Source organism: Rattus norvegicus, chromosome 17 (genome assembly GCF_021556685.1).
Source record: "Rattus norvegicus strain SHRSP/BbbUtx chromosome 17, alternate assembly SHRSP_T2T, whole genome shotgun sequence".
NCBI lineage: Eukaryota > Metazoa > Chordata > Mammalia > Rodentia > Muridae > Rattus > Rattus norvegicus.
The window spans coordinates 87,393,053-87,465,141 of record NC_141550.1 but is presented as its reverse complement, the minus strand read 5'-3'; the positions used below and the strand labels follow the sequence as shown (position 1 = coordinate 87,465,141).

Sequence of the window (72,089 nt, the reverse complement as noted above, 5' to 3'; positions counted from 1 at the left end):
CTGCTAGCCTTCCTGTTCTTGTACAGCATTAGGCTGAGGTAGGCATCTCGGGTCAGCTTCCTTCACTCTGAGGCAGGGATGATCACAAAGTGATTTCCCATGGACTCCTCTCTCCTCACCTGTAATCTTACCTACAGTTATAGCAGTAACTTCTATTCCTCTCTCTCTGCTGTGTGAAAGCTGCCCGTCTCATCACAGAGTAGGAAGGGGCTGGTAGGCAAGTTGTCTAAGCAGGAATTCAACCACTGATCCAAATTAGTTCCAAGAATAAAACAGAAACATATTGTTAGTCAAATATCTAACCCAATCTGCTAAATGACTACTAGAATACAAATCAGTCCTATTTAACTAGAGATTAAAAACTACAATCACTGGGGTTGGAGAGCTGAGTCAGCAGTTACAGGCACTGGCTGCTTCCCAGCACCCACATGGCTGCTCACTACCATCTGTAACTCCAGTTCCAGGGGAGCGGATGCCCTCTTCTGGCCTCTGTGGGCTTGTGGCATACATGCAGCGCACAGACATACATGCAGGCAAAACATCCATTTATATACATTTTAATATGTGTGTCTCTGTGTGTGTATATGTATGTATGTGTGTATGTATATGTGTATGTATGTGTGTATGTATATGTGTATGTATGTGTATATGTATGTGTGTATGTATATATGTATCTCCTCATTTCATCTACTCTACAAGTGCAAGCATGCAAAGAATAGTGGTTTGACAGGATGCCATGGCATACCATTGCTACCCCGTCTAGGTTTCCATACTCCTTAGTCTGTTACCACCTAATCCCCTGAGCTTATTAGTGCCTTTATCTTGCTCTAGATAACATCCTGCCTGCCTTTCCTAGTCTTTCTTTTTCTTTTTCTTTTTTTTTGTGCCTACTTTCCAAGTCTGCCCAAGCTTCTTGCATCCGAAATAACCTCTCCTTGCTCATCTTTCTTTTTTCTTCTGCTTTTCCTATGCCTCCAGTCTTCAGCCAGTGATGCTCCTTGTCAGATCATCCTCACTACAACCCCCTGCTCTTGAGGATATGCATTTATCGAAGTAGGTGTCCTCAGTTGTGTGGCCTCTGTTGACTGATGGCTCTTCTGTCAGGAAGCACTCTGCTGCCTGCCCAGGTTTCCCTGTGGTCCTTCTGTCTCCAAATCCTCAGGGCGGTCTTCTAGTCTTCCATTTGGTCAGAAGAGACTCTGGGATCTGGGTTTTCCGCTGCTGCCCTTACTGAGTGTTCACTGTTTTCCTAGGCAGCCTCATTGCTACAACGAGTCTACAGGCCTGATACTGACAAAGGTAATAGATTTAATAATATCTACTAAAAGCACATTATTATTCAGACACTGGACCATGCAATCCTCTTGCCCTGATTCTTATTTCTCATCTCACAGCAGAGGACAGGCACTGTTTTAAATGTTGCTCATGGGTAATGAAACGGAAGCACAATGTATTCTAGGAATGTACCCAGCTGGTAAGCCAGAGTTGGGATTTGACCGGGAGGAACTTTGTAACATTTGAACCCTGTGTATTGGCTACTTTTCTCGTTACTGCTACAAAATACCTGACAGAAGGCACAGGAGGAAGGAAGGAGTTTTTTCTTTTTCTTTTTTCTTTTGGCCTTTAGTTCCAGGGAACAGTCGTCATGAACAGGAAGGTGTGGGGCAGGCACAGCAGGTGGCTGCTCGCAATGCAAAGTACTTGTGCTCAGCTGACTCACCGAAGCCCACAGACTAGAACTTGTCCACATTAGGGTGGGTCTTCCCACCTCAACGAACCTGATCTAGATTTCCTTCAAGTACAAGATTTGTTTCCATGGAGACTTTAAATCTGGTCAATTTGACAATCACTATTAATTCCTTTCTCTTCCCTGGCATCAGCCTGGACCTTCCGCGGCTACACACCAATCACTGGTTGAGTCTCACTTCTAGTTCTCTCTTTGAAATGGCTTGCCTTTTAGACTTTTTCTCTCTGTAGTCCTTGCTACCACGGCTTCACCGTGGAGTTGGAGCGCCCCTCATCTCTAATCCAGACTCTATTTTTTTTTTTTTTTGGTTCTTTTTTTTTTTTTTTTCCGGGGCTGGGGACCGAACCCAGGGCCTTGCGCTTCCTAGGCAAGCGCTCTACCACTGAGCTAAATCCCCAACCCCACTAATCCAGACTCTTACTATGACTCCTTCTGATTCCACCGCTTTGCCACAGCTGTCTTTAAAGTCTCCCTCTGCTCAGCAGCAGCGTAGAATTTCTGCAGGGACAGCTCGACTCCATCTCTTCCAACCTAAGAATCATGGGCAAACGTGGCGGTCTGTGGCCAGTCTCCTTCTCTACCATCTTGGGCATGGATGTTTTTCTAGGTGGGACTTTTACTGCCCAGTCCTGGTAGGAAGAACTGAGGAATCGACACCAAGGACCATGCAAACATGCCACTTAGGAGAAATAAGTTAGGCATCTGTTATAGCATGACCAGTAACAAACGCATATTTGAAAACAGCCGAGAGTCTATTTGTTTTCATTGCAAAATAATAAGTACACATTGCACATTTATTAGCTCCACTGAAGCATTGCACCATCCCACAATGCATATGTACTTCCAAGCAGCGTGCCACGAATAACAAGCAGGAGCGATATTTGCTGAGAGAGACATACACACACAGAAACATGAATGTGTGTGCGCATGTGCGCGCCCTTGCGCACGCGCACACACACACACACACAGAGAGAGACAGAGACAGAAAGAGACAGAGACAGAGAGACAGAGAGAGACAGAGAGAGAAACAGAGAGACAGAGAGAGGTGGGGGCACAAATGCTGCACTGGGTGGGGGCAGGGTAATACATTTGGGAGATATGAAGCAAGATCCTGGCTCAGCTCAGCTGGCAGCTGGGCGTGGTGGCCTACATTTGTAGTTGTAGATGATTACATGAGTTCCAGGTTACCCTGGGTTACATAGAGAGACCTCATCTTAAAAAACAAAAGCAGAAACAACAAATAACAACCTTCTAACAACAACAGTATCTATGTATCTATCTATGTCTCTATGTCTCTGTCTATGTATCTATCTAAGTTTCCTGAATGGCAAGTATGTCTCTATGTTCTATGTCTCTATCTATGTCTCTATGTCTCTATCTATGTGTGTGTCTGTCTGTCTATCTATCTATCTATCTATCTATCTATCTATCTATCTATCTATCTATGTTTATTTACTATTGCAGTACTGTAGCTCAAACCCTGGCCTCGTTCATGCTAGTCAGTAACTCTACCACTGAACCACACCAATACCCCTTAAACACATTTATTTTCTGTCATCCTGTACCACCAGAGGCTAGAAGAAGCAAAAAAAAAAAAAAAAAAAAAAAAAGCCATTACCCTCCTAGAGGTTGTGGCAGGAGTGTGGGGCTGCTAACTCTTGTTTTCTGATTTCTGCATTCCAGAACTATGAGAGAATAAAATTTTGTTGTTTTAAGTCACCACGTTTGTGGTAATTTGTTATGGCAGCCACAGGAAGTGAATCTATTTGCCTATGTAAAGATCTCACCTTTGCCTGCAACCTGGTCACTGACAAGCAATTTGACTTTGAAAAATGATTATCCTGTTTAAGTCAGCTTCAAAGTGTGCTTTCCCATGAGCGTAAGTTTTCCATAGCTGAAGTTTTAGGAATGAGGCAGAGAAATTATAGAGAATTGAGTTTTCCATCAGTCAGAAAATACCTCCTGAGTTAACACTGTCCTGGTGTGGTTGCCATGGTCCAATTTCTGTTCTTAGATTTATGAATCTAGAAACCTTTACCTTATCCACACACTTAGAGTTCAATGAGGTCTTAGGAGATTGCTTGTAATTCAAATGACATCACCACAGAGAGGTGTATTAATTAGAAAGACAATTCATCAACTAAGTTGGGAGGTACAGCTAGCTCTCTAGGGTTGGGGTGCTCACGCATCATTAAAGCCTAGCCCTTTCTAGGCCCAGAGTATTGTCAACCCAATTAACAAACAAATATTTCTTGGCACTCATGCATACTCATACCTTGTTGGAATCTTTGGTGTCTCCTTGACTTGATTTATAATCACCAGGCAGGGAGCTAGTGAGATCAGATGGCTCAGTGGTTAAGGCATTGACTACCAACCCTGATGACCTACATTCGGCCCTTAGAACCAATTCCCACTAGTTACCCTTTGACCTCAATACACATAGACATGCACACACACGCATAAATGAAAATGTAATGAAAAATTTTAAAAAGAGAGTCATTCAGAAGACTGGTGTGGGTGTATCCGTGAAGGAGTTTCTACAGAGGGTAAAATAAAGAAGGAGAGAAGACTCATTCATGGGTTGGAGATTGGACAGAATAAAAGGGGAGAAGGCCAGCAAGCTAGCTAGGTCAATCCCTCTCTCTGTTTACTGTCCTCCCACGAAGTGAATTATTTTGCTTGATCAGACCTTCCCCACCATGATGAAATGAACCCACTAGATCCAGGGACCAAACTCACCGTTTTTCCTTTGTTTATGTCAGGCGTTTGGTCACAGTGAGAAGAAAGGTAATGTACGCTCTTCTCCGCTATCCTCAAGACATCGGCTTCTGTTTCTGTCCTGTCCCCATCTTCTTTCAAGTGGAACGAACACAAGCAAGAATGATGCCCATTACCTCTGGGCCAACAGTAAGGGTGTGCGTCTCATACTATCTCTCTCTCCCCTCCCACCAGCTCACTGTACAGTTCCCAGGAATCCCGGGAAGTTGCTGCTACAGTCTGAAATGACCCCAAGTTCTTCAATGACTGTGTGGAATGCAGTCTACTTCCTCATTAGCCCTCACCGGAATTATGATGTGACAGGGTTGGAAGCATTTAGGGCTTTAAGCCAATGAGATTGTGAGGTCACCCATCATAGCATGTCCGTCACTTAGTCACATACCCTAAATAGCATACTCGACAGCGTGAAATTTGAGTGAGGGATTTGGATATAGAAGATGTTCATCAAGATGGTAGAAAATCAGATAAGTTGCTTCTTCACCACAAATGGAGTCCATTTGTCCAGAAGCTCTGCTGTGCCATTCTCAGAGCTAGTGATGGTCCACTTGGGTTGTGTGGGGTAAACACCAACACTTCTTGCTCTTTGGGTTCCTATATGTCTGGTCATCTTCTGACTGTCCCTTTGCTAGACTATCTTTTCTTTAAGTTGAGTTTGTTGAAGTGTTCCATGCTGTGGCCATGGTTAGAACCATTTCCAGTTATGCTTTCGTTCATTTTTTTAAAAAAATAGATGAGTGAAAGTTGCAGGCAATGAAGGAAGCTGAGTGAATGTGCATTGTTGACAAGGACCCCAGTGCCTCAGACCCGTGGGAATTGGAAAAAGCTCCCTCTGGTTCCTGTGTTGGCAGAGCTCACGGAAGACCTTGACCTCAGCTTCTGGCTTTTAGAAGATGGCAGCCTGAGACTGCTTCCCAATAGAGACCCCTGCTGAGATGAGCTGACTCCTCCTTATAGGATACATAAGAACTTGCTCAGGGGTCCCCAGTTGATCTATAGTTGGTACTGTCCCTTCAGTGAGCACAGCCCATCCAATTTTAACCTTTCTGTGTATGTGTCTGTGTGTCTGTCAGGTTTTCAGGACCAAAGCGTATAGGACGAGGCACAAAATAAACTATGTGTCATTGTGATTATGTTCTCTATGCTGAGGCTGCTTTTTAATTATAATTTTTCTCTTGAAAACTTCATAAACAATGAAATATGATAATAACCATTCCCACTTCCCTTCTCCGAGAACTCCCCCAGTTGCCACCAACATTCCTCTTCCACTTCACATCCCTGCTTTTGATAACTCAACACATCCAATTAGTGCTACCCATATATGCATGGTGTTGGGTTTGGGGAGCCTACCAATGGCCACACCCTCAAAAACAAGAATGACTTTCCCTATGCTCAGCCAAATGTTTGGCCTTAGGAAACTGAGTGCCAGACATTCTCAACATTCATTTTTTGAGCTCCATTTTCAGATGACTGATGTTAACATTTCTATATAATCATGTATAACCTCATCCCTTTGCTTTAATTACAAAATTGCTATAGTTTGGGTCCTCTCCTCCAAAGACCCATGTGTTAAAGGCTTGGTTGCCAGTCTGTGGTACTATGTTGGGAGGTGTCGGAACCCCTTAGAACAACAACCTGTGGGTCACCACCCATTTGGGCATCACAGGCTCACAGGGGTCACATATCAGACACTGCATCACAATCCATAGCAGTAGCAAAATTAAAGTCACAAAGTAGCGATGAATATAGTTTTATGGTTAGAGGGAGGTCACCATAACACGAGGGATTGTATTAAAGGGTGGAGGCCTTAGAAAGGTTGAGAACCATGGCCTTAGAGATAAATACTGTCTCCTGATTATCCTTATAAAAAGTTTGAGTGTATGTAGATGTATTCCTTAAAAATACCACAGATCAGGCTGGAGAGATGGCTCAGTGGTTAAGAGCACTGACTGCTCTTCCAGAGGTCCCGAGTTCAAATCCCAGCAACCACATGGTGGCTCACAACCATCTGTAATGAAATCTGGTGCCTTCTCCTGGTGTGTCTGAGTGTACTTATAATAAATAAATAAGTAAATAAATAAATAAATAAATAAATCTAAAAAAATACCACAGATGACATTTCTTTACACTTACTTTATTACTTTGTTGTGTGAACTTTTCTAAGATCCTTAGAAGATCAGCAATGAATAAACATTCATGCCTGTTGGGAGTGCTCTGGGAACAGAAAGCCCAGAAGTATAAATTACCTAAAAACCAGAGAATGAATGGTACATATGCTTACTTGAAAGACAATGTATGCTATGCTATTTGAGAGAAGAAAACAGCTTAAGTGAGTTTTTTTGTGGAGATGTATGGGGTGAAGATTGTCAGATTGAAAATGGAGTCACCAGGTTCAAATGCTGATGAAACAGAGCCAGGGAAAGGTCATGAAGGAAAGGTTTTCACCCAATAGATGCTGACCACAACCTGCGCAAAGGCCACAGTACCCGTACACGGGAAACACTTCTTCAAGGACAAGTACCCAGTTCTAGGCTGATGCTGCCCTTCTTATTACATTGGTTGTTTCATCCAAGGATAACTGACTCAAAAGAATTTTTATAACCCTACTTTTGCCCTTTAACAATTTCCCCCTTGCCCTGGTCTCTTTGAACATTGCTATTCTTTCTCAAATAAATTCACTGTCTTTCAAGAGTCAATTTCCTTCCGTGTTACTTTGAGAAAGGATAGATACCCATCCATCTATAGACATCTTTTCAGGCCAGACCCTGCACCAGGTGCGTCACAGTCTTCTGTAGTTGCAACATCCAAGTCAGATGTGGGTGATCACTGTACCCACACTGTACAAATTGGAACACAGAAACTCAAGCGGCTCCTTAACGTGTCCAAGGTCATGTGACAATCACTGTGATTTCAACTTCAAAAATCCATATACATTTCCACTCTACCTGCCCCTCAAACAATTCAAGCTTATCTATTTAAGGAGGGTCAACCCTCTGAGGACCAAGTAAGATTTATCATCGACTACTCTTGAGTCTTCTACTTCTGTGACCGACTGTTGGCTGTTTGAACAGAGAACCTTCTCTGCTGTTTTGTTGAAAACAGGTGAGCCATGTGGCCTTGGGCAAAACCGAAGTACACCTTTAAAGTGTAGAGGACTGCGGGGGACCCTGCAGGTTGTGAGGATTCAATGAGTTCATTCTAGAGAGCACTTCAGAATGCCATGGACACAGAATGTGTAGCGAGTGAGGTGTTGGTGTTTAGGACCAGCTCTGCGGGACTCTGTGGACTTGAGAGAAAGGAAGGAAAGTCTGGATAGGGGAGGCAGCAAGGCCCAGGGCTGAGAGGGCCAAAATCTGAGAAAGGCTTTGATGTAACGTGGAGCTAGACGTATTCAGGAGTGCCGAAGAGTTGGTCAATAGAACCTACAGCCATCTGGGAACAGGTCCTGTGATTGGTATATGTTAGCCCAGGGAGTGGCACTATTAGGAGGTGTGGCCTTGTTGGAGTAGGTGTGTCCCTGTGGGTGTGGGCTTAAGACCCTCATCCTAGCTGCCTGGAAGTCAGTCTTCCATTAGCAGCCTTCAGATGAAGATATAGAACTCTTAGCTATGCCTGCTTAGATGCTGCCCTGCTCTCACCTTGATGATGATGGACTGAACCTCTGAACCCATAAGCCAGCCCAATTAAATGGTGTCCTTTATAAGACTTGCCTTGGTCATGGTGTCTGTTCACAGAAGTAAAACCCTAACTAAGACAGGCCCCCAACCTTCTTCCTGCAGACCCCAGCTCCTATCTTGAAGGATTGGTGGTGATGAGAAAATACTGGGGTATCTATCAACAGGAAGCCATCCTAGCAGTTGAGCAATCAGAGTGAGGGCAAACTGAGTCCTCAGCCCAAAGTCCCCCAGTTGTGATGTGTTCTGTCAAATGGGGGCTTGTCTTGAAGTCATCAGTTGTCCGGTGAGAATGGTCTTCAATTTCTTCCTATGTGTGAACTCTTTCTGGGTCACTCCACAATAATGCACTTGGTGATGGCTAGGGGCTGCCGGAAGCTGTTTGATGATTTCTTCCTTGACTGGGTTTTACTAAGTAGACCCGAGGAGCTGAAACTTGGTATATAGATCAGGCTGGCTTTGAACTCACAGAGATCTGCTTGCCTGTGCCTTTGGAGTGCTGAGACTAAGTGTGTGTGCCACCGTGTCCAGCTCATGTGGGATCACCTTACACAGAAGATGTGTCCTGGGTCTACAGAGATAGAGTGAAGTTTTACCACCAAAGGGAGAAACGGCCCCTCCCTTGCTCGCCTCGTTGTGTAGCAAACCACTGATCCCATGGGATAAATACAGGGAAACAGGCATGCAAATGTTGAAAGAATGTGACTGAGGTTGTGTGTGTGTGTGTGTGTGTGTGTGTGTGTGTGTGTGTGTGTGTGTGTGTGTAAGAGGCAATGGACACTCTAGCTGCAAATCAGGATAGCCACAACCCTCTTCCCTTGGTCACATTGCCTCAGATTTCTATTGTCCCCAAAGAGGGACAGGACTGGCTGAGACTTTCAGGCTGAGTTTTCTTTCATTTTTCTCCTGATCTGCTGCTCAGTTTGGCTCTGGTGACAGGAAAAAGAAGCCTGGTACCTTAGCCTGTTTCCAGCCCATGGTTACAGGCTGCTGGAAATGGGACCCTTTTGCAGGAGAGGATTAATCTCTCTGTCTCTGTCTCTCTGTCTCTGTCTCTCTGTCTCTGTCTGTCTCTCTCTCTCTCTCTCACACACACACACACACACACACAAACACTGACTTATAGTGGGAACACTGAAATTCTGCTGTTTTTCAAGTGCAGAATGCATTGTTATTAACCACAACCACCCTATTGTACGGATCTGATCACTCTCAATGTCTGCTTGGTGAGGTTTCAACCAGAGGCTCTGGGTGAAGCTGGGTGTAGTTAGACATGAACCCAGGAGAACTGCATCTGTCATTTCTTTGGAGAGTGATCCAGACGTGAGACTGTGGTCCTTGGTCTCAGAGGCCCAGAAACCCAATTCGTCATCCCACGGCTTGTGGAGAGCGGAATGTTTCTCAGGGTGGAACTCCCGGAATGACGGATGGAATGCAGAGGTTGCCAATTTCTCATGATGGAAAGGGCCAAGGGGGACTGGATCCTGGTGGTTCTTGGCTGATAGCAGAGGCAGCTTGCGTGGGGAGGCAGCATCTGCAAGAAGCTGTGTAAAGAAGGAAGCAATGGGAGGCAGGAGGCAGCCCAAAGGCTCAGAGAGTAAAGGTGCTCGCCACTAAGCCTAGGGGCTTCTCCAACCCCAGGATTTACATGGTGGAAGGAGAACGGACTCCTACAAGTTGTCCCTTTGATCTCCACATGTGAGCCTGGCGTGTGCACACACACTAGATTATAGCCAAGCACTGCCAGCTTCTTGGCTTCTGTTTTTATGTAGGGCTGGGAATCCCAACTTTTTATGTGGGGCTTAGGTCCTTATGCTTGTGCCACAAATGCTCTACTGATGACTCTCCCAACCCCTCCAATTCTTGAAAGGGACAGTCCGCTCTAAGGAGTGCACACAAGACTCTATTGTGTGGAAAAGGTAAAATCGGGTGTGGGATTCCATGTTTTTGTTTTAAAAAAATTTAACTAGATTTTCTAAAAATTATTATTTCTTACAATAAAGCTATGGACTTATATCCTGTGACCAGCATTTCAAATACGACTTCGCTCAAGACCATCTTTTATTTTGTCCTCTATTGCTGGATATTAGTGAGCATCTGGCAGGAGATAGGCAAGATGAGCTGAGCTGAGAAATACCAGGCTGATTTTCGTGAAGTCAAGTGATTTGTGTGTGGGTTCTTGAGGGTGTTTTTGAGACCACGGTCTCCTTAGTCCTGTGTCTTTAAAAAGATTTCTTAGTTTTTATTATGTGTGTACTTGTATGGGGGGGTGGTTTATGTGTGTGAGTACAGTTGCCCAAAGGAGGTGTTAGGTCTTTTTGAAACTTGAGTGGTTGTGAGTCACCCCACATGGGTGCTGGGAACTGAACTATAGTCCTCAGTGAGGGCTCTTAACTGCTGAGTCCTTGAGACGAAGACTCCTTCTGTAGTTTAAGTTGGCCTGGATGGGATCTTCTTGCCTACGCCTCCTAAATACTGGGATTACAGGTGGAGACAGAGTTTCACTATGCAGTTCTGTTGGCCTGAAACGTTCTATATTGTAGACCAATACGGCCTTGAGCTCACAGAGATCCACTTGCCATGCCTCTGGTGTTCTGGGACTAAAGGTGTGCACCACCACACATAACCAGATGCAGTTTTCATTAGCTCAAGGAGAAACGACTGCAGCTAGAACTTAGGCAGATAGATCAGTTACCAGCGTGTGAGCCACAGACACTAGGCTTATTAACTGTGACCAGCATTTCAAATACTACTTCACTCAAGACTGCCTTTTCCAGCCCTCATCAGATGGGAAGGATGCTGGGCATGTATTTGTTTGTGTTTGTGTTTGTTTCTCTTGTAATAGCCAGGGCTGTCCTGGAACTCACTCTATAGACCAGGCTGGCCTCAAACTCACAGAGATCCACTGTCCCCTGCCTCCCAAGTGCTGGGATTAAAGGCCTGGCTGCATGTGGGGTTGTTAATGATGGCTCCTATGAAACTTCTGCAAATCCCAAAATTCCATTTTGTTTTGTTTTTCTAGACAGGGTTTTTCTGGGTAGCCCTGGCTGTCCTGGAACTTACTTTGTAGACCAGGCTGGCCTCAAACTCAGAGATCTGTCGGGCTCTGCCTCCCGACTGCTGAGATTAAAGGCCTGAACCACACAACCTGTGGCCCCAAAACGCTTTTACTCATTGTATATGGATGAGTGTTTTGCTTGCACGTATGCTGCTACCGTGTGTGTCCCTGAGGTCCTGGAACTGGAGTTCCACCTACAGATGGTTGTGAACTATCATCTGCGTGCTGTGAATGGAGCCCACACCCTCTGTGAGAACAAGTTCTCCTAACCACAAAACCATCTCTCCAGCCCCCAGAACAACCTTAGAATACTATTTTGACCTCTTATGAAAATAATGTATTTGAAAAGAGATAACGATACAGGAAAGAGAATTGTCTGGTCACCTAATGTATATTTTGCAAACCTCCTGTATCTTAGAAATATAAGGAATATATATATATATATATATATATATATATATATATATATATATATATATTTTGGAGCTGGTGAAATGTGAAATGGTTGGACAGTTAAAGAAGCTTTTGGAGGGAGCCATGCAACCTGAGTTTGGTCTCCAGACCTCATATGTACATACACACACACATACACACACACACACACACACACACACACACACACACACACACATGGAAGGAGAGAACCAACTCCACAAAATTATACTCTGACCTTCACATATGAACTATATGTGTGCTATACTATTAAATAAATATAATAATGCTACTCTGATGCTTCTGTGTGCATCAGAGTAGATGTTATTTTCTTAATATTTATTTATTTATTTATTTTATGTATGAGTACAACTGTTGCTCTCTTCAGACACACCAGAAGAGGGCATCAGATCCCATTACAGATGGTTGTGGCCACCATGTGGTTGCTGGGATTTGAACTCAGGACCTCTGGAAGAGCAGTCGGTGCTCTTAACCACTGAGCCACCTCTCCAGCCCAGATGTTCTTTTTTTTAAGGGTTAGTTTTGTTTTTTAAGATCATGTGTATGTCTCTGTAGGAGATGTACGCATGAGTGCAGAGCCCACAGAAGCCAGAGGCTTTGGATCCCCTTGAGACTGAACTACAGGCAGTTTTAAGCCGCCTGAACTGGGTTCTGGGGATCTAACTTGGATCCTTGGCAAGCACGAGCTCGTAATGGTTAAGCCACCTCTTCAGTCTTAAATACTGTTTGTAAGTTAGGCTTTATAGGGGATTTTCAGAGTCAAGTCCTTCCTAGTGGGTGTCAGAGTATGTTTGTGTGTCTGCCAGATCAAACCAGTTCAAGTTCTTAAAGCTTATGAACCCGTATCCCGGATGCACACACTCCTTTCTGTGCAGATGGGGAAGGAAATTAGACAGGAATGTTGTTCTGGAACATTCTCTCACCTGATGTCATATTTCCTGTAATTAATCTCTCATCCTGGTCCCCCTGCTGGGTATCCTGCCTAATCCCAAACCTCTAGTTATTCTGAACAAAGGATGTTAGTTGACAAAACACGAGGCCTGACTCTTTTAAAGTGACACAAAAATTTTCGTTTCTGTTTTTTTTTTTTTTAAATAGGATATGAGGAAATTTTTTTAAAAATCGGTTTGATTCATGGCTGTTACAATGACCACATGCTCGTGAATTTTCTTTGCATTTTTTTTAATGTTAAAGAAATGTTTCCATAGTTCTATCTTGATTTTTCACAGATGGCATTTTTTTTTTTGTTTTGTTTTGTTTTGTTTGGAAGCTTATTTGTGGTAACCCTGGCTTTGTCTGGGCCTTGGGGACAAGATGCTATCATGCTTTTGGTTTTGTTTAAGCTGATAATATATATTTATCTTTACAGAGGTTCAAAGATCTGTATTTGTAGGCCTGCACTGCCGTGTTATTTCTTCCTTCCGTTTGCTTCTGTTATTACTGACTGGGACCCTCTCAGTGCAAATCCTTTCACTTGCCTTTTTCTCTTTGGTTTTCTTTGTGTGTGTGCTGGGGATGGAACCCAGGACCCGGTGCATGTCAAGTACACACACTCTCTCTCTCTCTCTCTCTCTCTCTCTCTCTCTCTCTCTCTCTCTCTCGCTGAGCTACGGCTCCAACAGAACTCTTTGGAGATACACTTTTTCTTGTTCTTAATTCCTTAAAACAAAGGCTCCTCACTAACTGTTCGGGAGCACGAGTCAAAGCTGCCATGACATAAACTACGTCCACAGCCCTTAGGGTGGCTATGACCCAAAACAAGGAGTCAACAGCAGCCCTGGGTGGGATGTGGAGGAGCCACAACCCTTGTGCACTGCTGGTGCGAGTGCACAGCGATACGACCACTGAGGCAGACAGAAAGTGACTCCTCAAAAACCAAAGCGCCCACGAGGAAGCTAACCCACTATAAAGCGACCAGACAACCCTGCAATTCTATATAAAGTATAGACCCTGAGGAATTGAACGCAGAAAAGAACGTGTATTTGCATATCCACGAAAGGTAGCATTACTCACGACAGCCCAAAGGCAGAAGCGACCACAACATCTATCAACAGATAAACAAAGGGTAGTAGATACATATAACACAATGTTATTCAAAACGGGGAAATTCACAGGCTGTAACACGAACACAGATGCACTCAGAAGACTGTGTTATATGGAGCTAGCCAGCCACAGAGGACAAATGCAATATGACTGCATTTAGAGGAGACACTTAAAACAACTATTTGCTGTGTGGGTAGCACACGTATAATCCCAGCCCTGGGGAGGTCGAGACAGGGGGATTTGTGAGTTTCAGGACAGCTCGGTCTACATAGCAAGACAGTGTATCACACAAACATCAAATTTATGGGAATCAGAATGGTGGATGCCTGAGAGGTGGGGAGGCAGGTAAGAGCATTAGTATTTAATGGACACAGGAGGCTGGGCTGTCAAACTGCCCTCTAATGCTTGTTTCTACTCAAGGGTTAGTCTTACTCTCAGCTTTTATCAGGGAAGCTTCCTTTTGCAGTGTGTGGTGGGTACAGCGGAGACCCATAATCAGTCACAGTGCAAACGATGACTGATGAGTGTTTAGCCTTGAACAGAGCTCCTATTGCTCCTCTCCAATGGCTGGAGAGCATGAGGGAAGAAAGGAGGAAAGACTGAAGGAGTAGGAATGTTCTAGTTTGTTTTCTGTTGGTGAGGAAGGGATTTATTTCAGCTTACAGGCCAAAGTTCAGTCCTGAGGGAAGCCAGGGAGGTCAAGCAGGAACCGGAGGCAGGAGCTGAAATAGAGGCTGTGGGGAATGCTTGAACATTGGCCTTCTCCCCATGGCTCGCTCAGCTTGCTTACTTAGATATCCAGGACAATCTACCAACAGTTGGCTGGGTTCTCCAGAATCAATCAAAAAACTTCCCGACAGATATACTCACAGAACAGTTTTCCAGTGGCAGTTTCTTAATCGAGGTTCCGTTTCACCTGGAGACTGTAGTTTGTGTCAGTCAGACTTAGAAAAATTACCCAGCACAGGGTAGATAGGGAGAAATGTTTTAAAACAGTGTCTCTGAGACATGACCCAGCCATTGCACTTAGGAAATCACAGCAGATGTGATTACCTGCACAGGACTGGGCCCTTCAATGGTCTATTACAGATAGGGGAGGGACTTGGGAAGACACCCTCTCTGGGGAGCTATTGGAAGTTAACCCATGGAAGGCAAGTCATTTTCTGTAGATGTGTAGCCACTGAGTAGCACCTATGTCCAGGCAAGCAATCCTAATTAAACTTGGTGGGATGGGCACGCACACACACATGCACACACACACACACATGCACACACATGCACACATACATACAGAAACATACACAGAGAAGCATACACACATGTACACATACATACAGACACACGCACATCTATATATACACACACATACTAAGAGAGACACACATACAGACACATAGATACACATATATACACACACACAGAGACACACACATATACACACATACAAACATATATACATACACAGAGAAACACACACACAGAAGCACACACATACATGCACACACATATACACACATACACAGTCACACAGACACATGCATACATACACACAGAGACTCACACACACACATCCATGTCTACATACACACAGACTCATACACACAGACTCACACACATACACACACACAGAAGCACACACACACACACATGCACAGACATATGCACACATACACTTAGAGACACACACACACACACGACAGTAGACAGTAGGAGAGGAACGTATTTGGAAGTAGGGGCTCTGTGGGGTTAGGAGGGACTTAGGGTATAGGGGTGATCACAGTAGCTCATCTAGACATATGGAATTCTCAGCAAACAAATAATGAGAAGGTTTCATTTGGAGAGGATGAGGAAATTTTGGAGGAGGAGGATGGCAGTGAGGACACAGTCATAGGAACAGAGTTATTGCCACCAAACTGAGCATTGAAAAACGGGTGCTGCATTTTATGTTATGTTTCTTTCATTATAACGGCAACAAAAATGTTTTAGAAATAAGAGAGGGGGAGGAGAAAAGCTCTAATGTTCTAATTTTACAAAACAGCACCCTTGAAGGAACCCTTCCTCAGGGCACAGCACCTCCTCCAGAAAGCTGAATGGTGGAGTTCTTCCGATACCTGGGGATGCCCAGGCCAGTCCTGCATCTGCGAGATGAGTTTCTGAGAGGCTCTGCTGGAGTCTGAGCGGCACTGAGTGGACACTGAGGCCCCTACTTGCTCTTCAGAAGCAGAGGAAGAAACTCTCAGGCTGTCGATGTCACGGTCAGGCTGGCAGTTCCCACACTTGCCTGGTCATTTGTGTCACCCAGTCCCATTCCCAGGCTCCACCTCGAGCTTCTCAAAGCAGTTCCCCAGAAGGTACTGAGGACCTAGTTGGGTTTTGTTTTGCCTTCTTGAGACTGGGTCTCGTGTAAGCCAGGCTGGCCTTGAGTTCAATATGTAGTGGAGGGTAACCTTGAGCTTCAGTCTTCCTCCTCCTGGGATTACATGGATGCTGCCCTCTCAGTTTGGGAAGTACTAGGAATTTAATCCAGGTCTTCCTGAATGAGAGGTAAACACTGGAGCAACTGAGCTAAGCCGCGTCTCTGGGTTTTCTCTTTATTGTTGTTGCAAAGAAAATTGAGCTTGAGATGAACTAAAATCATCAGTAAAATCTGGAAAACAGTGTTGAGGGGCCGGAGTATGGGCTTTGTCACCTTGACAGAGAAGACACTGCTGCAGGTTGCCTTCAGTGAGGGTGCAGTTGAGACCCCAGCACCCCAATGGAAGAGGCAATCAGGAAGTGCTCCCCAAAATGTTGAGGGCTGCTGTTTGGGGAGCTTGGAGGCACAGTTGTATGTAAATGGAGGACACTGATGATTGAATGTTGTGCCACCTGTTAGCAGAAGGGACTGGGCTCCTTCCCAATCTGTTGTACCTGTCTTATCTACTGGAAGATGGCTCGTTGGAGGAGTGGCTTAAGTTTGGATTCTCTTTACTCTTCAAGTACTTATCCACATCACTTAACTGCAGCAGTAATGTTATTAAAATCTGTCACGGGAAAGCAAAACCAAAACCATGTACTAAATATGAGAAGGTCCTGAGATAAAATCACATTAGCTGGGCACTTCCCCCGAATATGGAAGGCTGCAACATGAGGGTCTCCAGTTTAAGGCCAGCCTGAGCTACCCAGGGAGACCCTGTCTAAGCAACACACACACACAGAGACAGACACAGACACACAGACACACACAGACACACACAAACACACACACACAAACACACACACACAGACACAGACACAGAGACACAGACACAGACACACACACACAGACACACAGAGACACACAGACACACACACACACACACACACACACACACACACGAACTGCTTACCCTCCAGAAACTTCAAGGCAAGGATGTGCAAGCTGTAAGGCTCTAAAGTTCCAGAAACTGATGGGTATTTTGTTTCTGGAAATTCAGAGAATGATCAACAACAATGAAGTCAAAGTTTTAGTTTTCCACTTCATCTCGGTTAAGAAAAAAAAGGAAAAAGAAAGAAGAGAAAAAGGAAAAAGAATGAAAAGAGAAACAAAACTTTTCTGGATTTTTCTCATGTTCAGATCTTAATGATTCTGTCTTACCAGGTGAATTTATATTAGTTTTATTATGAAGCTGCTTTCTTTTTTAATTTGCAGAAACTACCATTAAATGTTTTTGATACAGGGTTTATCTGTGTAGCCTTGGCTATCCTGGAACTTACTTTGTAGACCAGGTTGGTTTTGAACTCAGAGATCTGCCTTCCTCTGCCTCCAAAGTGCTGGGACTATAGGTATGAGTCACCACACCTAACTGATAATAGTTTTTAGCCTTTGAAAATTGTTCCTCATATAGCAGACCATGGTGATACATGCCTTTAGTTCCAGAACTGCAGGGGCAGACAGATTTCTATGAGTTCAAGGCCAACCTGGTCTATACAGAGAGCTCCAGGAAAACCGGTTCTACAGAGACCTTGTCTTGAAGAAGAGGAGGAGGAGGAAGCGGAGGGAGGAGGAGGAGGAACTTAAAGTTATTTAGATTGTATAAGATTCGCCTTTGGAAAGTCCCTATTGGACTCAGACTCATCAATTTGCCCGGCTTGTATTTAGGTGCACGTGACACACAGCACGAATGTGCATGATCACTGAGAGTTGAACTCAAGCCATCATGCTCGGCAGCAAGCACTTTCTACCCACTGAGCCACCCTGCAGTCTACCATGCGTTTACATAGTGACTCCTGGAGCCATTGGGACATCTCAAATATACAAAAGCGATGCATATCAGGTAATAATGAGATACGGTGAAGGTTTGAGAGTTCCAACAGATGAACACTTATTAACTTCAGGCTATTGTATTAGGAGTTCCCAGCTGACAGAGACGAAAACATTAATAAAGAGAAACAGTTAGCTAACGGGACAGTGGGTTGTATGGTGGTGCCAACAGAACAAGACACTGAGTTCCTGCGTCCCTCCCCCACAGAGGCCTCCAAGACACCTTATAGCACAGCTGGTTTAGACTCAAGGCGACCATCCTGCCTCTGCCTGCTAAGTGCTGGGATTGCATGCATGAATTGTTATACAGGAAACACATGGAGTACTTAACATAAGCACTTCTCTAAACCTTTTAAACTGTGATTCCTGTGATAAGGAATTACACATTAGAGAGAGAATGGTTGAGGGGGTTTCGGGAAGACAGTCAGATGAAGAAAATGTAGGCAGACTGTGGTGTCAGGAGTTGGGAGTAGCAGGGTACATTTCCGAACATGGACAGACGGGCTAATGGAGTGTCAGCAAGAAGCAACAGGTGGGGTTTCAGTCTGTGGGAAGAACAGGGAGAGGACCGTTAGCTCCTGGCCCACGGAGCTTAACAGGGTGTTCAGAGGCTATGAGGCAGGAGCGGATCCAGGAGATCACTGAAGAGAAGCGAAGTCCGCATCCTGAACAGCCCACAGGGAGTGACAGCTATCAAAGACCTGTGGCTACAGAAATGCCAAGAGACTCATGTCCCAGTCACAAATATTCAATCACATGGTATTGGTTCAGAACTCAGGTTGGAGAAGCAGGTGCTGGGGAGGCCCAGAGACAGCCAAGCAGCGAAACTCATTGATTTCTGTCCTTGTGCAGTCACTGACAAGTTTTCCCCACGATGCTTCACTTTTAGGATTAAGGAATGTGAGGTGCACACACTCTCTACTCCTCAAAGACAGGAATGAGTTGGAATATGTCATTTTGAGTGAGTACACGTCGTTTGCGCTTGTCATCTCCTAACTCACTACTGGGGAGCAGTCAAAGCCCGGTGAGGGAGGACAGAAAGACTACCTTCACCATCCAGCCCTTTCCACGTGATTTGGAGGAAACCGGCTTGAAATCATTTTGTGACTTAGCAGGGGTCACGTGCGCTATCAACTGATGTAACAGGGTGAGCCAAATTCCTTCCCAATGGGGAACAAGGGTTGTAGATTAAAAAGATTGTGAACAGAAGTCAGTCAGCCAGTGAGTAGTTTCTCCCACAGGGGGCCAGACTCTCAAAGATTCTCATCTCATCGGGCCAGCAAGATACAATGGAGTTGTGTCGTCCCCCTATCCGCCCCCCACAGCCCCCCCCCCCCCCCCCCTGGTCTTTTCTGCCACAGAAACCGCCAGTATTTGAAGCCAGAACCACCTCTAGCCATTTGCTTTCCCGTGTCCTTCACCTCCGTAAGATCTTCTTAGTGATGGCAGGGTTCTCTGCCGCCCGGGAGCCGCCATCTTGCTCCAGACATCCTGCTGCATCTGTGTTCAGCGTATTTGGGTATGGCTGTGGGAGTTCCAGGGGCAGGCTGCAGAGTCTGTCCTCAGAGGCTGTGTGGAGCTCATGAGTGACTCCTGCTGCTCTTGCTGGCTGTGGCATAAACTCAAGAATCCAGGCGGCTGGTGGGAGCTCACATGTCTTTCTCTTTCGGGGCTGGTGCCAAAGGACCCATTTCTCCCCCGTGAAGGGACTGGTGTAAAATCACGGGGAGGGGATCAGCCTCCCCTGAGGGTCAGAGCGTCATTAATGCATTAGAACCCAAGAGCGTTTTAGCGTGGACTAATTGGTAAGATGAGCAGCCTATTTACAGTATCCAGATCTTGCTGCCATAGCCCCTCCAGTGTGGGGGTGGTGTGTGTGTGTGTGTGTGTGTGTGTGTGTGTGTGTGTGTGTGTGTGTATTACAGCTCAGCGCTACCACACCCAGCTGTAAACCACATTTTACTGTTTGGTGGGCGAGACACCCAACGTTCTTAAGGAATTAAATCTTTTTTTTTTTTTTTTTTTTTTTAGAAAGTACAGATTAGGACTGAAGAGATGGCTCAGCGGTAAAGAGCACCTTCTGCTCTTCCAGAGGTCCTGAGTTCAAATCATTTCAGCAACCACATGGTGGCTCACAAGCATCTGTAATGGGGTCTGGTGTCCTCTTCTGGCCTGCAGACCTACATGCAGGCAGGATACTGTGTACCTAATAAATAAATCTTTAAAGGTACAGGTTAAACATTCATAATAAGAAAATAAAAAGTTGGGGTTGGGGATTTGGCTCAGTGGTAGAGCGCTTGCCTAGCAAGCGCAAGGCCTTGGGTTCGGTCCCCAGCTCCGAAAAAAACAAAAAAGAAAAAAAAAAAGAAAGAAAATAAAAAGAAAACAAAAAGTTCAAAGTACTCCAAAATCTGAAACTTTTTGAGTTTCGAGACACAAGCAGAAAATTCTACACCACATGACTATTTTGTACACAAACTACATGTGTATCTGCATAGACACGCATGACCTTGAGGCTCTGTGAGGCATATGAAGTATAGAGTAATTTTGTATTTAATTTCTTATTTAGACTTAAGCTTCATCCCCAAGATAGCTCATTATTTCTGTGCAAATATTCCAAACTCTGAAGAAAACCAGTCCAAAGCAGAAGTGCTTCTGGTCCCAAGCATTCTGGATGATGGGTCCTTCGGCTTGGAAGATTCAGTGCTGGGTTTAACCGGGAACAGCGCTATGCCAAGATCTGGGCCTGGAATTTGTGAAGTGTTGGCTCCGGCATCAAGAATCTGTCTTTGGCTTTTGTTGTTCAGGAATCCGAACCAGGCGAGTGCTGAAGGTGTAAAGGGAATGTACAAAGGACCCCAACGGAGGCCAGGAAACCAGAGAACCAAGGGGAGAGAGAGAAGGCCCAATTAGTGATGTATGAGGAAGCTAATTTCCATGGATTCTTACTTTAGAAATTGACAGTTACCAAGGACCTCAGCTGAGTTATTTGCAGCTCCATCCAGCCTCTCTCATGGAAAAATCAATCAATTTCACCCCCCTTTTTTCATTCCTTACATGCCTTCCTTTTTACTTCTTGCCTGGCTCAATTCACAAAGTGCTGGAGTTGGAAAAGCTATTATGAGGCCGGCCTACTGCGAAGGCAGGCGAGTGCTGGCCATCAGCGAGGCAGAGTCATGGCCACAGCTGCCGACGTGTTGAGGCCATGTCTAGTCTTCCCTTTCTGCCTGCTGAGGCCACCACCCCTGACCTGCTTTGGACTTGGAAGAACCTTAGAGGAGAGCCCGACTCTCCCTTGACAATGCCTCTGAAGTCTGCTATCCTCGTTGGCAGAGGTCATTTGCTTGCCTAAGTCACTCACGGATGCTCATCCCTTCGTATTCTGTCCTCACAGGAGACTCTCGGAACAGTCGGTCTCTGTCTCCTAGCAGAATAGCCTTTAAACCTTTCAGGCCAGTGTTAAATGGCCTCTAGCCTTTCTTTTCCTCAGACTGAGAATCTTTGTTCCCCTCATTCCTCATGAGTCCTATTCCCCATTCCCTTTCACATCTTTGTTTTCTGAATGCTCTCAGGGCTTTCTAAGATATTCCCCTTTGGAAGATATTTGAAAGAAAACAGCAGAAGTGTCTTCAGTTAGACTTAATGCTGGCAGCATTCTCATCTCTACCATGAACCTTGTTCCCATTACTTGATTGGCTGCCCGGACCTTGACTCCTTGGAGGCAGACCACGCCCATAGGGGAGTTCAGTTGGGCCACTTCCGGTAGGAAGGCCCTGCAAGAAAGAAAGGTTGGTGGCTTACAGAACTAAAAACAACATCCAACATTTGTATGGGTCTTAAAGAACACAGAACAGCCTCTTGTTTTATCTAGAACGTCTATGTCTAGACAATCTAGATCTATCCAGACTTCCGTAGGACTCAATAGGGAATCTACATCTTGATTGTTTATGGTGGGGAAAAATGCAATTTTTAGAGGAGGAAAAATGAATTCAGAAGACTGTCAGATACGTTGAGATCCACAATAGCGTGTGGGCTTTATCTTGCGGTGTGGGTAGGCAATGGCTGTGGAGGCTAAGGGATGAAGCACTGAAGTCAGGGTTCAGATGGTGTCTTAGGATTGGTCAGGGAGGTAACTATCGAAGGGCAAGTATGAAGGCCTGGAGTTCATTGACACAATGAGGATTCGGGTTACAAACTGCTAGCAGAGGCTGTGAGGGAAAGCCTGGAGTTAGTCGGATCAGGTGTGTAGATGGGTGGCTGCAAGAAATGGCATGGGGACCTAGATTAAGGTGAGTTCTGAGATCCTGGCATGTGGGCCTGTGATAACGGACTCTTTAGACTCCAATGGCCTGAAGGGGACAACCCAAGTAGACAGTGTTGCTTCTTCAGAGACTAGAATCAGGACAAAATTGAAGTCAGAGGCCATCAAAGTGGACCAAGGAAATCAAACAAGGCCTCTTAGATGGACACCAGTAGAAAAGTTAGCCATGTACTTGCCTTTAAAACTAGTTATTTGGAAAGGGGCTTTGGGGGTGGGAAGATTGTGAATTCAAGGCCAGCCTGGGTAACCATAAGAAGAGTAAACAAGTGAAGACGAAGAATTAAATGATCCAAATAAGGCAAAGACTCCTATAATATTCCTAAGGCCACAACACAGGCCGCCATTCATTTATTTTTACTGCTGATAGATTTTCTTTTTCTGAGAGGGCTTTGTATGAACAGTTAGTAAAACTAGGAGCCAAGACTGAAGAGTGGGAGAGAAGTGGGCTGGGGATTGCTAAAGAAATCAGAACTGGAGTGTTTAAGTGTGCATACTTTGCTCTACAACTACGAAGACTGGAGTTCAGATCCTTAACTACTGTTCCGTTGCTCTGAAGAGACACCCCCCTTGGGTTTATTTATTTCATTTATGGGTGTGAGTATGCATGGGTGTGAGTATGCATGGATGTGAGTATGTATGGGTGTGAATATGCATGGGTGTGAGCATGTATGGGTGTGAGCATGCATGGGTGTGAGCATGCATGGGTGTGAGTATGTGTGGGTGTGAGTATGCATGGGTGTGAATATGCATGGGTGTGAGCACGTATGGGTGTGAGGACGTATGGGTGTGGGTATGCATGGGTGCGAGCATGCATGGGTGTGAGCATGCATGGGTGTGAGCATGTATAGGTGTGAGCACGCATGGGTGTGAGTATGCATGGGTGTATGTATTGGTGTGAGTATGTGTGTGTGAGTTATGCATGAATGTGAGTATGCATGAGTGTGAGTATTCATGGGTGTGAGTATGCATGGGTATGCATGGGTGTGAGTATGTATGAGTGTGAGTATTTATGGGTGTGAGTATGTATGGGTATGAGTATGTATGGGTGTGAGCACACATGGGTGTGAGCACGCATGGGTGTGAGTATGCATGGGTATACATGGGTGTGAGTATTCGTGGGTGTGAGTATGTGTGGGTATGCATGGGTGTGAGTATGTATGAGTGTGAGTATTTATGGGTGTGAGTATGTATGGGTATGAGTATGTATGGGTGTGGATATTTTGCCTGCATACATGATTATGTGCACATGTGCATGCCTGGTGTCATGGGTCCCCAGGAACTGGAGTTACAGTTGTGAGCTACCACGTGGGTGCTGGGAATTGAACCTGGGTCCTCTAGAGGAGTAGTTGGTACTCCCAACCACTGAACCATTTCCAGCCTCAAGGAAACTCTTACAGAAGAAAAGTGTTTAAGTGGGGACTTGTTTACGGTTTCAGAGGGTCAGTTCATTACTATCATGGTGGGGAGCATGGTCGTACAGGGGTGCCGGAGCAATAGCTGAGAGTTACAGCCTAATGTGCAAGCCAAGGAGCCCACGGCTTCTAATCCTCCAAACCACCACAGATCCCTAGTGCTTGTGGAGAACCCAGGCAGGTATGGTGGCCACCTGGAATCTTAGCACTGGGAGCTAGACACAGAGGAAGCTGGCCAGACTGGTCAAATCAGGAAGCTCTGAGCTCAGTGAGAGACCCTGCCTCGGTAAATAAAGTGGAGAGTAATGGAGGAAGACATCCTCATGTCAACTCAGGCCTTTACATATATGTGTATATCTGTCACCGGCATACACACATGCCCCCATGTATGCATCTATACATACACACACTTCACACATTATAAATTTAAAGAATAAAGTAGAAAAAAGGAACCAGGGATGGACAGATATTGAAGGGGTAAAGCAGAATTTTGGTGGAAGTGTTGCAGGGGAGAAGAGGTGTCTCTATAAAGCTGGGAGGGAATAGGAATTCAGTGATCGTCAGCGAATTTAAGCCCAGGAACAAGGTGGGGACCGGTGGATGAAAAATAACTAGGAGGAAGCATTGTGGGAAGGGAGAATTCAGGCTATACCTGCTTGGTAGGATTCTCTCCAAGACATCAGAGCAGTCATACATCACCTGCAGGGTAGAAGATGATGGATTTGATCAGATATTGAAGGCAGGGACTCAATAAACCAGCTTAGTGGGGTTTTTGGATAAAATTGGGCAACACGAAGGTGGTCTAGTCTGACTCAATCTTGGTCGAGGAGAGTTTTGTCAGAGCATCAGTCTTTGTAACGCCAAAAGTACAGAGCACAGTCACAGGGCACAGCTTGGGCTGGAGCTCCGAGGCAGAATTCCACTTTTCTTTTCTTTTTAACAAAATGTCAAGGCTCTATCGAGTGCTTTTCGGTCTAGGCAGGAGTTCTGAGGGCTGTTTGGCCTAAGGGAGTGAACTGGGCGTGAACAATGTCACTGACGTCAAATCTTTGCTTCTTGTAATTTTGAGAAAGTGGCTCTGTGAACCCTCCCAGGCTTTGGAGACCTCGGCTGCCTAGGTTAAGGCTTTGTTTCATTCAGGTCATCTTGGAAACAGTGTGATGCATTGATAATCATTTTTTAGGAATGTACATCTCATTCACTTGCTATTGGAATGAAAGACAAAGGCTGGTCAGGTAGCTGGGGTAGGGGGTGTGGAGGTCCCAGGACCCATGTAGTGGATGTTGAAACCCAACCTCTGACTTCACATGCATGGCATGACCCCAAATAAAAATACAAACAAACAAACAAACAAACAAACAAAGAGAAGTGTAACAAAACCTTTTTAAGAGGACAAGCTATAAAGTGTCCTCAATTTCCTATCACTCAAAGCATGCGGTGTGATCTTTGTGCTCTAGTTTTCGTTAATGAGTCCTTTTTAAACCTGGATTTAGCACTTAAGCACCCTTTCCTTTGGCAGTCTCCCATGTGTGTCAGTCAAGTTGCTAGCTGAGCTGTTGTTTTTATTGACCCTGCGGGTAAACAGGACATGACTTGGCCACCGTGAGCATTTTCTTACTTTAAGTTGTTCATTCTGCTTACAATGATTTTCCTGAAACAAATACAACTTTATTTTCAAATTTATAATTTGCAGGTTGACTTCATATAGTCTTTTGTTTTCCACCAAATGGTTGGCATGTGAGCGCAATATATTCAGAAAGTAGAAACTGGTGTTCTTTGTTTTTCTCAGTTGTTCTCCACCTAAGCTCTTTGCTACTTAATCCTGTGCTTACCTATTGGCCAGTAAGCTCGGGTGCTCTCTCTGTCTCTGCTTCCCTGTACTAGGGTTACATGTGTGCACAACTATGCCTGGATTTTGTTTCGTGTATCCTGGGTGTTTGTTTTATAAAAAGAAGAAAGAGCCAAGGATATGTTTGATACAGGGATAGCATGGTGAGGTGAAAAGAAAGGGGGTGCCTCTGTGGACCCATGCTGAGGCACCCTTCCCCCTAAGATACCAGCCATATGATACATATGGTATGGAATAGAGTTTATTTAGGGCATGGGGAGAGGATTTGGGAAGGGAGGGGATAGGGAGGGAGAGAGAGAGAGACAGAGAGACAGAGAGAGAGAGAGACAGACAGAGAGAGAGGAGGAGGAGGAGGGGGAGGAGGAGGAGGAGAGGACACTGGCCAAGAACACATGGAGAGAGGGTGGGGGAAGGGGAGAGAGGGAGAAAGTGGTCAGAGAGAGAAGGGGCATAAAGAGTAAGAGAGGAAGAGAATGAGGAGAGGGCGAACAGCTCCTTGTATAGTGAGTCAGGCATACCTGACTGTTGCCAGGTAACTGTGGGTGGACCTAGAAGGGATGCTAACATCCCTCCATTTTGCGTTAATGAAAAACTAGAAAGAGGTGGTGGTTCAGCAGGAATAGGGTCATCTTTGTCTTTAGCTACTCCTGGCTGATGTTGGGGCAACGTGTCTCTGGGAAACCCAAGAGAAAGGGGACGAGGATGCTGGGAGAGTTGGCTGTTTTCTTGCTGTCCAGGGTCTGTAGAACTATCTGAAGGTAGAAGAAGCATGTCAAGTAGAAGCATCTGTCTGTGAGAGCAAGTTGGAGCATCTGTAAGTTGCTTCTCTGGAGCGGTCCTGGATGTAGATTTTGAGTAAATGCCTGGACTTGAGTTGGCAAGATGCTGAAACACATACATACATACATACATACATACATACATACATACATACACACACACACACACACACACACACAGACACACACACTATAGGTACAGAATAAAGTTGAGTATGTTTGGGAGGAAAATTCTTTTTCTTAGGTTTATGTACATTTGAACCCCTTAGGCCTTGGTGGTTGGGATGAGGGGAGTTCCACTCCCAGGGAGCAGGAGAGGAATCTGGGAAATAGGTGACAGGCAGAAAGTCAGGTTACTGATGGGCAGGTGTACTAATCCAGATGGAGTCTGTTTGGTCCACAAGAGGTAGATCTGAGTGGGTTTCCTGGAGCTTATAAGTTTATAAAAGAGATAAATTCACAAGGCTCAAAACCTTGACCTTGTGAATATGATATACATAGATTTAGCATGAGAAACCTTAAGTCTACAGTTAAAAGACAATGAAAGGAAACTTACAAATAGAACTTGTGAATATACAAGTTGGACTGTATACTGGGATGTTTTTATTAGGGTTAGGCTAATTTACAAGAGCTATATTGATTGTTAGGACAATGGCATAACAGGGGGAGGAAATAATAAATTAACAGAAGATTACTTCTGTGAAATGTTACATCTGAACTTGTGAAGCATTTAGTGTGACGTCTGTGAGTAAGGCAAGCCTTGATAAAGAGACCTGGCAGTCTTAGCCAGTTAACGAATTGACTAATGAACTAATATGGTGGTGGATTACCTTGGGGTAAGGGACTAGGTCTGTTTTCTAGCTGTCAATGTAGTCAGAAATCTGGGGAGAATAATTTATAATCTAGATGTGAAGGGGGAGGAGCTGATACTAAAATCTGGTTCCCTAATCGTTCCTTGATTATGTCAATAAATACGGTAGAAGCCAATCGCTGGGTGAAAAAAAAAAAAAAGGTGGGATTTCTGGGTCCCAGGAGGAAGAGAAGAGAAAGAGATGGAGAGAGGGGCTTTGCGGCCAGGCTTTGGAGGGAGGAACACGAACTATGTAAGGTCTGGGATGACTGAATGGTGGAATTCTAACATAGGATATCTGATGAATTTAGAGCTATAGATTCTGCGGCCAACTGTTGTGTTATCTGGCTGGTTTTAAAATATTAAGGCTATCTGGTGTTTTCCATCCAAAGCGACTCGGGGGGCAAGAGAAAGAGCACAGCCCGGACGGTTGTTAGAGGATTGGCGGAGCTAGCCGCCAGGTGGTTGGTCGGTGTATAAGCGATCACAACTCCCTGCATTCATGGGAGAACCGTCAGAACTGGCGATTTGGTGTAGCTGAGTGAAACTGGAGCGACTTGGCTAGGCAAGCCGTGGGGGCTGGGTGGGACGGCTGTTGGCAGTGGTTGATTTCGGAGTACAGTGCAAGCTGTGGCACCGAGCAAAGAGCAAGCGTGTTTTTAAAATTACACACAACATAGATGTCATTAATTAAAATGACAGAGGTTGGTCTACAGTCCACTACCTAACCAGTTTCCAGGTCCCTGTGGTCTCCATCCCAACTTGGGCAGTCAGTCTTGCTGTCGGGCCTAGAAGACAAAAAAGCTTTTTCCCCGTGGAGAATGTATGGCATGAGAAATGACTCACCTTGACTTAGGCAATATGAGACATTTAACTCTCTGGGTATCCGCTGCTTGTCCACAGTGTAGGCCGAGCCCTGGCTTTAGGCAAGGCAATGGAGCAGTGTGTCTCAGTGGTTATTATACCACAATCCAGGCTGTCTTGTCCCTGTGCCCATATCTTATTGGAGACTTTGGGGGATCACTGTTAGACTTTGGGAGTCTCCGTATAATAAGCTTAAACATTTAACATTACAATTTAACAGATTTCAGACGATTGAGGGTCATTATTTATTAAGCATATGTGAGTTAGACAATCTGTGTTAGTTTAATTATTTGTCATAGATGTATCTATCAAATAAAACGAGCACACTGACTTAATGACAGTAAAGAAGGCCAAGCAAATATTTAAGGCAGCGATCTTTAACTTTTTACGGTTTAAAAAAATCTTCAAGTTAATATTAAAAACCATTATTTACCAAGGCAGGAGAGAACGAAAACCTTGTCTTAATTGGAAAGTATCTTTGGAGACTTTAAGTCAGGTCGCTCTCCTAAGGGCTGCAAAGTCGGGGACTGCCCATAACAAAGATGGCGGATGGCCCTGGGATTACCCTTAGCTAAGATGGCGCTGAAGCGATAGTATAGGAAAACCTTATCTGCCTACAACAAAGATGGCACTGAAGCTACAGTTCTGCCTGGAGGAAAGCCATGTGTTTGTTTGTTTTATCTTAGAATGTAATGGCAGAAGTGGCTAAGTATCTTAGAACAGAATGGCAGAAATGGGACAGAGACAAGCATATAAACAAATCTAAGTGGCACAGTGTGAGGGGCATGGTGCGCCTGGCCAGCAAGTAGTGGCCACGGGAGCATGGAAACTCAGGCAACGGCTCAGCAGAAGAGAATATCTATAACTTTAATTTTTTCAAAATCTTAGTTATGGTTCTTAAACACTCTAACCTTCCTTGTAGCCCACCACCCACCAGAGGTAGTGGAAAAGAAAGGATTCGGGGGAAGTGGACCTGTTTAGAAAGAGGAATAACTCCTCTCTTTTGTGTGGAAATCAGCAGTTCAGTTCACAGGTCAGTAGGCACTTCACGGATAAACCAGCAGTCCAGTTCGGTAGAGTCAGGTTAGCAACAGTGGTGACACAACCTGGCAGGGTATAAGCTAGACAGCCAGGCCTCAGCCTTGGCTCAGATCAACAGGAGGGACCAACAGGAGCACCAGGAGAAGTTCTCAGCTGTGCCTCTCTCAGGGAAGCAAAGATCAGTGAAGACTGGAGACCCACAAGCATTACGCACCTTGGTGTACCAGCAAGCCAAGCTCTGTCTCAGTCGCTCTGTGGAGTTCTAATTAAGACCTCCAAGCATCACCGGTCCTCCTCAGCACACGTCTTGCCTCAGCACGTGCACCCAATCAGCCCAAGTCCACAGAAGCAGCAACAAACTACAGCACAGCACCAGAAATTTTTTGGTGCATTTCTCTCTATGGCATCCCGACAAATGCAGGTCAACTGCTCAATGTAAGACACGACCAAGGCATTTGAGTCTTTAGCAAAGACTCTTTCATCACGTGTCCTTTCATGTGCTTGCTTTAGCAGAACATTCTCTCTCCTGTGTCTGCTTCAGCAAAATGTTCCTTCAGGAGTCTGCCTTAGCCTTTCACCTGTGTCCACTTTAACAAAACATTCTTTAACGTGTTTGCCCCAGCAAAACGCCATTCAACTGACTTTCCAAAGAACCCTTAAGTTTCCACTTCAACTGTCAGCAGCGAGCTGGGTGGGACAGGGGGAGAGTGCCTGAAGCAGCGTTCTCTCTGTTTCCTAGCAACTCTGTCCAGTGCAGCCTGCTGTGCACACTATGGACTGGATGGTGGGCTAAGTGGTTGGCAGCAAGTGCCTTTAAGTGGCCATGTAGAGTTTGGTCTGTGGATGGGGGGTGCAAATTTAGCTTTCGAATTAGACTGAGAGGCATGGCAGTGAAGATATTCCCTTCTGGGTGAGAGTAGGAGCTAGGGCCTTGGCCATTCCGGATAAAGGTGGTAGCCAGAAATGACAGCCAGGCCAGATCACAAGGTCATCATGTGGTGAACTTGAGGGCTGAGTTCAGTGGGAAAATGGTTCCCCCAGGCCTGAGGTTTCCACAGCAGTGAGAAAGGAACAGACTCGGAGAACAGGGGAAAGGTCTCACCCAAGGGGAAATGTCCTAGAAGGAAGGGCCAGAGAGAAGGCCTGTCATGAAGATTGTGAATGCTTCTGTCCTCAAGGACTCTAAGGTGGCTGGTTGTTCAACAGCTCTCCCTTGGGACCAAGGGACATTTATGCTGACTATGTTTACACTGACCACATTTATGCTAACACTAGGAATCCAAACTCAGGTCTTCATGCATGCACAGCAAGGCACTTGACTGACTGAGCTATCTCTCTAGTCCCGACAATGGTTCTTGTGTATATTTTTATGAATAAATATATTTTTGAATAAAATTTACTAATGGCCACTAGCCTGCCTGAAAGGATGAGTGTAGAACGTAGATGAGGAAGACATTTTGTGTGAACTTGTCACTATGAGCTTGAAAATGGCGGTCTCATTTAGACTTATCAGGTGGGTCTTATTATTGCCATGTAGCAGAAAGAGAAATGGAGATTCCACACAGTAGTTATTTGTTAAAAACATTACCCAGCTGGCCAGAGATGGTTAGGACTTCAGAGTAATCGTAGGATGAAAATCTGGACATCTGCGATATTCTCATTATAAAAATGTCTGTCTTGCTGTATAAAGAAGTTGTCTTCTTTATATTTTGAAAAAGTATCATCTGCTTGTTATTCTAAGGGAGGTGATTGATCAACCCTTAGTCCTTATCTTATTTCCCAATTATCAAACTTTCTGCAGATGACTGATTTTTTTTCAAGCATTTTTTCTTTCCCTTTTCTTCCATTTCTTCTTCTCCTTCTCTCTAAGCTACCTATCTATCTATCCATCTATCTATCTACCTACCTACCTACCTATCTACCTACCTACCTATCTATCATATGTGTAGATCAAAAAATTTTTGTGGGAATCAGTTCTCTACTTCTGTCTTAGAGTTTTATTGCTATGAAGAGACACCATGACAAAGGTGACTCTTAAAAGGAAACTATATAATTGGTGTGGCTCACAGTTTCAGAGGTTCAGTCCATTCTCATCATGGCGGGAAGCATGGCAGCTTGCAGGCAGGTGTGGTGCTGGGAAAGGAGTGAGAGTTCTACATCTTGATCTGCAGGCAGCAGAGACTGTGTGCTACACTAGGCATAGCTTGAGCATATATCCCACCTCCACAATGACACACTTCCTCCAACAAGGCCACACCTACTCCAAAAGACTTAATGGTGCCATTTCTTATAGGCCAAACATGCAAACACAGTAGTCTATGTTGGCCATACCTATTCAAACCATCACACCTTCTACTGTGTAGGTCCCAAGAATCAAACTCAGGCTGTCAGGCTTGGCAGTGTCTTTACCCACTTGGAGCCATCTCAGAGGTACCTCTTTCTTTCTTCCTGAATTCCCTTTCCTTCCCTTCCCTTCCCTTCCCTTTCCTTCCCTTCCCTTCCCTTCCCTTCCCTTCCCTTCCCTTCCCTTCCCTTCCTTCTTTCCTCTCTCTCTCTCTCTCTCTCTTTCTTTCTTTCTTTCTTTCTTTCTTTCTTTCTTTCTTTTTCTTTCTTTCTAATTTTATTTCCTCCCTGAGAAAGTCTCACTGTGCAACCCAGACTGCTTAAAAGTCATAACCCTCCTTTCTCAACTTTCACACAGAGGGATCACAGGCAAGAATCATCACTTTCAGGTTGTCTTTCATGCTTATAAGTAACTTGTGGTACATTTTATTTAAATATCCTGAACGAATTCATAGCTTTTTTTCTTTAACTCTAAGACCAAAATAGAACGAAATAGTCTTATGAAGGTCAGGTTTATACTGAGGAAAAGAGAGTTCCCTCTGCACTAGGCTTTCCTGTTCCTGTTGGGACATAGTGATTTTAGGCAAACATAGCCTCTACCCCTACTACACTGCATTCCTCCCCAGCCCTCCACACACACGGAGTGGTCAACTCTGGCTCCTGGATCCACTCTGCTGTTTCTGCCCAGACATGTGACAGCTAACTAAAGCGGACAGAGGCAGACACGGTATTTCTGTGGAAGAAAATACATGCAAGGTGACTCCGAGGAAAGGAAAGGCAGGCTAAATCTGGCTAAATTACAGTTAACTGGAAGGAAAAGGCCTAAAACTGTATTGAAGAGGCAGCCGGGTGCCAGGTCCAGCTTTAATTTAAGCACTTCATCTAAATGAACCTAGGCCACAATTCTAAAAATATCTACTATTATTATTATCCGCTTGTTTTTCTCTAGTGTGGAAGTCAGTACTCACATTTAGAAACTTTTTGAGGTAATTAATTTAATAAGCATTTGTTGACTGAAGTAAACAAAAGACATTAATTTATGGTATCAGAACTTGAATTTTTATTCTGTATGCAACTGAGTCATTTTCTGCTTTCAGATTTTAAATTCTTCCTTTTTCCCTCCCTCCCTCCCTCTCTCCCTCCCCTGTCTCTCTTCTTTCCTTCTTCCTAGTTTATACTTATTTATGGAGCTCGGGTTGCCCTTGAATTTGCTCTCCTGAGTGTTGAGATGGCATGTGTGTGCACTATACACGGAGAAGTTACCTTTAAAGCCTTTAAACTATAAAAACGTTTCTGATAGAACAGGGTGTGTATCTCAGTGGCTGAGTCCTTGCCAAGGATGAATGAGGCCCTGGCTTAGATCCACGGTACTGCAAACCAAACCAACCCGATCAAGCCATGTTGGGGTTGGGGCTAACGTGACTCGATGTCTCCATTAGCACTGCTTCATCCCCACTGCTGCTGAGCTTGTCTGAGTGATGGCTTCACTTTTCCTCTGCAATTCAATATAACGTCGACACACAGCACCTCTGCTTCTAAGCCACAGCATCTCTGTTCTTACCTAGTTCTGTCTGTAGTAACGGATCGCAGCCCTTACACCACATGGGCTAGTTAGTTAAGCAGTTAGAGCAGTAAAGACAAATCGGATATGAAATTTAAGACCTTGGAGGGTTTCCTGTGTAAGGCAGACTGTCAAAACTGATCAGAGGGTAGAGAGATAGCTAGCTCATGGGATAAAGTTTCTTGCCACACAAGCCTGATGACCAGAGTTCAACCTCCAGAAGGCACACACACTGGAGAATCATCTGGGAGTTCAAGTACACGGTGACAGACAGAGTGACTGCCTCAAAACACAGTGCAAGGGAAGAACTGACTCCTGGAAAGTTGTTTTCTGATACTCACATGCATGCACTCACATTTACACACCCACATGCATGCACTCACACATGTACACACATGAATGCACACATGTACACCAGATATGCATGCACTCACACATATACATACCCACATACATGAACTTACACATGTACATATACACATGCATGCACTCACACATGTATACACCCACATGTGTGTACTCACACATGTGCGTGGACACACGTGCATACATATTTGCATATACACATATACATGTGTGCATGCATGAACACATGCACAGATGTACTCATACACGCATGCACATATGAACATGTGTGCACACACGAACACACATGTACACACATGGCCATATGAAATACATGCACACACATGCACACATGTATACATGTGCACACACCTTAAAAAAGTGATGCAAGCAGTTCACAGATTTGATTGTGGGAATTTTGTGATGGCACACGGGCCATCTTGCTGCTGGGAGGATTGGTCATGGTAACAGATACCTGTGTGACACATACTTTTAAGTAAACATCATTCAGATACACAATATTCCTTAAAAAGTGATATCTTGACGGCTCCCTCTTCCTCAGTCTCTATGTCTGAGCCATCGTTACATTCTTATTTCTGGAATCTTCCTCTAGGGCTGGAAGAGGTGTGATATTCTTGCCTCATCTATCACTAGGGTCATGGCTGACTCGTATACAACAAAAGACAAAAGCAAAGAACATGTGTGAAATACAGTTTTATACACACTCGAGCTCTAGACACGAAGAGCCCAGACCCTACACAACTGCCCGTGCTTAAATTCCGTGAAGAGTGGACAGCCGTGTAGAAGGTGATTGGATGAGAGGGAGCTGACCAGTGGTGGCAGGCTGACAGGCTGAATGGGAACACTTGCAAGGCTGTCTATTCTGGCTTCTTTGGGCCTTTTGGGGTAGCACCTTTGATCCCATAATTAGTTGAGACCCTTTTGGGAATGAGACTTTTTAAAAAAGATTTTATTTATTTATGTATGTATGTGGGTGCACTGTCACTATCTTCAGACACACCAGAAGAGGGCATCAGATCCCATTACAGATGGTTGTAAGCCACCATGTGGTGGCTGGGATTTGAACTCAGGAAGAGCAGTCAGTGCTTTTAACCACTGAGCCACCTCTCCAGCCCTGGAATGAGACTCTTATAGCTACAGTTGTAGCTCTGAGAGCCTGGGGCACCCGCTCAAGTATCCAAGCCCTTGTGTCCCGGGGCAGACAACTGGACCAGGAACACATGCAAAAGAATGAAAACAGGGATAGCTGAAATCCTTTCCCTATTATGACCTATTTCCAGACAGAACAACTCAGGGAATCAGCTCCTACACAGAGCCAAAGAAATATTTTGGGTTTTGCCCCTGCCTTTGGGGGTGGAGTTTATTTTCTGTGACCTGACAGGACTTGACCTGAGGAATTCTGATTTGCTTTGAGGGAGAAGAAGGCGCGGGGGTGGGGTGGGGGGGCAGGAGGCCATGAGGAGGTCAGAGAGAGCCCTTTCGAGCTCTTTCAGTGAGGACAGTTTAATGCATTCAGCCAAATACCATATTCACTCCAGACAGCTGTACTTGTTTTCCGAGCCTAGAGGCCCCACTTCCCTCCCCCTTCACCTCTCCCATATTGGCAAGCTTTGCCTGTCACCTGCTTCAATAGCAAATTAAACTGAACCTGGCTGAACACACATGGAAACCCTGCATTTGTGAGGCTAATGTGGGAGGGTCCTAAGTTCAAGGCCAAGCTGGGCTGTAGAGCCAGAGCACCCCCCCCAAAAAAAACCCCACAAACCAAACCATGCCATTTAATTCTTTACCTCTTCTTACTCCGTCCCTTCAGCATCCCTACCCCCATATGCTCTGTGCTGGCTTTAAGCAGCCTCTACCAACATTTGTTTCGTTCTCTGCCTGATAGCTGTGGTTCTTTACAGCTCAGCTTGACTGTCGCTTCCTCACAGCGGCCTTCCCTAACTAAGCAGCATCTTGTAGCGCTAGAAGCCCCAGCTCTACAGCTCCTTTGTGAGCTGGCAGAGTCACGTGCGTCTGTCTGTGAGAACTGACGGGGCTGAGACTTTTGCTTCCTCTCCGTGGAGCCCTCACGGTGCCGGTAGAAGTCAGCTATACACCCATCCTCGAGAACACTCGTGGCATAGCGCGCAAGTACTTGAGGGTGGCTTTGAATTTCATGCGCGTCTGTTGGGGTGGCATTTAGTAGAAAGTGTTCTTCCACAAGCTGCCGCTCAGCCGTCTGCGCTGGAAGGGCTGGGGGAACTGTTCATCCAAAGATGCGAAGAGAAAGACCACCGACCCAAATCATCATGGCCCAATGAATTAAGGCAGGCGATTCATTAAAGCAAGCTTTTTATCTGTGTACACGGGTTGTCTCCCCCTAAGGCAGGGTTCAAGAGGTCAGCTTTGGACTCACAGTTTTTATAGCTCAGGGGTAGGAGGTTTCTGAATGGGGAATTTGGTGGACAAAGTAGGCAGGGTATAGGAGCAGAAATAAAGCATTAAAAAATTAGTCATAACCACCTCCTGAAAGGAAGGCATGAGTGCAAGGTGATCACGTGATAGTCACAGCAAGGTCGTCAGAGCAAGGTAGGCTTAATAACCTTTTGAAACAAGGTAGGGTTGCATGATGGTTATAACAACTTTTGAAATGGAGACATGGTTGCTGTTTCCTGGGGCAGGCAGTACAGGACCATTTGTACTTAAGGTAACAGGTGGGGCACAGCACAATCCTTGAGAAACAGAGTTTCAATCCCAAAGAGGAGTAGACCTGCTTTGTCTTTAATGTGAGGTAACTTTCAAGTCAAAGATGGCGGTAGGCTGGTTTATCAGAACCAGGTCTTCCTCCCAGCAGTTCATCTGTCTCAAAGGCCTCCTGAAGAAGTGTCCACGAGGGGCTGCCTAAACCAGGGTGATTTTTATAAATGTAAGAAATTACTGTGGGTCAGACACAAGAGCTGAAGCACTTTAGCTGACTTGAGGCTTTCCTCATGGGTTATACCAGAAATGAGGAGCTTTGTTGACCTGGGAATGAAAGTGTCCTGAGGGCTTTCGATCAGTGCCTCCAGCTCGGTGAATGAGAGCCTGAAATGGGAGCCTCGTCCTTCAGTGAGGAGGTGAGCACAGCCCTAATCCATCAGTGAAAATCCTTATGTCTTAAAGAGCGGTTTCTTCCCTTAAGTTCAAGTTCTTTCTTGTTCTGTGTAGGGATAAGGTATAGAGTGGTCCAGTTTCAGAAGCCATTCGTGTCGTGGGGTTCAGGACCCCACGTACTGAGTGGTTATTCCTGAGGCTGTCCCAGAGATGTCATAGAGACCTTAGAAGATCATGTTTAAAAAACCAGAGCAGCCGCATCAGTTTGAGAAGCTAATGGATGACCCATTTGCTGTTTCTCTTGCGATGTTGGGGTTCTACTCCATGGTCTTGTATATGTTAGGCAAGTAAGCTTTTCACCAGGGAGCTCCATTCCCAGCCGGAAGACTGGTTCTGGGCTGATATGGATAAGCAAAGCTAAGTCAGGCTGAGGTTGGGCTAATGTGATGGCTCAGTGGGGATGGGTGAGAACTGCTGCTAAGCCTGACAGCTCAAGTTCTATCCCTGGAACCTACGTGGTGGAGGGAGACTGACTTTTCCAATATGTCCTCTAATTTCCACATCCATTCTGTGGTATCGAGCCTGGGATTGCAAAAGCTCTGTGGAAGAGCGTGTGTATTTAACATACATGAAACTCTAGTTTCCATTTCTAACACACACACAAACATACATGTTCTAAAACCAAACCAAAAGAAAAACAACAAAAGGGGATTGAGAGATGGGGGCAGGCTAGGGTGGGCATGGGGACAGATAGGTCTTTACTTAGGTAAAGGTTTGGGTCTCTGATTCTGGAATTTAAGATTTAAGATCGCTGACATTTAAATAGTCTATGATCACACAGTCAGGGAAGAAGGTGGGGGATTCTGTGCATGACCATGGTTTGGGGCTTACTGCTGTCACTGTAGGGTTCTGGGTTTTTTTTTTTTTTTTTTTTTTTCTTTTTCTGCAAGACTGCTTGAGCTCAAAGCCTTCACCAGAATGTCAGAAACTTAATTAAAGTAAGAAGGAGTTAGGCTTTCAAGGCAAAGAGGTGGGGGGTGGTCAGCACAGAGGAAGATCAGGTTTCTTTGTCCTGATGATGCCCTGGGGAGCTATCTGTGGATGGGCTTTTCCTGGGACCCTTTTCTTGGTGTTTGCAAAGCTCTGGGTACTTTTAGAACCGGGAGGCAAGACCCTGGATGCCAGCCGATGCACTACGGCCAGACAAATCAGATATAATTAAGACATCAAAGGGCCCATAGACAAATAGTGTGAGGACTATGGCTAAAAGGGTGCATAGCTTTATTTGACAAAGTAACACAGAGATACCATTACCTAGATCAAATATCTGTGACTGATAAGAGACAGGCTCACTGAAGGGCTTTCTAGGGTTCTTTGTCCCGTTAGTGGCTAACCATTTGGGAAACGTTGTCAGAAACACTGGCCACTCCCTAATGAAACAAAGGGACGCATCTCAGGAAAGGTGCTTTGGCATTCTAGTTAAAAAAAAAAAAAAGAAAAAAAAAGAAAAAAGAAGAGTGTAAGCATTGCTGTACGGTTCACTCAGAGGTCTGGGCTCCGGGCCACACTGGTGTTGAGGGATGGTGCTCTCATTAAGATATGGGCTCTTGCAGAATCTCAATGTGTTCTGAAGAGGGTAGTGGAACCCTGTGATGGGAACAGGTAGTTTTAGTATAGGGATCCCCAGATGAAACAGTTCTAATTCTTGTCCTTGGCCAGAAGCTGGAAATAGCTTTGATTCTGGCCCTTTATACAATCTAAACAAGTCATTGCTGGGAACAATTTAAACAAGCACCTGTCCCGAGAAACCCCGTAATGGCACGCCTGAAACCCAGAGGTATCCAGACAGTCGTGGGTGGGGCAACTGGACTAGCTGCTTCCCCATACCTCGTCTAGTTTCTGCCATAAGTCACGTAAAAGGCCTCTGGGCCGACAACTTGGTGACACTCCATGTTCTGGCCCTGCTCCAGCTGTGTGGGAACGGTCCGACCTACACCATTATGCTAAAACTCTGTTCAAAAACTCACAGTCCCATTGTCCCTGTCCCTGTCAGGAGACATGGGGCCCAGGGTCACTTTGGGGACTGTTGACTTGTCCAGGACCCTAGCATTTTGAGTTATGCTTACCTGCATGACCCCACGCACTGGAACGGAAAGAACACCAGGGAGGGCAGTTGGGGCAGATGAGCTTCTTCATCCCAGGGCTGACAAACAGCAGAGAGGCAGCTTTGGAGGGACCTGCTCCCAGTAATCTGCTTTCTTCTCAAGGGCCTAGAACCTTCCAAAATAGCACCTGGTGGGGACCAAGCCTTTTCAAACCATAGCAGATGACTTGATCCTTTCTGTTTGTATCTATTTTTCCCTAATTATTATTAATGATTGTGCTAATGAACTTGCCATTTGGGTGTATAGTGGCCTGTGGCAGACCAGGTAGGGGCTATTCTTTCTTTTCTGAATGGGGATTATCTATCTCTATCTATCTATCTATCCACCCATCCATCCATTCATCCATCCCCAGGTGAATTTCCCTGATGCTCTGTGAGGTTTGCAAGCTACTAGATTGTTATTGAGCCCGAGTCTTAGTCCCAGCTGGGATTCTATCACTCGCAGTGGACACTCTAGTATCAGGACTACTATTTTGACAGTGGGTTCAAAATTGGTTAGGATGGCTCTTTCCAGCGTTCACCTCTATTTTTCCTCAGCATTCAGTAGGAAAATCTCCACAGTAGATCTCAAAGAATTACAGTTTGATGTTCTTAACATGTCAATACACACAGAGGAAAATAAGTTACATATATATTTGATATACGTTAATGGAGAAGTATTAATTAATGAGGAATATTTCACTGTGCATAGTGAGAGTTCTACTAAAATCCAGTGCTAGGAGGCTGGAGGTGGCTCCGAGGTTAATAACACCGGTTGCTTTTCCAGAGGACCTGGTTTTGATTCTAAGCAGCCAATAGATAGCTCACACTGTCAGTAACTCCAGTCCCAGGGGATTGGTTGCCCTCTTCTGACCTCCACCGGCAGCAGGCATTCACCTGGTGCAGACTTACAAACAGGCAAAACACTCACATACATTAAGGAAACAGAAGATGCAGAAGGTGCAGAGGAAGAGGAGGAGGAGAAAGAAGAGAAGGAGGAGGAGAAGGAAAAGAAGAGAAAGAGGAAGAGGAGGAGGAGGAGGTAGGGGGAGGGAGGAGGAGGAAGAGGGGGAGGAGGAGAAAGAAGAGGGAAAAGAAAAGAAAAAGAAGAAAAGAAGAGAAAGAAGAAGAAGAAGAAGAAAAAGAAGAAGAAGAAGAAAAAGAAGAAGAAGAAGAAGAAGAAGAAGAAGAAGAAGAAGAAGAAGAAGAAGAAGAAGAAGAAGAAGAAGAAGAAGAAGAAGAAGATGATGATGATTATCTGGTGTTCTTCAGAGAAGAACTGCTTTATTTTCCATTGATCCTGGTCTGTCTGAGGTAATTTTCTTACAGACACCATCTCAAAATGAATTCCCTAGGAAGAGTTGAGGAAGGCGGGGTATTGATAAAGTAACAAGGGGAACACTGTAAGTGCCTGGCAGGGCTGAGAAGGGAAGTTCTTAACTGTTTTTACATAATCCTGTTTCCACAATAGCTTTGAGGTGGGATTTATGGGCCCCATTTTACAGAGAGGAAAGAGAGGCTTTCCAGCGATTCTGTGATTTGAATGAAAATCAGACCTGGCTCCCTAGTGTTTTCCTTGGAGTTCTCTGTTGCTCAGGTGACTAACTTCCCTTTCCATGTGACTTAAGGAAACCCGTTACTTATAATTATTATTCTAGGCTCAAAGCACCCATGCAAAAATCCAGGGGACTCGATTCTTCCAACTCAGTATCAGAAGTTACTTTCTGAATCTGAGCACTGGTTGTTCTGGGTTGGGAACACTGGAAACTTTGCTTCTTGGCAACAAACGAAGGTTTCTCAGGTTGAGAAAGCCAAAGCCAGTACGAGAAAGCCTTTCTAATGGTGCCTCGTGCCCTGCTGCCAGGATGGGAAGGAACTCGGGAGCCTTCCCCGATATGGGAAAGCAGCCCACAGTGAGAGGCGGACATACCTGAGGGCTCAGGGTCTTAACACCAATAGCTGACCGCACTGGAGCCGGTGCAAGCCCCGGTAACTGACTGACTGGAGCTAGGCTCTAAGCGTGGGTGGAGGTGGCGGTTGTGACTAGGTACCAGCACAGGCCCATGGCTGATTTTGGAGAGATTTCTGGTTTGAACCCACTGTCGTTGTTCAATCATGTTTGGAGGATCGTTTGATCAAGCACAATAGAGACACAGAAGGTAAATTGTCACAGTGGCCATGAGGATGAGACCCAGCTTCCATTGTCCCTGGAAGGATCTCAGTTCTATATGGGGTGATGGGGAAGACATGGTGCTGACTCTGTGCTTGATCAGGGAGCACAGCGGAAGATAGGAGGGGGGAGGGGCTGCCCTGAGCATGCCAACGCAAAACCTCACTTCCAGGGTGGCTTTTGTTTGTTTGTTTTTAATATTTGAGACTCTGAACTTTTTAGATTCTCTATCCTTTCGATATTCCTGGTTTTACTCACTTCCCCTCTCTGCATAGAAGCATTTGATATTTGAAGTAAAGGATCATGGGGCTGGCAAGAAGGCTCAGTGGTAAGGGTGCTTACTGCCAAAACTGATGACTGAATTCAATCCCCAGAATTCACACAGTGGAAGGAGAAAATTGACTCTCACAAGTCCTCTGATACACACACACACACACACAAGCGGGTGCACACTTAAATGTACATTTTAAAATTAAGGAAAAAAGGAATTATGAAACTGCCCATCAAACACTTCTCGAGGGAGGTATTTGTGCCAATGGATCTGCCTGAATCAGTCACGTCGTGGGGAATAGAAGTGTCTGCCTATGAGGTTCGTACCATTTGGTCTGAACAGAAAGCGAATGTCTGTTTCAGAAAGGGAAGGATGGATCTGTGAAAATAAATGTCACATATTTGTTTCAATTTCAGTAAACTATCACTTCTTTTCAAATACATAAGGCTGTGGTAGGGTTTTTTTTGTTTGTTTGTTTTGATTTTTAAAGTCAATATTTAGGGGCTGGGGAGATGTCTCGGGTAAAATGCCTGCTGGGGAAGCAGGAGGCCCTGAGTTTAGATTTCCAGAACCTATGTAAAAAGTGAAGCATTGTCTGAGACCTCAGGCCGGGGGGGGGGGGGGGGGGGGGCAAAGGCAAGTGGACTCCTGAAGCTCTTTTGCCAGCTGCCTTGGGTGGTGAGACAGTCTGTGGACAACTTCTGTGTCTGTCTGTCTGTCTTTCTTCTTTTTTCCTCTTTCTTTCTTTCTTTCTTTCTTTCTTTCTTTCTTTCTTTTTCAGTTTTTTAAGAGTTTTCTCTATGTAGCCCTGGCTGTACTGGAACTTGATCTATAGACCATGCTGGCCTCAAACTCAGAAATCTGCCTGTTTCTGCCTCCTGGGTGCTGGGATCCACTCTGGCTGCCTCTTCTTAATTTCAAATAGTTCCTTTTTTTGATGTTGTCCAACCTATTTTTCTTCCACATCAAGTCAGAGTAAATTGTGTTACCTGATTCCCTGAATAAAGTACCACAGTGGCTAACCTCACTTTTTTCTCTTTGAACCCAGCGCTAGACTGTTCCTCATTCATCAGCCTGTGGCAAGCCTCCCTGATCTCTTGATTAACTTGGAGACAGACCAAGTTAACCCACTTACCTCTTTAAGGATCCTACCGAGCTGTGCGCACAGTCAGATGGTGTTCTTGTAAAGATTCTGTCCATCTATCCTGCCTTTTCTGAGACAGAGCAGTTGATGAAGGTTCTGGAACATGCATCTGTGGGTACTGACTGGCACATCATTAGCACCAAAGGAGGGCCTGAGTCTAACCATAAACAGGAAGGGCTCCCGCTACGGAACTCCCGAGCTTTACGGAAGCACTGATGGCGTGGTCAGCTGGGCGTCAGTCACCATTAATGGAGCATGACCAATGGGAACCTTTCAGCTGCTTTCATCCTCACCCTGAGGGGTGTCTCTCCCCCCTAATGAAAACGTGTGACTGAAGAAAGAAATCAGGATAATAATTTCCTTTCTCTCCTTCATGCTTGCTTCGCCTTGGCAAGCTCTCATTTAATGAAAGGAGAGATGGGCAAGTGTGAGTATCTACCTCGGCTGAGTCAAAGCATTTTTGGGTCATGCCAGACTTCCACAACGGGAAATTGAAAACCGATTCCCTTCCTCACCCAAGCAAGGCACCTCAGCCAGCATCCTTCTCTTTTAAGCTCAGACCCTTGAAGCTGAAGATTTTCAAATTAGGGTGTGTCTTTACAGCTGCTGCATCAAACAAAAGCCAACAGATTAAATTAATTTAGGTTTTCGAACTAGTCTCATTCTTTCAATTCATAAAAAAAAAGCTTCAAACACAACTAATGTCATCTCCCAGATGATGGGAACTAATCTATATTCCTATAGATTCTCTCCCCCTCCCCCTCTTTCCCTCCCTCCCTCTTTCCCCTCTCATCTGAGCATAAACTATGATGACCTCCTGGGTCAAAATGAACTCCTTTTTTTCTAAGTGCTTTCTCAGCATCTTACAAGGGTTTTTCTCCACTCTGTACATAGAAACTCAGGGGCTGAGTGCAAGGGGGAAAAAAAAAGAGGAACAATGTATTCATTACAGTCTGTTAAGTTGCCAGCACCAGGCAATTAAAAGGTACGCCTTGTGGAAACACTGCAAAACAGCACAGTTAGTCCTATTGTGCTCTCATTAACAAGATTGTTATTTTAGCTCTCCAGGTGGAAGCTTGAGAAGCAAAACATTCTTGGCTTGGAAGGCACTCCAGGAAACTCGGGACTTGTTGATAGCTGGGACTTGTGCAGAGACTCTTGTTTATGCTATGGGTGTGCGCATCTCTTACGTTGGATAAATACAACGCCACATTCATTCTATTGGACTAGAGGAAGAAACCAGCTAAAGTGACATCAAAGTCTTCCCAAAGCTAATGGCTCTGAGCCTACTGACTCTGTCAACGCTGCTGCCCCGAAGCATGGCTCCCTTGGGACATGGGAATTTGGATTATTTTGGCTGGCAGCGTACTATGTTGTGGATGCCATAGACAGAGCAGGGAAGGATGGCTGAGACTCTCATATGCTCCCTGCTTGTGTCCTTTGCTCTTTGGCAATTGTTTTAAAATGACGGACCGTGTCATTACCACTTGCCAAATGTGAGCATTTTGGGGCAAAAAGGATCGTGGCTGTCTGCTACCTCCAGCTCTGCCCATGTGCATGGAAAACACAGCCAAGAACGTTAGCGATGCAAATTCTCTTACATCCCAAAGAAGAAAGGCAGCAGCCTACTTTACACTTCATGCCAGTAGCTTTAACTTTCTCAAGACAGAAACCTTCACGGTTCTTCTTAAGAATCACTCGGGTTGGGGATTTAGCTCAGTGAGAGAGCGCTTGCCTAGCAAGCGCAAGGCCCTGAGTTCGGTCCCCAGCTCCGAAAAGGAAAAAAGAAAAAAAAAAAAAAAGAATCACTTGAAAACACAACACATTGATTGCTTTAAGTAAACAGGAGGGAAAGTCCCATAGGAAGTGGGCACAGCGGCTCTTTTTCTCAACGATAAACACAATATTAACCAGAAAAAAAATGTAAATAGGGTTGCTTCAGACTCACACCAACTTCAGGCCAGAGGTCCCTCAAACTACCTTCGCGGAACTGGTTTTCCTAATCCCCCAAGGGCCTCCTATTTATCTTAAACTAAAGTCATAAAGGTTCTTGTTCAGTCAAATCTTTTGCAGGGGCAGAGTGTGAGAGACCAAGACCATGGTGCAGTTTCAGTCGGATGCTGGTTTACAATTCGTCCTGACGGCCAACTAGTAGCTATTTTGGGATTCTATTAGGTTAAGGGCCTACAACAGTTTGTTAATTGAAAGCTGATCTTGGAAAGCATGTAACTTGTATCTAAAAACATAGCGTTATATTAGTGGTTTTCTTGGAAATCCCATAGCAGTAAAGCGGACAGGAAAAATGAAACCGTGCAGTGTTAGTGAGAGCCAAACAGCTCACCTTGAAAATCAAAACGCTGCTCTGCTGCTCATCCAACCACCTGTGAGCGCATGCTCTCAGCCAGCCGCAAGCGAGCGCATGCGCAGGTTAAAGCAGGGCTAATTCTTCACCTTTGGGAAGAGGAACAAGTCTAGGCAATTAGCCCGTAACAGCAATCATCATCTGCATGTGTGTTTCATTACAGAAGTAGAGAAAGCTTTTATTTTTTATTCTTGTCATGGCAATGATCCAATTGCCATGGTGAGTTTGGCGTTGAGTAGGAAGGGTCACACATGACCTCCGGGTGTCCTAACGTTGCTTCTCCCATAGCACCTCTTTCTTCTCTTTGCCAGTGTTTCTTCTTTCCGCATTTAGTGGCAATTGGTGCATTTTTGACAAGTTCTATTAAGGAAAACAACTTTTTAAAAACGGTTTTTCAAGACACGGTTTCTCTGTGAAGCCCTGGCTGTTTTGAAACCCATTCTATAGACCAGACTGGCTGGAACTCACAAAGATCCACCTGCCTCTACCCCCAAAGGGCTGGGATTAAAGGCCTGTGCCACCACCTCCTGTTTTAAGGAAAAGAATGTTGATGTCATCTGAAAAGAGGAATCTCTAAGACCTAACACTGAAATAGAGTATGGAGAAGACAAGGTGTGCTGCGAGCGTGCGTGGGTGCGTGGGTGCGTGGGTGCGTGGGTGCATGGGTTCGAGGGTGAGTGTCACACAGAATTCAAAGACTCTCCTCTCTCTAAAATTAACACTCAAAAATATTGTTTATCTTCAAAGTGGATTTAGATTGCTTTCAAAACGCAGACAACAGTAAAAATCAAAAGACCAGCATTAGAGGAAAAGTGGAGAGCTGGGGTAACAAAATGTGTGCAGGGCCAGATAGATGTATAAGGCCTGGCAAGGCAGGCCTGCATTCCCTGCCTCCGAGAGGGAGGCCAGAGCCTTCAAAATTTGAAGCTCTGCCTGGCTACAGTGAGTTCCAGGCCAGCTCAAGCTATGAGATCCCATCTGAAAACAACAGCCACACAAAAACAAAACAAAAAGATGTTTGGTTTTGGGGGCCATATAGTTTCCTTCCCAGTCTGCTCTTTCCTTAAAATCCTCTTTCCAGAGCATTTTAATGGGGCAATAAACAGGCAGCTGGCCAGATTTGTTAGTGGCCTGTGGTTTCCTGGCCTTCAGTCTGGTCTACTAGGTCGAATATTGAGATCACACTAGGCAGAATCTATTTTTAGTGAATTGTATTAACAAAAGGGACTGGATTGTTGCTCAATTTAGTTCTGACTTCCCAAAAGGTCAGAGCAAAGAGGAAAAGTGGACTTCCGCTTAACATGCACACTTTCCATGAGGTTAGAACACACCAGTTACTCAGAGAGGTGCTGGCACTGTGGCTGTATTAATCCAAAGGGAAGCAGGACACGACGGGGTCTAAGGGACAAAGACATGGGCATCGTATTTCCCACAGTTCCCTACAGTGGCTAAGCGCCTCTGCGCCCCGTAGGCAGGATTCCTAGGCACAGTTCCGGAAAGTCACCTCGAGGACACAGCACGCAGCCCAGTTAATTGAAGGAATGAGCTTCCAATTAGCTGTCAGTCATGAGGCCAGTCTCACACCCAGCTTCAGGCGAGTGTGTTAAGGAGGGAACCACAACGAATCTAACTCCGTAACGCTACACGTGCCCTGTGTTTTCCATTTCAGGGTTGCGCATCACAGAACCAAGACAGGCTCAGACCTCTTCTTCCTGCACTGTGGTCGGAAGGTATTTCCGCATAGAAACGTGGTCCAGGAGGTGGAGCCGAGGAGAAGGCTGGTGATCTTATTGGTGCTGAGGAAACGGCTGGTGATCTTATTGGAGCCCTTAGCCACCTGCATGTAAGGGGCTGACGTTCAAGGGAGACTCACTTCTTTACTCCTCCTGAATCAGGCTTTCATTGGCTCACTAGGTTACTAGGCTAACTTGTAGTTCATTTTCTAGGCGTTCATGTTCACAAATTGTTCTCTGACCTCCACACACATGCTGAGGCATGTACAACGCTTCACCACATTGCACACATAATAAATGAAACAAAGCTAAAAAAAAAAAAACAAAAAACAAAACAAAACAAAAAAAAAAAAACCAGGAGGAATTCACACAGCGGTCACTTTCATGTCTTGCTATTACTTCAGCCCTTGATTACTGTTGTCATATTGATTGCCATTTGTTTAATGGTTTCTTGGTGCCAGGCCCTTGGCTAAGCAGTCTGTATGCATGACGTCATTTGCCTCTCACCGTCTACAGGAGTGCTTTCTGTGGTTCCCATATTCCGACCCTCCCCACGCCACACACCACTCCCACGCCCTCACTGCCCGACCTGCTCTTCTGTCTCCTGACAGGGAAATCCAGACTCACAGAGAGTCATCAGCGTCATTCACATCCTATGTGGGTACGAGCGTATGCTCTGAGTTTTAACTGAGGCTGGTTCGTATTTTTATACTCATCTCACTGTTTTGTGTGCGCTTACTCATGGAGGAGGTTAGAGGACAGCCTTTGAAAGTTGGTTCTGCTTTCACCTACTTTACATGGGTCCTAGGGATTGACCCCTACAGGTAGTGGGATAGCCCCTGAGCTTCCTCAGTGGCCCATTAACCAAGGCTCTTAGCTACCACCTCTCATGACCTCCTGGATCGTCGCCCTTGACTTCCTCACATTCTTTTCTTCTCTCTCTACCGTACCTTCAACACTAGACATTGGATCTAGTACTTTTGGCGGGGGCTCTAGTACTCAGATACATCCTCAGTCCTTAAAAAAAAAAGCTATTTATTATTTTTGTTATTTATATGCATGTGTATTTGTCTGCACGAGTATATGCCGTTGATGTGCAGGTAGGCACCTATGGAGGCCAGAAGATAGGATCCGGTGGCTGTGAGATGCTTGGTGTGTGTGCTGAGGACTAAATTCAGGTCCTCTAGAAAAGCAAGAAGTGTTTTTAACTCCTGGGCCCTCTCTCCGGCCCCTGCCCCTGCCCTTCATGAGAATTCTGAGATAGGATTTTGCAAAACTTCCAGGCTGCCCTGAAATTTGAATCCTCCTGCCTCAGCCTCTGGAGTCAGGGCATTGAAGATGTACTGTCCCATTTATTCTTCTAGACATTCTTTCTGATCTTCACGCGCTGCAGTGTATGTGTCTGCTGCTGGTCTTTCCGGTTAAGGTGCATTAAGGTCTCAGCTTCCCCACTTGGAGCCTGGCCCTGTGATCACTCCTATCATCCTCACCCCCTGTCTCCCCTTCACCGTTTCTTGGTCATACTTGTCATTACCGCTATTTCTGTTTCTATCCCAGAGTGAGCAAAGATTGGATTTTCACTTCACATGTATTCACTCTATCATTTCTCTCGCTGTGGTTTAGACTGTGTCTAGTGGAGGCCACGGATAGATAAAGTCAGTTCAGTCTCGTGGTGACATGTGCATATGCAATAGCAATATCATTCTTTTTTTTTTTTTTTTTAACGTGTGGAGACATTGCTTTGTATAGCGGTAAGGGTTCACAATGGTTTAAAATATTTTAACCAAAGATTACAACAATGCTAGAGTTTTTTTATATAATTTTTTTGAGAATTTGATACATGGATGCTTTCTTTTTTTCTCTTTTTTTTATTTCTATATTTTTTTTATTAACTTGAGTATTTCTTATATACATTTCAAGTGTTATTCCCTTTCCCGGTATCCGGGCAAACGTCCCCCTCCCCCCTCCCCTTCCTTATGGGTGTTCCCCTCCCAACCCTCCCCCCATTGCCGCCCTCCCCCCACCAGTCTAGTTCACTGGGGGTTCAGTCTTAGCAGGACCCAGGGCTTCCCCTTCCACTGGTGCTCTTACTAGGATATTCATTGCTACCTATGAGGTCAGAGTCCAGGGTCAGTCCATGTATAGTCTTTAGGTAGTGGCTTAGTCCCTGGAAGCTCTGGTTGCTTGGCATTGTTGTACATATGGAGTCTCGAGCCCCTTCAAGCTCTTCCAGTTCTTTCTCTGATTCCTTCAACGGGGGTCCTATTCTCAGTTCAGTGGTTTGCTGCTGGCATTCACCTCTGTATTTGCTGTATTCTGGCTGTGTCTCTTAGGAGCGATCTACATCCGGCTCCTGTTGGTCTGCGCTTCTTTGCTTCATCCATCTTGTCTAATTGGGTGGCTATATATGTATGGGCCACATGTGGGGCAGACTCTGAATGGGTGTTCCTTCAGTCTCTGTTTTAATCTAGCAATATCATTCTTAATGTGACCGTTCTTTTCATCTCCAACATCGACAGGGATTTCATTATAATATTGGAAGCATTTCATTGGCTCAGCCATGCCCCCAAATGGAGAATGTTAGTTATTTCCCATGACCAGCTCCGGTACAAAGAATGTTATGGAACCATCAAAGATAGAAAGATTCCTGAAAGACAAGCCTTTTCTATCCCTAGTGATGAGAACCAAATATGCTGTTCACATTGCAGACATGTATAACCTATTAGACTATTCCAGAGCAGAGCAGGGTGAAGTCAGTGACGAAGAACAGAGCATAAATCCACTCTTTCATTGTGGTATAGATAGACTGAGAGCAGATCAAGGCCACTGCTAGGACGAGAATCAGAGGGTCAAGCCTAGAGAAGGGGAAAGCAGAAAGGGAAAGAATGAGCAACATAAAGAGCTGGGGGTCATGAGAGCTGTGTGGAATGTGGCCAGAGGAACAGGCTAGGGTGACAAGTTCAAAATTCAGACCCAGGATAGTGGAAGCACTAATCGCTTATGTGGGGCGGGGACCAGCTTGTCTGAGAAGAGAGTCAGTACCAAGTGTGGCCTCAGAATGCAACAATTCACAAGTCAGGGAGCTATTTTGTTACTAAGTCATCAATGTTTTACTTAGCTCTGATGGTATCTGTAATATAAAGGGTTTAGGTAGTCCTGACATGGATTGGCGTATCTTGAAATTTTTAACTCTCCTTTTTAGAAAGACACATGTATCTCTTTACAAATCTTTGTGTAAAGGAAGGTGGGGATGAGCCCCAGCTTGCTCAAGGTCAGAAGAGAACCTCGGATATCAGATGTTAGGTCTCTTGTTATCTGCCAGGCTAGCTAGCCCAGGAGCTTCCGGAGCTTTTCCTGTTTCCATCTCCCATTTTGCCTTGGGACAAGAGATGTAAGTCATCCAGTCAGGTTTATGTAGGTTCTCTGGTCCTCATGTTTGCTTAGTGAATACTTTCCCCAATGGGCCATTTGTTACCCAGACCTTATCTTGAGAAGTTTCAGTGGAGCCTTACAAATTGTACTGATTATCTTTTGAGTAATGGTATAGCTTTGTAATGCTGATTTTATTCTGAGAGAGAGAGAGAGAGAGAGAGAGAGAGAGACTGATTGATTGATTTAAAATAAAATCCTTTTAAACTTAAACTTTGAAATAATGCCATCATAGGTACAGTGATACTTAAATGTAAAAGTTACATGTAAAATGTTCAATCAACTCACAAAAGCGAGAGTCACGAAAAGTCATAGCTCAGTATGAGGTTTGTTCATGTTGTGCAAAGTTTTGTAGAATTTTGGTGGTTTTGGCACATGACGGGAGTTCTACCTTCTCACTGGTCTAGCTTTTAAGAAAACTATGTTGAGGAGAAAGGGAAGCTGATGCCCTAAGCCCTGTAGAGGGGAAACTCCCTCAAGAATAGGACCAAGTTTGGTAAGTCTCTGAGATCTGGAGTGAGATATGAAAAATTTGCATTTATATAGCACTCCTTCTGCACTTGCTTTATGTGTGCTTTCCATATTAAATAAAAACACAATTAAGAGTTAGTTCCAAAACACCAGGTCAAACATATCAAACAAAATCAGGAATGGCAATTAGTGCTGGAATGCCAGAACAAACAGATGGTTATTGAGTTTGGATTTAAGAAGAGAAATAGGATGTGCCAGCTGCATACCAATAAAGAAGTAATTCTGGACCTCGGGGCGACAGGGCTGGGAGCTCGGGCTACCGAAAGAGCCAAGCTGGGACTGGGATTCACCCCGTTCAGTTCGTTTATGGGAAACTGTAACAAATCCAGGGCAGCTAAAGTTATGGGACACTTCTGTGTGCCAGCCGCTAATGGGACACTTCTGCGTGCCAGCCACTGCGCTCTGTGATACACACCCAAAGACAATCAGATCTGAAATCTGTACTTCAGCCAACTCTAATCCAGTTTAAAGGAAGAAGGCATGTGCGAAGCCACTTGGGGACCTTCCCTGTATGTGGCAGTGTGAAGACTTCATTCCAGGCATAAAAAGAAGACCATGCTGTTCTGTGTGAGAGGGGGTGGGGAGAACTCAGAACTCTCATGGTTTTAAATCCAAAAACCTCCGGGAAAAAAAAAATGAACAGATTTTCTTAAGATAGAACTAAAATTTTATAGCTTTCCTGTACTCTATTTGATATCAGTGGTCACTTAATTCACTGTAGAAATGTCACGGTTGATGGTTGGCTTTTGATTGATTAATCAACAGACTTTTTTTCTTTTCTTTCTGATGCTGGAGATTAAACCCAGAGTCTCCTGTAGGCTTGGACTCTATGAACATCTCCAACCCAATACTGAGGCCTTACCCCAGGGCCCGCTGTGATATATATATAATCTCAGGCACTGCCTTACCTCCATAAGACACAAAGAGCACCCATGAATAAACGACCTATCACATTTGTGTGCCTCTTTCCGTGATCACTCCTTGTTAATTCTGTGTCTGGCTTTGTTCTTCACATCCCCACAGAATCCCCTTCCCAAGGCTCCTTCTGTTTGCTTACTTACTGGGTATGGCTTCCTTAAAGGGCTCTTCCCCTCCCTTCCAGGACCAAATCTTGGTGGTGTTTGTTTGCACCTTCCCCTAGGTCAGCTCTCTCGGCAGGGCCTCTCTCATCACAAGTCCTAATAAATATTTGTAAAGAAGCAATTCCCTAAGGTTTGCCTCTCTAATCTCCTGCAGGCTCCTTTCTCCCCTGGGGAGCCCATCCATTCTCAGCTGTCCCCGCTGGGCAGAGGCTCTGGAATCTGCATATTCAGATCTGACCCGTCACCGGAATGCCTTTCTTATTGTTGCAGGTGTTTACCGATCTCTTTATCTCATTGTCTCGCTGTCCCCTCGTTTTCAACATCTCCCACTGACATCACACCCGGACTTTCGGAAAGTGTGAATGGGTGAGAAACGATCAGCTGCGCCGACCAAAGGGGGGCTGTTTTTTCCCCTCCCAAATGCAATCTTTTGTTGTCCACCTGTATGTATTGCTTATGAAGAAGACAAACCAAGTTGTTTTTTTTTTTTTTCCTCTCAAAAGAAAACTTTTATGATAGTCTGCAGAAGGCAAATAGGATGGAGATGGTTAAAAGATCGTGACTGTGGAAAGTTTGGGAACAGAGTGGGGTGGTGGTGGGGGAATAGATGGATCACAGGATTCTTAGGGCTGTGGAATTGCGTGGTATATATGATACTTTAAATGGAGTGTGTGTGTCAGGACACGTCGTGGAAACCAGTGACATGTACAACACAGAGCAGACACTAATGTAAAGCCGTGCAGAGAGGTGGTGTAGTTATGTAGGTTATAACAAGTGTCTCACCCTGGAACAGGTGTGTGTGTGTGTGTGTGTGTGTGTGTGTGTGTGTGTGTAGGGAGGGGCAGCATGCGGAGGCCAGAAGACAACTTGCCAGGGCAGGATCTCCCCTTCTGCTGTGTGGCTCAGAGGGTGGAACTCAGGTAGTGAGGCAGGCCAGCCAGTGCTTTACCCACTGAGCCATCGGGCAGACTGGAGGCTTACAGTGTTTACACTAAACAGAATCCATGTAAACAAAATGATGGCTCACAGGTGAAGGAAGGGGGTTTAGGGAACCGGCCCAGTCATCAAACTGTCTGCATGAAAACTTGAGTTCGGTCCTCAGTTCCCACCTAGAAAGCTGGCTACAACATGGTGGCAGGGGACTTTAATACCAGTCCAGAGAGGCTAAGGCAGGTAGATCCCAGCCAGCCAGCCAGCTTAGCCTAATTATTGAGCACCAAGCTTAGAGATAGTCTATCTCAAAACATGCAAACAAAGCCCCAAATAAACCCAAGCTGGACAGATTCTGAGGAATAAAATCTAAGACTTACTTCACACACATGTGTATGAACATACATATATATGCATGGCCATCTTTACACACACACATGTGCATGCACACCCTGGCATATATACACATGCTCTAGCACAAAAGAAGCAAGTACTTGTTCACTAAGACAGGCATCCTCTCTCTGAGGACCAGCCATCCCCAGCTCCCTGAATCTCAGGCCTTCCCCACCTGCCTTTGAATGGGCACTTGGGTGCATCTTTTGCTATGATTCTTGCCACCTGTGACCTGGCCCACCCTTTGCTCACTACTGAAACACTGTCTCAATTATCCGGACTGAAACACTGTCTCAAGTATCCGGACAGTTCTGCCTCCTTCTTGACCTTTCTATACGATAGCTCCCAATTCCTGAGTTCTTTTTTTTTTTTTTTTCTTTTTTTTTCCGGAGCTGGGGACCGAACCCAGGGCCTTGCGCTTGCTAGGCAAGCGCTCTACCACTGAGCTAAATCCCCAACCCGATAGCTCCCAATTCGAATGCACATTTTCATGTCATCTGTCTCCCCACAAACCACACACCATTTCTTAGAGTCCTGACATGGTTTGTTTCAGGCAGACCTGGTATATCTCTTCTAGAGAACAGGGGAAGAATCATGGTGACTCTAGTCCACGTGGGCGTGTGTGGAGCTTGGGGCAGAAGGTTTATTCTTCAGCCATTCCAGGTTTTCCTGTTTTATCTAACCTGTATTTTTCTCTTTCCTACTAATTTGTTTTCTTTCTTTGCTTTTCTCCATTTGTTGTCCAGGCTGGTCTATACACTGCCATTCTCCTGACTCAGCCTATTCAGGACGGGGATTTACAGACAAATGCTGCTTGCTATTCCTGTCTATTTTGTGGTTTTTCTAGAGAGGCAAAGTAGTTTTATGTCGGCGCCAGCACCGACCTGGTACCGAGAATCGGGCGAAAGCCTACGGGATGAAAGAAACACACATACACACACACAGGTTATTCGTGTCAAGCCAGGAGAGAGAGAGAGAGAGACTCCTGTAGCTTTATTCACCACTTATATACCCAAGTTCCCCAGGTGATATCTGGGAAGCACAGTGGGAAACCCTGGCTCGTGACTACCTGGCTCGTGACTTCGGTAACAAAAGACCAACTACGAGACCTGAATTAATTAGGGAGAAATCCCAGAAGACCAGCCTAAATCTCAAGGATAAAGGCTGAGGAAGTAAAAGGCAGAAGTAAATTGACCACCACCCAGGTGTGGTCCAGGTGTGTCAGTTCCACGTGCATCAGCCGGGCTCAGCAGAGGTCATGCAGTGGAGATATCGGGTGTTTACTACTTGGTCTTTTCTTCCTGTGCCGTAAATACATGGGAGAGGCCTCTGTCCAACAATCCCATGACTTCTTAACTGTGGCCATGCAGTTGCAAAGCAGTCAGGCCCAAATCCAATATGGCACTACATCTCCCCCGTTATTTATATATAAAAGACCATTAGGTGGAGGTAGTGGTCTGAGAGAGATCAGACATGCCTCACAGAGTGCCCAGCTCGGCCATGGCGAGCCACTCTTGCAGTTAGGACTGCACCCCAATGGCTAGAAATGAACTTATGCTGTAACACACCGTTCTGGGCTATATGTGTGTTTATTGGGGGAGAAACTGGGCAGAGGAGCATTTGACCGGCCCGTACGTTTAAACGGGGTGTAGCCACCTCTGTCTTAGGATCGACCTCTCAAACCCCAGCCTTATCTGTCATAGGATCACCTTGTCGCCCCCAAGGTTCCTGCCTTAGATTGGTCAGGGGTCAGAGGAAGTTGCCCGTCCCTGAGGATAGCTACATTGGATCATCTTGTCATTCCTCTTACTTGAGCCCAGGGGCGAAAGAGTAGGAGCCAGATGGCATTAATTTAAGAGATTGTGGAAGTTGAGCCTCTCCCGATAAGTAGTGGGCACCTCATCTGGTTCTCCTCAGCTGCTACCACCAAGGGCCGTAGTCAAGCCGCTCCTATAATAAAAATTTAGAATTCCCAATTGTTAGCAACTACTCCAGAAAGTTCACCCACTGTGCTTGCCTAACAATAGATTGGGGGAGGGTAACTCCAGACACTGCAGACACAATGGCTGCAGCAGTAATGGCTGCCACAATAGCAGCGAAAATGCCTAGGTCTTTCCCAGGACAGTTCAGGATTGGTCATTCTTCTCTGGACCAACCAGCAGGCAATGGAACCATGTCTGAGATCTGCAGAACCAGGGCAGAGTTCCCCAGTCCACAGCAGCTTCCAGCAAGCAGCAGTGCACAGAGGGTCGGAGGGCAGGCCGAGATGGGACAGGACACAATGACTGCAGCAATGCCAGAATTTCTGTGATGACAAAAGATGAGGGGGAATCCTCCGTCTTCCTCTAAGGGCACAGGAATGACTCCAGGAACCAGAACCACGAGAGCTGAATTGAATCTTCATGCTCCCAGGATCAGCATGGCTCACCAGACTCTCAGGCAGCTGGCACACTCCTGTAGCATTCTGTAGAAAAAACACAAACATTCCCTCTTCCCCATATAAAATACCTGGACAGGATCATGCCAATATGTGGGTCTTTCTATTTCACCTAGGCAGAAGTATGCCTAGTTGTAGGGTGCCATAAACCTTGGCATCCAAATTTTATAATTGAAATAAAACGAGCATTATTAGCATTCAGGGATAGTTCCCCCTTTTATTTATTAAAATTGTTAAAATATTATTTATTAAGATAAGTCCTCGAGGATTAAATTGAGGACACTGAGCACTTGTATTTATAAATTGACTTGTATACCAAATTATTGTTTCCAGCATTATTGTTTTGATGATATAAAGAATGAGACTTTTTGACTAATTGTTTCTATGTAAGGCCTATAATCTGCCTGGTATTATTGTCCTCCCTTGCTAAGGGGTCCAGGCAATACAGTTTGAGTTTTTAAATGGCCTATAAAGGAACAGTACTTAGTGCTCTTAACCACTAAGCCATCTCTCCAGCCCCTCACCAGCTTTATTTACCTAAACATAAGCATTAATTAGAAATGTCAAATCCTGTAAACAAGGTCCAGATTTAGCCTTATTTAGAAATCCCTGAGTTGGCAGGGTGAGGCTGGGCGTTGAAAGTAAGCAAATGGAGTCTTCCTCTTTTTGTGAGGGTGTGTTATCAACTCCATTACCATTTTCAAAGAGCTGGGTCTATGGTGTTTAGTTCTCTGAGCCAGAGCACTGAAAGGACAGTGAGTTGTCAGACATTCACACTGAAATCACTCACTGATTTCAAGTAGAAAACCTGCCTCTAATAAAGCATTAAGTAATTGTAAAATTTGAGGGCTAGTAGTATTTAAAAAAAAAAGGAAAACTTTTTAATCAATTGTAAAACCACAAGCCACACATTGGCTATCAGTATATGAATTGAAAGCTTGATTTTTAACATTTAAAAACAGTGGCTACAGCACGTAATTTAATAGTCTGTATTGAAGCAGGGGAAACTCAAGAGAATAAACAAGTGATCCAATCATACATGTAGCCTTTTCATTAGATGAACCACCTATAAATACATAAGTGCATTTTCTATGGGTTGCATGCACAAATTTACAGGAAATACAAAAGCATGTAAAGAGTAAAATTATCAATTTTGCCTGAAATTTGTATATGTAATAGGCCAAATATCAGTATTTTGTAATAACCAATTAAATTGCTGTTTGGACTAAGGTATGTTTCACCAGGTTTCTTTTTAAAATACTTCCATGACTCTAGCCTACAATTCTGTATTAACACAGCTGAAGTTTTATCTCCAATGTGCATAACAAAGACCTAAGTCCTCTGGTAAGGTGAGGTACTTAGCCAATTAACATATCCTTAGAAGCTTAAAATTAGCTTCAAATATTCTTTTCTGGAGTAGTGTAACAGCTACTCCCCAAATATTAAAGCTCATTTTGAGAGCAAAGGTTTGTAGTAAAAATTTCCATATACATTGAAAGATTTAAGTTCTAACTTCTTACAATGAAGAAGCAACAAAATTACATAAGGCTATTAGCCACTCTTTTGTAAAAATTTTTAATGATATCACTTCATGGGCTCTCTAAAATTATAAGCAAGCTCACAAAATAAAAACTCACAATTGCCAGGATGTAAACAAACTGCATAAAAACAATCCTCTAAATCTATCTTGAAATGGCAGTTGAAGTAAGCAAACAAGCTGTAATGCTCTCCCAAGTTCTAAAACCTCATCAATCCTTCTTAAATCTTGTAACAATCTCTACCTGTTTGATTTTTTTTTCTCAATTATAAATAAGTTTGAGTTAGTCAATGCACCACTGGCAATCCTTAAGCACAATCCTTACGTTCTCCTTGTAACACCAGAGCACAACCACAAGGTCGCCTGAGTTCTGAGTAGTGACTAGGCAGCTGTCCTTGGGGCAGTGGAATTAGCATTAAAATACAGATAACTTCAGGGCAAACCACAACTATGGAAAGCAAAACTTAACCTCTAACAAACTAGTCTCCAAAATCTAGTCTCCAAAGAGTCTATCCTTCATGCTACAAAGTTTGACTGCCAATTCCTACATATGAACGCACGATGGTGCAGTCTCCAATACCTCAACAAAGAGACATTGCCCTAAAATCTTTTAGAAGCCTGGTTTCTAGAGTACGAATTCCATAAAAATATTATCTCAATTTAGACCTGTTTCCCTAGGTTGGCTCATGCCACATGTTGTCTAGAATGACTTCATCCAAATAACAGTTTTAAGCCAACTTTCTGTTACCAATATTATACTTTTTTAACCATATCCAATAACCTAAAAGCCAATAGTCCATAACCAAGGCATATAGAGCATATTTATACATTTAAAACCAATCAGAAACAAAATTGAAGTGGCTACACCTATCTTTAATATTTAGACCAAGCACCATTTTTACTTTTCTAGCTATGATTTTAAGAGAAGCACCTTGTCACCTGCTAAGTCTAATAATAAGTCAGGGATTTTTCTAAGAGAAACAGCCATCCGCTCCCTTAACATAGAAGCTGAGGAGCTGCTGGCTCCTTTAAGATTGGCTAGTGTAAACATTTAGCCAGCCCCCTGGGGAGCTTGCCCAGCAGATTTAGGCTTCTAGCTACAGATGTAGGCTCCAAAAGCCAATTGAAACTTTTTATTTATTTGTACCTTTTTTGAAAGGAGTTAAAACTACATCAATGGGTGAATCAACCGGCATTTAAAATTTTAACCTTTTCTTTTAAACATGAAACACAAAACATTTAAACAACGAGAAACAAAAACCACAGACATAAACTGACAGACATGGACAGCTTGGTGCACCAAGGACAAACAATAGACATAGGAGGAAAAAACTAGATGGTGTCCCACCGAAGGGACCCACATATCCTACCTATGGAACCCAGAACCAGAAATAAACATTTCTCCAATAGGAGCCAGCAGAGAGGCAGGACGTCTCCTGCTTTCCCTCTGTTCCTAGGAGAGCTCTGAAAAGGTTTTTCTTTCTCCAAAGCAACCGTGGAGAGTCCGGGAGGACTGTTTTTCCCCAACCCGTTCTCTCTCATGTCTAGGGTGTAAACTATCTCTAGCCAGGGTCCAAAGACTAAAATATAACTCTAACAGAACACATATGCAAAAACACTTTACCATTACCTTGTCCCTTTCTTATGACAAGTTTTACTCAGGCTAGCCCAAATCATCCAGGCCTTTCCTGACCCATCTTACGTCCAATCCGTCCCTTCTCCTCCTATGCCGGCCGGGCTCCAGGGACGTCCCGTAGGTGGTACCCCCTTTCTTCTCCGATCTCGGTGGGACCTCCATTTGTCGGCGCCAGCACCGACCTGGTACCGAGAATCGGGCGAAAGCCTACGGGATGAAAGAAACACACATACACACACACAGGTTATTCGTGTCAAGCCAGGAGAGAGAGAGAGAGAGACTCCTGTAGCTTTATTCACCACTTATATACCCAAGTTCCCCAGGTGATATCTGGGAAGCACAGTGGGAAACCCTGGCTCGTGACTACCTGGCTCGTAACTTCGGTAACAAAAGACCAACTACGAGACCTGAATTAATTAGGGAGAAATCCCAGAAGACCAGCCTAAATCTCAAGGATAAAGGCTGAGGAAGTAAAAGGCAGAAGTAAATTGACCACCACCCAGGTGTGGTCCAGGTGTGTCAGTTCCACGTGCATCAGCCGGGCTCAGCAGAGGTCATGCAGTGGAGATATCGGGTGTTTACTACTTGGTCTTTTCTTCCTGTGCCGTAAATACATGGGAGAGGCCTCTGTCCAACAATCCCATGACTTCTTAACTGTGGCCATGCAGTTGCAAAGCAGTCAGGCCCAAATCCAATATGGCACTACAGTTTTAGAGAGATTCGGTGATAAAGTATAAAATTAACCTGTTTCCCCCCCACTTATGTGGGGAAATGGATCTGATTCCTGCTTTAGCATCTTCTCAAAACTCTTGCAGAGTCAAGAGAGACAACATGAATGAATCAGAGGAACTGGGTATCAGAAAATCAGGGACCAGGCTTGGCTACCTGTCTGAGGAGGACCACAAAGAACAACTGGTTTAGATTTTCAAATTTTTAAAGAGAAGAAGAAAAAGAAGAAGTAGAAGTAGAACAAAAAGAGGAAGAGGAGGCAGAGGAAGGAGAAGAAGAGGAAGAAGAAGGGGAAGGAGGAGGAGAAGAAGAAAAAGGAGAAGAGGAGGAGGAGGAGGAGGAGGAAGAGGAGGAGGAGGAGGAGGAGGAGGAGGAGGAAGAGGAGGAGGAGGAGGAGGAGGAGGAGGAGGAAGCCGCCAATCATGGTGGCAAACATCATGGTGGCAAACATTTAATCCCAGCACTTGGGAGACAGAGATAAATGCATCTCTGTGAGCACTAGACATGCTAGGGCTACACAGTGAAAACTCATCTTTAAAAAAAAAAAGGAATATTATTTGGTCTGGAGAGATGAGTGATCTGCTGCTCTGCCAGAGGATCAGGGATCAATTCTCAGCACCAACATGGCAGCATGGGACTGTCTGTAACTCCAGTTCCAGGGGATCTGATATCCTCACATAGGCAAAATACTAATACACACAAAATAAATGAAAGGAGTTTAAAAAGAATTATTTTGTTACATATGAACATTATATAGAATTCAAATTTCAGTATCTTTCAAAAATATATATTGAGTTTTGTTTTGTTTTGAGACAGAATCTCATTGTGTCACACTGGCTAGCCTCAAACACAATATGTGAACAAAGCTAGTCTGGAACTCACAGAGCTCTATCTGGCTCTGGCTCCAGAGTGCTGGGGTTAAGGGTATGCATCATCATCACCCAACTAACAAAATTTTATCAAAACTCATGATCCATTTCCTAATGGCCTGTGGCTGCTTTGGGGCTACCATGATAAAGTTGAGGCTGTGACCAAGAGCCTATACAATGTAACCTATACAATGTAACCTATACAATGTAGCCTATACAATGTAGCCTATACAATGTAACCTATGCAATGTAACCTATACAATGTAACCTATACAATGCAAACTTTACAATGGAACCTATACAATGTAACCTTTACAATGTAACCTATACAATGTAACCTTTACAATGTAACCTTTACAATGTAACCTTTATAATGTAACCTTTACAATGTAACCTATACAATATAAAGATGAACTTTGCAGTTTGTAACAACAAAGTCTGTCCTCCTGCGCTAGGAACAATCAGAGTCAGAACCCACAGCAGCTCCTTCATTGCTCTTCTCATCCTTTCTGAATGGAGCAGGGACTTCTGGGATCTAACTGCTGGACCCTTTGGAGATGCCCTTCTCATGAAACGCAATGGGAACAGTGCCCTCTGGAGGAGGTCATGAATTTAAAGTAGTCTCTTGTGGCAAAAGGGCCCCTGAATGGAATGAAGAAGGGTGGCTTTTAAACACTGACAGATTAATAATTGCTGGGTTTTAGGAGTTGTAGTTTGGTATGGCACATCTGTACATTGTATGTGATTGCTTCATGAGTTTTGGTTCTGCTAATATTTCTGCTGGAAAGTCTCTTACTATGGAACCCAGGCCAGTTGATTCAGACTTGAGTTTTTATCTGTTAAAGGGGAAGATTGCATTTTCAATGATTTAAAAATATTCCCTATCTCCCTCCCTTGCTTCCTCCCTCCATCTTTTCTGAGCAAAATCTTTGACTCACACACCTTAAACATTTGAAAGTAGATGTGGATCCCAGCCTGAGCCTTCCTCAGTGGCCCATGAGGGGAGGCAGAAGAATCCTCAAACTCCTCTTATCTCTAAAAGACAACAGTTCTGTGGGCTCAGAACTGTCAGCATCAGAAACAGCCTGGACCAGAGTGGTGCGTTTCAGAAGACTCGTTGGCTGCCTCAGAATCTCTGATCCACTGATTGGGTTCATTTATTATTACCTCTAGAAAGACTGCTTACCAGTTTTTAAAACTTGACACAAGCTAGAGGTACCTGAAAGGAGGGAGCCTCAGTTGAGCAAATTCCTTCATAAGATCCAGTTATCGCAAGCCTGTGTCTTGTCCATCCTTGGGTTGGTGGTCTAGGGTTCTATAAGGAAGCAGGCTAAGCCAGACAAGGGGAAGGAGCCAGTAAACAGCAGTCCTCCATGGCCTCTGCATCAGCTCCTGCTTCTAGGCTCTGTCCTGCTTGTGTTCCTGTCCTGGCTTCCTTCAGAGATGGACTGTGATGTGGAAGTGAAAAGCCAAATAAACACTTTTTTCTCCAACTTGCTTCTGGTCACTGTGTTTCATCATGGCAGTAGTAACGGTAACTAGGACAGAGACTCAGCATTACTCAGATAGATGCTCTTTTTTTTTTTTTTTTCTTTTTTTCTTTTTTTCAGAGCTGGGGACCGAACCCAGGGCCTTGCGCTTTCTAGGCAAGCGCTCTACCACCGAGCTAAATCCCCAACCCCCAGATAGATGCTCTTAATACTAGAACTGCTTGCATTTACTGAGCATTACTTCCTGCTTGCCAGAGACTAGGCTAAGCCTCGAAGTAACTTTCGTCATTTAGCATAGACAATATTTCAGTGAGAGACCTGTTTTATAAAACTGAAGGTTCTGGAGCTTTGTGAAGGATGTATTACTTTTAGGTAGTGTAGAGGTCGGCTGTACACTCAGGTTTTGCTGAGTGGCCATTTTTAAGGAGGCATTGTGATTACCCAATCTTTCTCAGGCAGCATTTTGAATTAAAAAGCATGATGTGGTGGTTCGAATGAGAAATGTCCCCATAGGCTCACATAGTGATCTCTCGGTCCTAGGTTGGTATTGCTGTTTGAGGAACCTTGCTGGAGGAAGTGGGCCGCTTCACAGCCTTCCTCTCCTCCTCGCTCTCTCTGTGTTCCTCATGCTGTTGACAATATCATCTCTTAGCATCCTGCTCTGGCCATCAGCAGCCAGGCCTCCCCTGCCATTATGGAATCTCCTTCTGATACTGGAACTCCAAAGAAACTCTTATTTCTATGAGTTGCCTTGGTACTTCATTAGAGCAATGAAAGGTAACTCATCTACGCGACCATTGGTACCTGCCTCAGTGGTACCTGCCTCATTGGTACCTGCCTCCTCGGTTGAGTGATTTTGGGCAGACTTAGCTGAAGTTTCCTTGTTGGCCAGGTGGGAATCATGACTGGACCATGCAGATTGGTTAGCTGGGACACATGGTCAGTTCCTGGAACAGCTTCATGCTCAATAATCTGCAGTCACTAATGAGCATATATTATCTCCTTTCCGATTTGGTGAGCAGTTCTTCAGCCTTTCCATGGTAAATGGGCTGCCTTGGTTTCCTTTATTCATATTCTCTGGTCTTATGAAAGTTGTTATTTTAAACTTAGTTCAAGGCTGATATCTTTCATTTGCCCTAATGGACCAGGTAGTATCCTATTTTACCATCTATCAATATTTCCATTCTGGTTTGGATAAATGTTCCCAAAGTCTCATTCCATAAACATTTGACCAAGTCTGTGAGGGGAAGAGCCTTCAAGAGGGGAGCCAGGTGCAGTGATACCTGACTTTAATCCCAGCACTCAGGAGGCAGAAGCGGGTGGATATGTGTGGGTTCAAGGCCAGCTTGATCCACATAATGATTTCCAGGATAGCCAACAGGAGGAAAAAGGAGCAGGGAACCTCCGAGTGACTTGAGTCACACCCTTGAGGAGATATTGATAATCCAGTCTCTTGTCTCTCTCTCTTTCCCTCCCTTCTTAGCTCCCATGGGACCAGCAGTATTGTCCCTCCCACCCCCCAGATTCCCCTTCATGGCGGTTGCTTTCCCATAGGTGTAAAAGCAACCAGGCCAACAAACCACAGAAAACCTGAGAAGCTGAGAATCTAAACACTGTTTCTTCTTTTTAAGTTGCTTGTCTCAGGTAATTTGTTACAGCAAGGTAGAGCTGACCTACGGAGATACTCTCTGGTTCGTCAAATGTGGGGTTTTCACTTTTTCATCCTCACCGCCAGTCACACTGTGCTGGGAGAGACACTGGCTATACAAGGCAAGAGAGAGGCACGGGTTTCTTATTCTAAAAGGGAAAGGCTTAGACGCAGAAGCCAGGAAACAGTAATTCTTAGTGAGGAGTGCATGAGAAGATGCTATGAAAACTTGTTAGGTTTCTAATTGCTTCCCACTTCTTTTGCACCAGTCATAGAATTCTGCATTCAATAGCTTTCTGCTACGTGACATCCGAAGCTTTTACGGTCCATATAGGCTTAAGGCACTATATTTTTATGCTCACGTCATTGAGGACATTTTAGCTGTGAGGTCTCCACAGACAAAGGCGGGTCCTGCTCTCCTGAGGCTGGACATGGAGATGCCAGGAATTATAAAGCCCCTGGACATCACCTCAGCTCTCTGTCGGCTTGGCTAGTCTTTGTCCTCCAGTTGCCTACAATCTACTAAAGCTGTGAGAAAACCCAGCCGGAGTAAGTAAGCATCTGAGGAGTAGTTAAGTTTTCCAGTCAAATGACCATTAATGACAACAAATTCTTTGGCTCTGGGTGGGTGGGTGGGGAGCAACCCTCTCTGAAGCACCCCCAGCCAGGGGTCAAAGGTCAGCATTTGTTGTTGGAATCTTCGGGATCAGAGAGTTACTGTTGAGAGTGTGTTTAGGGCAGTGGTCCTCAACCCCAGCTGACGCTGGCAACCAGGGTACTTAAAACCCAAATTTAAAACAAACAGATGAAAATCAAAAAAACAAAAACAAAAACCAACCAACCAACCAACCAAACAACCAAACAACCAAAAAAACAAAACCAAAAAAACCAAACCAAACCAAAACAAAACAAAATAAGGGCTGGGAGGCGACTTAGCAATGAAGAGCACATGCGGTTATTGCAGGGGACCTAAGTGTGGATTCCTGTATCCTCATTGGGTAGCTCAAAACACCCTAAACTCAAAACTCCAGCTTCGGGAGATCCAGTGCCCACTTCTGGCCTCTGTGGGCACTTGCATCTGTGTGCAAATGTCCCCAAATAAACACACAGGCATATACATACAGAGGCATGGACACAGAAAATGGGGTACACAATGGAGTACTACTCAGCTACTAAAAACAATGACTTCATGAAATTCACAGGCAAATGGATGGAACTAGAAAATATGATCCTGAGTGAGGGAACCCAGTCACAAAAAGACACACATGGTATGCATTTCATTGATAAGTGGATATTAGCACAAAAGCTTGGAATACCCAAGATGCAATCCAGAGACCACATGAAGCTCAAGAAGAAGGAAGACCAAAGTGTGGACGCTTCAGCCCTTCTTAGAAGGGGAACAAAATAATCACAGAACGTAGATGGGTGGGAGGAACTTGAGAGGAGGAGAGGAGGGGGAAGGGAAAAAGGGGGTCAGGATCAGGTATGAGAGGAGACAGGGATGATATACAGAGGTGTGTAGCAATGGGGGATGGGGAACTGGGGGTAGCCACCAGCAATTCCAGATGCCAGGAAAACAAGAGGCTCCCAGGACCCAACAGGGTTATTAGCTGAAATGCCCAATAAAGGGGAGGAAGAACCCATAGAGACCATATCCAGAGGTTAGGCAAGGCCCCTGGTTGGGGGATGGGGCAACCTACTCATCTCAAAATTTTAACTCCAAATTGCTCCTGTCTAAAGGAAATATAAGGACAAAGAGCAGAGCAGAGACTGAAGGAAAGACCATCCAGAGACTGCCCCATCTATCCATGCCATATGCAGCCAACGAACCCACTCACTATTGCTGATGCCAAGAAGTGCTTGCTGACAGGACCCAGATATGGGTGTCTCCTGAGAGCCTCTGCCAGAGCCCTAATGGTACAGATGAGGATGCTTGCAGCTAACAATTGGACTGAGAATGGGGACCCTAATGGAGGAGTTAGAGAAAGGACTGAAGAAGCTGAAGGGGTTTGCAGCCCCATAGGAAGAACAACAATGTCAACCAACCACACCTTCCAGAGCTCTCAGGGACTAAATCATGGAGGAACCCATGGCTCCATCTGCTTAAGTAGCAGAGGATGGCCTTATTGGGAACCAATAGGAGGAGAAGCCCTTGGTCCTGTGAAGGCTCATTTCCCCAGTGTAGGGGAATGCCAGGGCAGTGAGGTGGGAGTGAGTGGGTGGGAGGAGGTCATAGAAGCAGGGGGAGGGAGATGGGAGAGCGGAACCGGGAAAGGATAACATTTGAAATATAAATACATAAAAATATCCAATAAAAAAAGAAAAATAAATAAATCTTAAAAACCAAACCAAAACAAAACCCTCTTAATGGTAGATTCCCATTGGGCAATTCCCATTTAACTGCTCTGGAGCTCTGGGCATTGAGATCTTAAACATTCTCCTGCAGAGTTTTCTGCCGTGATGGGAATATCTAGTATGATAACCACCAGTCCCGTTTGGCTAGTGACTCTTCAAAATGTCTCTAGTGAGGCTGAGGCCCTGAATTTTCATTTTAATTCATTTAAATTTAAATGTAAGAGAGTCGCACAGGGCGTGTGGCTTCAGTTGTGGGTAGCACAGGTCTACAGTAATTAGTGGAAGACTGCTGTTGGAGAAGGCTATCTAGCTGACATTAATTTCATTTAGTAGCCTTATGAAGTGTTGAGAATGCCCAATCGAGTGATGGACAAGGCAGAACTCATGGACAGGGAACCCATGTAATGTACCTAGGCTTGCACCAACAAGGAAAGGCTGAGCAGTCACCACCAGGCATAACTGTGATTGCCATGAGAGGAACTTGAGGCACATCCAGTCCAGAGTAGGGCCTTTGGGCATCCTTAGACATCCCTTCAAGGGAAACTCAAATGTTGGGGGCACACTGGCCTGACTCTGCCAGAAGCAGGTAGGACTTGCACCCTGACTCTAATGACACAGTCTCCATTGGGCTAAACAGTCCACATAAGGATCTTGGCCTGCCTTATAACAAGTACAGAGTTTGGATTTTGCAGAAGGTTCTAGAATGAGCCCCAAACAAACATCATGTTTTGGAAGGCGTGGTGGTGGAAGACCAGTGGCGGCTTAATGAAGGAAGCCTTTGGGGACCTGGGGACAGGACAGCTGGCCAAGGTGTTTCAGGTCCGCCAAACCTCACTGGTTACCCAGAATGCAACAGGGCTCTGTCTATTGGGGTTTTAAATACCTACCTGCAAAATTTAAGGGCACAAAGTTCATCTTATTTGTGTTTGGATCTCTTCTGGAGAAAGTAACGAGGAGGCCCCATAGCACCTGTGCAGATGTGGAAGGGCATTGCCATGTCCCTTAGGGCTGATTCTTGACCGGAAGGTGGGTCTGAGCTCCTCACTGAGTGGGCCTGTGGAGGGAGGCTGCCGAGTATGACGCACGCTCGTCGCTACAAAGAGGCCTTCAAGGTGGATGGGCCAAGTGGGGAAAGATTAGCTGAGGCTTTGCAACCAAGAAAGTCCAGGAAGAGCTTGGGAAATCTACCTGCAGCTGACTAGTCAACACAGAGGCACAGTTCCAAATAAATGAGAGATCCCCTCCCTTCCCCCAGGATCTATTTATCTGTTTTCTATCTAGGGTGTTTGTCTGCATGTGCTTATGTGTTTGTTTGTGTCTGGTGCCTATGGAGGCCAGAAGAGGGTGTCATATCCCCTGTCACTGGAGTTGCAGATGGCTGTGACCCGTCACCTGGTGCTTGGAATTGAACCAGCTTCATCAGCGAGAGCAGCAAATGCTTTTAGCATTACATGGTCAGCTTTCATTGGTTTCCAACTGTGGCTTTTAAAACCATGGCATGGGCTAGAGAGAGTTCAGGGGCTAAGAACATGTACTGCTCTTGTAGAGGCCCTGAGTTTGGTTCCCAATATCCGTGTCAGACGGCTCATTATCACCTTTTATCCTACTCCAGGGAGATCTGACTTGTCTGGCCTCACATGTATATATTCACACAAAGAGGTATGTATGGACTCTGTCTAGCCCATGGCATGGTTTCCCATAACAGCTACACTAATTTATAATTTCTCCCAAAGTAAACACGAGTTACACAGGTATCTGACTTACAAATTCTGCGCACTTTTAGGAGCGTACTCTCTCTCTCTTTAAATCTATACCCAGCCCCTGCTCAGTCCCAACCAAGAACCCATGGACCCAGTTGGGAGTCTAAAGGATAAGAAAAAGTTGAAAGACTGGATCTTAGGTAGCTCATTACCTTTTGGGGTGAAATAAAATTTGTACGCAAAACAATTAGGGATGTCTAGAAAAGTCCAGTTAGACGGCAAGGTTTATCTATACGCACCACAATAATCTGGGAATCTGAGGCTTACTTCAGGATGCTCAACAGAAGTTATTTTGATAGTTTGCAGATTCCTTGGGAAATTAGCATTTCCCACAGAAGGCTGACATCCAACTTGGAAGGGGGTTGCAGTATCGCTGATGTCCACCAGAGGATGCCACCATTCAGTGGAATTCTAGATGGTTTGGCTTTGGGGAGGATGGAATAATTGTTGTAAATGTGAGATAAGGCCTTGGAAGACACTTTAATTATTCCAGACAACAATTTTCTTACCGTAATTTTGCGCAGAGTTCACGCACGTTAGCTATGGAGAATTGGGAAACAAAGAAAGACTCACATTTCTCTTAGGCAAATTGTCTATGTTGATTCGTTTTCTAAGCCAAGTGTCCCTCCCCTTGTAGTGTTTGCTCCGTGTCCGTCAAGTGACTGGAAATGAATAGAAGCTGGCACTGATCCATACCTGGAGACCAAGACCTGGAAGAGAAGATCGCTACCTTGGAAGTAAACTTTTTACTCTATTAGACATTTACTCTCACTAAAATATGCAAATATATTCCCTATCGGTGAGTCCTGATAAACAACAGATTTAGCCCAGTGGAGAAGCTAGTGTGGGCAGCTTGGCACAATTATGTGAAGCATTAATGAGTTGTGGGTTCCTACCTCAAGTGTTGATATTAGTAATCTTTGATAATAAAGGAGCATCTAACCTTTGAAGTGAAATGCTCTGGTGTGGCTGGGTATTATTGTGTTTGACAAATTGGCCTGCTTTGGAATATTAAACACCCACTCTTAAGACGATAAGAAGGATGAAAGTAACACTCCATTCACTGCGCTCCCAAGAACCTCAGAGCTCTCGCAAGGTTTTATCCTGAAGATCTCATCTCTGTGAACCTCAGGAGAAGGCTGTCACAGGCATTCTTGTTTCTTGTTCTCATCGGGGAGGTAGGCCTGTTGGCTCCAGTCCAGCCTGCCTGAGACAGTGGTTGGAGTTGTCTGTCTTACTGTGTGGTCCCACACAGCTGTGCCCTTTCAGAGGACTCAAACTGACATTCTACTAGAAATGCCGCAAGGAGGTGCCTGTCTTGAAGGAGATGGAACAAGTCACAAATGCCCTTATTTCTGTTGCTCCCGGGAGGAATTGCTTCTTTTGCATTCTTGTGAGACACTCAGATCTCACTGTGGTCCAGACATACTTTTAATGCTGTTATGGTCATCGTCATTATTGTTACTATTACCATTCTGAGAGGTTGAGTCACCTTATTGCCCAAGCTGACCTTGAACTCCAGGGCTGATGTAATTTGCTTGCTCTAGTCTCCTGAGTAGAAGGGTCTAAAGGTATGTGCCTTTGGTTGTGGTAAGATGTTATTATTACTACTATTATTACTATTGTTGTTGTTATTGTTATTATTATTATTATTAATTATTATTATCATCTCAGTGTTGGGATTGAACTCAGGCACATGCTACATGCTAATCAAGTGTTCTACCACTGAACGATATCTGAGACCTAAAATCGATCAGATATGGTCACTGAAATCCACTGAGTAGTTATAGTCTACACACCATGTAACTAACTTGAACATATCATCTTAAGTTTTCCAAGCACATTATAAGTCATATGCTAACCCCAAGTCTGTCCTATCCTTCTGTTGACATCATCCTGACTTTGTAGTTCTCTTCGGAGTGGTCACAGGCTGTGGGAGAAATGCATTTTAAATACCAGAGCTGAGTCATGGTTCGTACAAGACCAAGCCAATCCTGGGAGTTTTGTCTGCTTTGCCTGTGATGTGGTCTGGGCTTCCATGGGTCTAGGAGGATATCATTCTGGCCTTTTAGTTGAATTAGACATCACAGATTAGCTCTGTTTTCTACTCTGTCATGATGAAAACATGTCTTCAGTAGTCATAGGAAGCTACTGAACACTTCATTTGTTTTGTTTCTTTGTAGTATCAAGAATCAATCCCAAGGCTTTGCACGGACTTGGTGAGAGCAGTACCACTGAGCTACATCCCTAGCCTTTAGCTGTTTTTGGTTTTTGTTTGTCTTTTATTTGTCTGTTCATTAATTTTTATTTGTTTTTCTTTCATGAGAATTTTGCTTGCGTGAATGTCTGGGCATCACAGGTATATGGAGGCCAGAAGACACAAATCCTCTTGAATTGAGCTGTAGATGGTTGTGAGTCATCCTGTGGGTGTTGGGAATTGAACTCAGGTCCTCTGGAAGAGCAGTCAGTGCTCTTAACCACTAAGTCCTCTCTTTCACCATTGATTTTGAAACAGGGTCTCACTATATAGCTCTGGTTGACCTGGAACTTGCTTTCTAGATCAGGATGGACTTGAACTCATAGAGAATCAGCTACTTCAACCTCCCCCGTTCTGGGGTTAAGGGATGTACCACCCACTAAGCCTGGCTAACCCTCAGGCTTAAAACATTTTTTATGTGTGTTTGGGTCAGGGTCTCATGTATTCCAGGTGGGGTTTGAACTCATTATCTGGCTGAGGATGACCGTGAACCCTGATTCTCTCATTTCTACATCTCTGGTACTGAAATTACAGATGTAAACTAGTATGGCTGGGGCAAGGAAATGGAAATAGCTGTGTAAGATTCACAATATATTTTAAGCTAAAGATTATGAAAACTGAGACTACCTTAGAATATCTTGGGCACATGATAAGCAAGTTTTTTATATCACTGATCTATATATAAAATCTAAAATTGATCAGACTCTAGCAACTAGAATCCACTAAGTTATTATAGTCTACATATCATAGAAACTAATATGAACACATCATCTTAATTTTTCTAAACGCATTATTAGTAGCAGCTCCAAATCCATCCCATCCCTTTATCGGCGTCATTAGTGGATTATTAAATGTGTGTACTCACACACAGTTGAAAGTGCTTCCTTCAAATGCCTGGGATCATATTTTAGATTTCTGAATTTTTATGTCTAATTTTTGCGTGTGTGCATGTTCACATGCATATAGGTGTTCATGTGTATGTTGCACATGTAGCATGTGTGTGCACATGCACGTGGAGGCCAGAAGTCGTTGAGTGTCTTCCTTGATTGCTCTTTACCTTGTATATTGAGGTAGGATCTGTCACCAGAACCCAGAGCTCACCAATTCAATAGTTAGTTAGCTTGCTTCAGGGGTGCCTGTGTCTGCTGTGATCACACGCAGGTTCCAGCATTTTAATGGGTTATGAGGATCCTGTCTTAGTCACCTCCTATTGCTATGAAGTGACACCAGGACCACAGCAACTTTTATAACGAAAAGCATTTCATTGGGACTAGCTTACAGTTCACACAGAGCTTTAGTCGATTGTCATCATGGCAGGAAGCATGGTGGCACACAGGCAGACATGGCGATGGAGAGGGAGCTGAGAATTTTACATTTGGATCCCCAGGCAGCAGAGAGAGAGAGTGATGCTGCGCCTGTCTTGGGCATCTGACACCCAAAGCCAACCCCCACCCCCCACCCCCGTGATGCATTTCCTCCAACAACGCCACACCCCCTCACGCATTTCCTCCAACAACGCCACAGCCCCTCACGCATTTCCTCCAACAACACCACACCCCCTGACGCATTTCCTCCAACAACACCACACCTACTCCGACAAGGCCACGCCTCCCAAGAGTGCCACTCTCTGAGCCCATTGGGTCGTTTTCATTCAAACACCGCAGATCCCAGCTCTAGTCCTCATATGCTTGCAGCTTTTATCTGATACACTATCTTCCAAGCCTCAGATTTTGAACGTTTCGGAAGTACGAAATACTGGTATTCATGTAGGGAAATAGTTTAATATTGATTCTTAATTTTAAGCCTAGGACTCATGTTTCATATAAACTTTATACACATTATCCAAAAGCGAATTAATATGGTATTTTTTAATACATTTGGGCTTGAAACAAAGTTTGTGTTGAATGAACCATCAGACTTGTATTGTCTCGTGGGCATTCAGCTTGTTTCAGATTTTGGAGAGTTCTGGAGTTTTGCATGAGGGGTGCTCAACTTCAGAGAAAGCCTAGAACTCAGTGTTCCTCTCCATTTGCTGTTGTTATGGTTACCCTTAGGCCTGTTATTGTGACTTTGAGAGCACCAGACATGGAACTCCGTCTGTGCACACAGAGGAGAACTCACTGAGGTAGAAGACACACATGCTTCCTCCAGGCCCCGAGGGGCGGACTTCTCCCTTTCAGAGAACCTTTCTGGTCCCCTGACTCTGACTAGCCTCTCTTGTGTTAGTTATTGAGTTTATATAATCCCCCAACTGGGTAATTATCCAGAACTCTGCTATTTGGAGTGTCTACATGGTGCATTTAAGAGTGCATTGTAATCATGGGTCTACTGGAAAACCAGCGCACCCGCCAGCCAATTATCAAGGAATCACAGGACTGGAAGGGATGACAGATGTTATTAAGTCCAGCTCTGTCCCCAGCCCAAGCCTCAGGGTAGAGTCCTAAATTTATCCAGTGTGCTCTGACACAGTCCAACTTTATCTGGAAAATGAGGCATTTTTTTTGGAGGGGAGGGTTTGGGAGTATGACCTTGAATCTGATCACTTCCTGAGAGTAAACCCTCCCATGTACTCAACTGCCCGCTCTTTGAGTTAGTCAAAGCCCGAGTTTCTCTTTCCTTTGTTTCACCCAGAGTTTCCAGCTTTGGCACAGAGGGATGGGGATGGGGACTTTTATAGATGGGACACACTT

The 72,089-nt window shown here is 44.8% G+C and overlaps 2 long non-coding RNA genes across 6 annotated transcripts; one reads left to right on the top strand and one right to left on the bottom strand.

The window, feature by feature from the left end:
- Nucleotides 1-20,562: 20,562 nt before the first annotated feature.
- LOC102553115 (uncharacterized) lies at nucleotides 20,563-42,341 on the bottom strand. 5 transcript variants are annotated; one of them, XR_015641904.1, is made up of 5 exons: nucleotides 42,213-42,341; nucleotides 41,404-41,455; nucleotides 38,620-38,785; nucleotides 24,418-24,464; nucleotides 20,563-20,859 (listed from the first exon to the last, which is right to left on the bottom strand). It is a non-coding gene; the product is annotated as an uncharacterized LOC102553115 (long non-coding RNA). The 5 variants fall into 5 exon arrangements; XR_015641905.1 differs by lacking the exon at nucleotides 41,404-41,455; XR_015641903.1 differs by lacking the exon at nucleotides 41,404-41,455 and having other exon boundaries at nucleotides 38,620-38,770.
- Nucleotides 35,484-46,474, top strand: LOC148000302 (uncharacterized). The gene is made up of 3 exons (XR_015641907.1): nucleotides 35,484-35,727; nucleotides 36,405-36,516; nucleotides 46,253-46,474. It is a non-coding gene; the product is annotated as an uncharacterized LOC148000302 (long non-coding RNA).
- Nucleotides 46,475-72,089: the final 25,615 nt, after the last annotated feature.